Below are 72,089 nucleotides of genomic sequence, written 5' to 3' on the forward strand. Positions count from 1 at the left end.
ACCAGGAGGACATGGAGTATACCGGTGAGTGAGGCAGCAGAGGCTTGGGTGGCTCGCTTTCCCTCTGGACGGTGGAGGGAGGAGTGCGGCGCCCCGACGGAGGAGGGTGCAGGAGGGTTAGCCCGCCCAGACTGTGCTGAGGAGCAGAAGGGCCGCTGCGGAGGTCACCGGAGAGGAGCAAGGTGCCGGCCTGGGCCCATTGGCGCCCACCAGATGGAAAGGCGGTTTCAGACCCACCTCTAGACCTTATTTGCCTCAGGCTGGGAAGCGACTGGGAGGGAACTACGACTGGGCCCTGGAAACAGCTGTGGGATCCTAGCGTGATCTCGACTGGAGCGAGGTGCCCTTTCCTCCCCAATTAGACTCAGCAGGAGCCCAGCGTTGCATCAAGAAGCCTGAGTGGCAGGAGGTCTCCGGGGTGGTGGCCTGCAGGGACGCTGCTGGTGGAACTGCGGTGTGCCACCAGTGGAGACGGGGGCGGCGCAGGTACGAGACGACCAGCCGGAGAGCAACGGACATTTGGGGCCTTGGTGAATCCCCACACCCATGGGGCCCTGAGGATAGACGAAGTCCATGGGTAGGAACAGTCTGCATTGTGACTTGTGGCCACCCAGGGGACACGGAGTTGGGAGTCTGGCCTCAGAGCCCTCCCTCCGTGACAGACTGAACTATTTGACCTTGACGCTCCACGAGAAGTGAGGCCTGGTGGAGACGCGGTGAGGGAGTGGTGGGGCCGCCATCTTGAGAAAGGACTACAGCCCCGGATGACCGTGGACACTGGCGTGGACCCAGCGATATTGCCTGTGAGTGGAGTGCCCTATTTCACATCGCCTGGGGAGCGGGAGATTGCCCACGGGATACAGACTGCCCCACTGGACTGCAAGGGGGCAAGGAGTGTTGGGCCACGGGATCCTGCGTCAAGATCCCCGTGGCACGTGCCCACTCAAGACACCCCGAACCACAGAAGTAATGGAGGGCAGGAGGTTGGCTTTGGAGGCGGCTTCAAAGACATTGTCAGGACTGATGGGACTTGCGTCTCAGACGCCGCTGAGATAGCGGAAACATTCCGCGACTTTTATGCCACCCTTTACACTGGAAACCCGTTTGGGGCCGGATGGCTTTTCTGCTATTTTCTCAAGAAGTTTTGCGCGGTGCTCGCCTGATCCTCACCAGACTGTTTAATGTGTTTGCCGAACAAGGAGCGATACCGAATGATCTCTTAGGGGCCTCAAATGCAGTTATCCCGAAACCCGAGAAAGATAGGACCAAATGGGGGGCATATCGCCCGATATCCCTACTTAATGTTGACCTTAAATTGTACACAGGGTTCCTGGCCGCTCGCCTAGCCCCTCATATGCACGGCCTTATCGACCCCTATCAGGCGGGTTTCATTCCCGAACTCCAGACGCCAGATAACACCAAGCGGATTCTTCACTTTATAGAGAAAGCTTCTCGAGTGCCTGGGGAATATATGATGTTGGCCATAGATGCCGAAAAGGCATTCAATCACATTGACTGGCCTTATCTAGAGCAAGTCCTGGAGAGGGTGGGGATACGGGAGAAATGTTGCACCTTTATTTTAAATTGCTACAAGTTCCCTACAGCCGTGGTCATGGTGAATGGATACACCTCTGCCAGTTTTACCATCGAGAGGGGCACGAGACAGGGGTGCCCACTATCACCCCTTCTCTTCGCCCTGTACATGGAGCCTCTAGCACATAAAATGCGGCAGAACACTTTGTTGATCTCACTAGCTACCCCAAAGTCAGCCTTGCCAGCGTGCATGGCAGATTTAGACACCTTCGCCGGGGTTGCCGGATTCAAAATGAACACAGACAAATTGATAGCCTTGGATCTCTCGCTGTACCCTTCCACCCGGGCTTATCTGCCGATTTTGTTTCCCATTCAATGGGCGACAGATACAATCCCATACCTGGGGATCCAACTGGCCTCTTCACTCCCTACTATGGTCACCACCAATTATGCCACCCTTCGTGGGAAAATCCGAAGCGAGGTCAACCGGTGGAGACACTACCCTCTCTCCTGGTTAGGCAGGACCGCAGCCTTCAAAATTACTATTTTGCCTCAGATCCTATACCTTTTCTGTGCCTCCCTCTTCGACCGCCTGCTGGATGGATCCGGTGGACACAATCCGACCTGGCCCAATTTATCTGGCCTGGCTGAAAGCCGCGAATGCGGAGAACGCTGGTGACGCTTACCCCTGAGATGGGAGGACTGGGTGTCCCCGATCTCCACCTGTATTATTAAGCGTCACAATTGCGATACCTAGTCGAATGGAGTAAATGGGAATCAGAGAAACATTGGTTGTTTCAGGACCAGGCGGTGGCGGCAAGACCATTGCAGGAAATTCCTTTCCTGTGCAAGCCCCACAGGCCCCCTAACTTGTACGCCAAACACATAACACGGGTCCCTCTTGAGGTATGGGATGCCACTAACATCTCACATGACCTTACAACCTTCCCATCTCCACTCACCCCGCTGTTCGACAATCCCGATTTTACCCCGGGCGCAGCAGGGATGGCTTTTGCACATTGGAGGCCTGCAAGTTGCCGCTTCTTGTACCACATATATGGAGCTGAGGGGGTTGTTCCGTTTACCCAATTCAGGCAGGAGTACGGCCTCCCGGAGACTGAACGGCTACGCTATTTACAGGTGCAGCACTGGGCATTGCAACCACAGGTTCACCCAAGCGTGGATAGACGCTTATCCCCATACGAACGAAGGCTCATCACCCACACGTCAGATGCCAAACTCATCTTCGATCTCTACAAGATGTTACAGCCTACGCAGGTGCACACACACAACCCAGGCAGGGAGCGGTGGGAGAGATAATTGGACAGGACTCTCAGCCACAAAGAATGGGAGGGGATCTACTAAAGGGCCCGACACTCTGCATACCACATGGGACTCACAGAGACATTCACGAAAGTGGTGACATATTGGTATTATACCCCAGAAAGGCTACATGCGATGGACCGCAACCAAGAGGCGACCTGTTGGTGTGGCTGTTGCCAGGTTGGCAACATTCCTCTTCAACTCCCCACAGTAATGCTTTGCCAGTTCCCCCGTGTTCCATCTCTCCCCTCTGTTGGTTCCTAGCGCTTGGACGCCCCCGGGCAGCAATTTTTGCTTCATAAATCCACTTACAATTACAATTACAATTTGTGTGGGAATGCGTACAGATTCAGCCCTACTGGGCTCAAGTGTTGGATGAAATAGACGAAGACTTTGAGACAGAAATCCCGCGCTTCCCAGCCTATGTACTACTAGGTCTTCCTAACTCCCTGACCTACCCTTTACGATCACGCAGAGGCAGACAGATGGCTATCCCACTGGGCTCTGCAGTACAAAATATACTCACACATTGGCGTACTCCCATCACATCCTCCTTTGTAGGATGGCTGAACCGGTTATGGAACATGCTCGGAATGGAGAAAATGTCACTTACTATGGCGGGAGAGGGAGACAAATATGATCATATCACTCTTGACCACCGAATTCCAGGAAATCACATGTCCCCAATATCTTAGATTGTTGCGTCTCACAGAACCACTGTTAAGTAGATCATTGAGGACTTAGCACAGTTGGGGGGAGAGTTCAGTGGGTTAGGGAGAGACAGGGAGCACTGGATGGGAAGAGGGAGGGGGGTACCTGGGAAAGGGGGGTTAGTTTCTTCTTCTTTTCCTTTTCTTCTTCTTACATTTTTCATACCATGTACGAGCACATGACTAATTTTACCTTGAATGCTGAACCCATGCCTCTCGTTGACTCTGCCCGATGGCACTGTTTTGATCTTGATGGTTGACAGCTACAATGTACATGGAGATGGTTGTATGCCTTTCTTTTTTTCAATCAATAACGACATTTAAACCATAAATGTTCAGTTACAAAATGAGTTTCATGATACTAATGTAAGATGGTTGTTTTTAAATACTACTGTTAACAATATACAACTTTCCTTTTGTAATTTTTATGGCCCAAATGGCATTGATTTATCCTTTTGGAATTAATTTTCCACACTTCTCTCTTCGCATGCGATTGATGATCTAATTGTGGGTAGTGACTGTAACTAACTTATGGACCCTTTTATGGACCGGAAATCACAAACCAGATATGTTCCCAACAAGATGCAGAAAACTTTTTATAAAACTATTTCCTCTAGAGGCTTAATAGATACTTATAGAATTTCTCACCCTGACACATTAGAATTTTCTCTCTTTTCTCTTGTTCAAACATCCCACCCCCGTATTGATTATATTTTTCTCACTCAACATGCCTTGCAATTCATGACTAATTCAGAAATGGGCTCTTTTCTTATCTCAGACCACGCTCCTGTTATTTTGGACATGGATTACCCCTCACCTTCCCCTCCTTCTCATCGCTGGCGCTTTAATAACTCTCTCCACTTGGACTCACAGTTTGTTTAGCAATTCACACCTTTCATGGAGGAATTCTTTCGTAATAATCTTCATTCCACATCTCAATTTCACTTTATTTGGGATGTCTTCAAGGCTGCTGCCAGAGGCTTCATTATTGACTTTGCATCTAGGAAGAATCAAAAAGCCCTCTCACAGTCCTCTCTCATCCTTAAACAAATTAAAGACCTCAAACATCAATATTTTACCAAAGCGAAAATGCAATTTAACAAGCACTCTTGGGATTCTGCATGTAATAATCTCCTCAAATTTAATGCAAACATGTATGGTGGGCAGAACAAAGCAGGCAAATCCCTTGCAAATTATATTAAGATCATAAAGCAAAAATCCAAAATCATAGCTATTACAGATACCCATGGAGTTCGTCAATCCACCGATGATAACATTCTTGACTGTTTTGTTCAATATTATTCATCTGTATACACTCCTGAGTCCAATCCTTTGATTCCTTCTTTCAAGCTATTCCTAAATCTCTCGATAATTCTATCGATCTTTTATCCCTAGATACTCCTATCTCAGAAAAGGAAATAATCAATGCTTTTTCTCTCCTACCCACAGACAAAATGCCCAGTTCGGATAGCTTCACCGTTCGTTTTTATCTCCACTTTAAAAAACACTTAATTCCTCACTTACTTTCCCTGATCAATCATTTTCTTGCCAATGGAGAGTCGAGGGGATCGTTTACACAGGCAATGTTATGCCTAATCCCTAAAAAAGACAAGGATCCCTCCCTTTGCAAAAATTATAGGCCCATTTCCTTAATTAATACAGATTGTAAAATGTATGCCAAAATTTTAGCCATTCCTATTAACAAAGTTATTCCTGACCTTATAAATATATATCAATCTGGGTTTGGTAAAGGTAGATCAATTATCAATAACTCGAGAACCTTCCTTAACGCCATCCACCTTGCCTCAAAAATGCACTCTCCAGTCGCAGCTATTACATTAGATGCTGAAAAAGCGTTTGATAGGGTAAACTGGGATTTTATGTTTGGAGCATTAAAATGGCATGGTTTTAGCCCCCCTTTATTCAATATATTCAATTGTTATATTTTGCCCCCTCTACCTCTATTTGAGTGAATGGTTCTCAATCTAAATATTTCTCTCTTCATAGAGGCACCAGACAAGGTTGTCCCCTTTCCCCTCTTCTCTTTATTCTTGCTTTAGAACCTTTTCTAGAAACAATTTGGCTTTCACCATCTTATACAGGTTTCAAATTTCAGAATATTGATATTAAATTTACTGCTTACGCTGACGAGATCCTACTCTACGTTTCTAATCCTTCCACTTCTTAACCCTTTCTTTTCTCTTTGTTACAAGAATATTCTTTAGTATCTGGATTCAAACTAAATATTGACAAATCTGAAGTCTTACCTCTAAACAAATTTTGCCTTTCCCATATGTTTCAACATTCTGGTTTTGAATGGAATCACAGGAATATCAAGTGTCTAGGCATTCTTTACGCTAACACTATTAGAGACACTATTAAAATTAACCATACTGACATACATAAAAAGATCTCTGCACTCATTGAAGATTGGCCCCCTCTCTTCTTATACTGGTGGGGGAGGCGTGCAACTATTAAAATGATGCTCCTCCCCATTGCTAATTTTTACCTTTCGATGCTCCCTATTTCTCTCCGCTTTTTTTCTTCAAATCCATAAGCCGCCTCCTAACAAAATTCTTATGGAGCAATAGCAAAGCTAGGATTTCTCTTTCTTGTCTCCAGCGACCTAAAGATTCAGGTGGAGTCAACTTTCCTAACCTCAATCGATTTCATTCTGCTTTCACTTTAAAACAAATCTGGCCTTTTTTAACAGATTCCCCTTCTCCTCCTCTAACAGCTTGAAGTTCAATCGAGCTCGGCAAATCTCACCTTTCTCATTCCGTACAGTTACTCGCCTTTCTCAACCCCCGAAGCCTTTTCTCACCCCCATTTTAAAACATTCCAAAGCACTTGCTCTTTCGCTCTTTCGTTCCTTTCTTTCCCATGCTGATTTCCACTTCCAAACTCCGATTTGGTATAATAAATTCTTAAAGATTAATAATAGAGCTCTCTTCTGGAAGGAACCGATTGATAAAGACATTATTACTTATGATCATTTCTCAGACATTTGTGACTCATTTGACATCTCTAACACACACTCTTCCCAATTCCCCTTTCTGAAAACTGCCCTTGCCTCTTTTATTTCTCAAAATAGCTCCCGGACAATTACTCACCCAACCCTCCCCCCTAAACCAGACTTTTCTATTCCTCTCAAAGCTGCTGCTATTTATAAACTACTTTCCCTTCTATCCTCTGACAGGTCCAAGTCTAAACTTGAACTCTTATGGGAAAAGGACCTAGCTCAGGAATTCTCCCGCCAGGTTTGGGACTCCATATGGTCTAAAATACAAACAGTCTCCCGTTCCGCCAGCACTACACAGACTTTATACTTTTTTTATAATAGACTCTTTTTCACCCCATCCGATTTACACAAATTTAGATTACTCGAATCTAAAAAATGTTGGTCACGCTCGCATGAGGATAGTGATTTTTTGCACATGTTTTTTCATTGCCCGTTGGTTAAATCCCTTTGGTCTCGCATATTGTTTAAACTAAATGTCATCTTTTCCACAGACTTTCCTTTTGAGGTTGTTCATATTTTTTTGGGTGGTTCCTCACCTTTATGGAATGTTGGGTGTAATGTACGTACATTTATAGATCTGTTTATGGCCTTATCCTTTCAGATCATCACAACCACTGGAAGGACACTTACAAAATATCGTACAATGCCTGTTGGAACTTGTTACGTCACCATCATAGGCTTGATCGTGCCTTTGTCACCACAGTACCGTTACAACTTAAAAAGGACTTGTTATGGTTATCCTTGACTAACTTTCTTTCTAGACATGTTCCTTTTGTTCTCTTCAATTTCTTATTGTTATTATTAATTAGAGACTCACTTATAATTGTTCTTAGCATACTCACTATTTCATTGGTATTTCATGTTACCCTTCTTCTCTTCTTCCCTCTTTTTCTTTTTCTCTCTCTCTCTTCCCTCCCCTCTTTACTACAAAACAAAATACCTTTAAAAGCTTTTTTTCTTAGGCATAGTTTCTATATCACATTCTGGGATTGATTTGCACATATGTTTATTTTAATACTATCTCATTCTATTGTTAATGCCATATGTTTTCTGAAATGATGTTTTACTATGCTTATCTTATTTACTAAAGCTTTTTAAACTAAAAAAGAGAATAACCAAGATACTGCTGCAGAGCTAAATACAGAGAGACTAAAACAAACATACTACATGCACTGCATCCACTCTGAAACACAGATTCTATTGGGGGACTCAGTCAATGTTGTGGTGAATAAAGGAAGCTAACAGTGAATATTACTTTCATCTTGATATTTAGAACTACCCAAATTGCATCTTGACACATTTTACATCTTTGCTTCGGTGACAAGTGCCATTTAGGATCTGGATTATCTGTTTAAATGACTTGTAGATGGACATCCGTGCAAAGGCAAAACACTGATATTGTAAAGTATTGTAGGTTGTGCAATAGGGGCATTGCTTGGGAGGCTCTGCTGAGACTTGCAGATTGCCTATGGCATTTTGAAAGCAAAGGATCCATGAACTCTGTGAACATCAAGTTGCTCCTAATGTCCCCAGACATTTGAACAGTTTATGACACACTCATAGTAACATGCTCATAAACACACTGCGCACAGGCCAAAGCAGCAAAGTACCAACAAAAAAAGGAACACCAACTGCCACAGTGTATAGTAGAAAAGAACTGTGTGTTCAAGCAGAATCTGTTGGGGCTAGGGAAGAGATTGCAAGTGTCATTAAATCAGGTTGTGATATTCACGAGTACCAACAAGAAAAAAGCTGTCCGCATCATCAAGGTAATTTGCAGTCTGACAGTTTCAGCAAGAATGTTCTGCCTATATTGGAATCTATCAATATCCATTAACATACGAGAAGAAATTGCAATCTTACAACTCTAAGCTGTGCCTACAATTGCACTGAAACTGATGCTACATGACCCCCACCCTAACTTCTAATGTTCAAGAGGAATGTTTAACTGCTTGGTGGTTATTAAACATATCTCTCAGAGTGGGACAAAGTAATATTAAGTGAAATCAAGGGTTTAAAACAATAACTATACACAAATCGGCAAGCACACGCTCTTGCTGTTGACCTGCACCTCGCAATTTTAGGAAAATCTGTTATTAAAGGTGACGATTTGAACAGAGGCATCTGAAAGGGGGATGTGTTCCTCAGAGTCTTCAAACAGAAAGACAATTAGAGTCAAATGTGGGACTCCATAATATACACTCTATAATATACACTCAAATTCAAATGTACTCAAATTCCCCAATATTCATGGTGCAAGGTGAGGATAGAAATAAATAGATGAGTAAACCGAATGCTTTATAAGAATCATCTGCCTATTGGAAAATTATTGACATTTGCCTAGCATTCATTTCCAGTCCAGATGTATGCACTATAATAAGCCTGGATGGAATTCACGCAAAAAAACTCTGCTGCGCGGCGCTCCCCAAGCAGCAGAATTTCTTTAGATAAATGCCGTTTGCTGTGACTTTCAGTGCCAGGTGCTTGTCCGCACTGTGCAATCATTGCGAATGGCACCATGCACAGCGCAAGCAGGTGCTTCTTCCTATCTGCCACTTGAGTAGACTTATATTCAAGTGGCAGCTTTCTTAACGCGAACGGACGGGTTCTCAATTTGAGCTGTCGCGAGCATACGCGACCACTCGCAATGAGAAATCTGAACGCTAGCGTTGAGAAATCTCGCCAGGAGGCTGATTTTCCACGCTCGAGTTCCCCAACCAGATGTTGATGATCGCAAATGAGGAAAAATCTCGCTGGGAGGTGGATTTTCCTTGCTCGCACTCACCAGCTTGACGTTGATGAACACGAGAAAGGGAAAGTTTTTCGGAACTCTACGAGCTCCGTGTAATGCGGAGTGCGGAAAACTCAGCAAACTCCGCGAGTGGAGTTCATCGCCCAGACTTACAGAATAATAGGTTTTTGAACAGTCTAATATATAGTCAAGCCAAACTTTGCAGCAGCAGTAGCCAGAAGTGACCGGGGCCTACAAGCCCCAGGAACCAACGCCCCAGGAGGTGTGTCAACAGGGGACAAGTCCAGCTTCCCATAGCACCATAAAGTGCATCACTGTCTCCCGCTTCATGGGACGCCAAACTTTGTAGCAGCAGCAGCCAGACGTGAAACGGGACTCCAAGCCCCAGGAACCCACACGCCAGAAGGCGTGTCAGCAGGGGGGCAAGCCTAGCTTGCAAACACAAGTAGATGATGGATGGAGTGCTGAAACTTTTCAGACACTCACCCCCAGTCACAGATCTGGGTTGAATCCATCATCATTTTTTAGCTCACTTTGTCACCCTAGTTCAGATACAGCTATATGCAAATCAGTCTTGACCCTGTGCCTCATGGGAACAGTCCAGGCTGAACTGCCATGCCATGTCTTCCCTGGACCGGAAACAAGCATCATGGGACCTGTTTCGAGCTAACAGCCATCATCATCCAGGCTAGCTTGAATCCACTGGCAGAGTGAGCAAGGGGCCCACGTTTTGGCTTACCCTGCCAACTTAGGGCAAACAAAGCAAGCACAAGGAGATGATGGACGGAGCGGAGAAACTTTTCAGATACTCACACCGAGTCACAGATCTGGGATGAATCCATCATCGTTCTTTAGCTCACTTTCCCATCCCAGTTCAGACACAGCTATATCAAATCAGTCTTGACCCTGTGCCTCATGGGAACAGGGCAGCCCAAACTTCCAAGGCATGTCTTCTTTGGACCGGAAACTAGCATCCTGCTTACCATATTGCTATGAAGTGCATCACCATCTTCCCACTGTGTGGGACGCGCGCGGGCCGTGCCCGGGCAAAGCTGAACCAAGGGTTGGCATGTGCTTCTCCCATCAGCGAGAGGAAGAGGCAGGACAAGGCCACCCCCTTTGCCCTAATTGTAACTTTAAGTACTGCACACATATTGCTTGCAACAACACAGTTATTGACATTGATCTTATTTTGACAAAAAACAAGCAATGGGGAAGAGGAAGGAATCAGATAAGAATCCGGAAGCAGGTAGTGTATGGAAAATCCCATGACATGCAGCAGAAAATTGTACCCCTAAATCAAAGGGACAAACCAGCAAGGGAAGGAGAAAGGCTTAACAGGGAAGAATTTGAAACCTCTGAAATCCATTGCTTCCTACTTTGAGCATCCACCCGAGTCCCCTTAGTTACACGCCCCAGTAGCCAGAGCCTTTTGCTGACCACAGCACATTCTCCCCAGCAATCAGCAGACCCTGCAAGTACCAATGAAGAAAACCTAATTATTAATGTGGAGTGTTCTAATCAATACACAGTGTTAGGAAATTTGGAGTACATGGAAAACAACCCCTCGCATTCTATCAGGGGGTAGAACACCACAAAGGCGCATGTAATTGAAAACACCGTGGGTCTGTATGAACAATTTAATGATTTAAGGAATGAAATTCAAACCTTAAGGGAGAATATGGAAAGGATGACAAAACTACTAAATGATAAGTTGGACAATCTGATCACTCTGGCTACAGGATCATCGAAACCAACGGAAGGTACTGACAATGAGCTATCTACATGCTATTCGACAAACATTGGGACTTTCAATCTACATGGAGAACAATGTAAATATATGTATACCAACACCCGGGGACATAATAGAGAGGCAAGCCTGTTTACTCATATCATCCCTAAGCATGATTGTGTCCCCTCACTTGACCAGATGCATGTTAAACCTACAAAGGTGGACCTGAGCTCTAGACCTGATGACACTTTTATTAATATAAATAATAAAGATGGAAAGAGTAACGTAACCCCTGCTAATAGTAATGGTAAACCATTCAATACTTTTTTATGGCCAATGTCCCTAAAATACTGAGGTTTTACACTGAATGCACGAGGCATTAGTAAATAAGGTGATCCACTGGATACACTACAAAAGGGGATGTAGATCCATAATAATGGAGGACATACTCAATGCCAAAATGTTCACAGCAGTAAATCAGCAGAGGGACTATATGGGAGTGGCTTTTAGAGATAAGGTCCTAGCAGCAGGTCTAATTTCACTTGAATGATGCTTTAGATCAAAATATTACATCAAAATATGATTAAAGCTAAAGCCTCCAGGCCCCATACCAGAACCACCAGCTGAAAAGAAGCAAAATACATCTCTTTGTACTGGGAAGCCCAATTCTAGAGAATTTCGTAGCCACGTGAACACCTCAGACATTGATTGACTTAGTGATGGTAGTCTTGAGCCCCCCACAAAAATCAAAATATATTTTTACTGTAGTTGCAGGCACACTGTCTGATATATCCTCTATTGCAAGTTCTAGTATAAGGCCCTGAGGAGCTGATACCTGTAATGATATAAAAGAGCACTTGACACCACAGGGAGAACTCACTCATTCCACTCTGAGGACCTCAAATTTGATAAAGGACTATTGCTTAAATATGTTACAGTGGAATGTTGCGGGAATCAAATCCAAACTGCAAGATCCAGAATGGGGTATGTTTGTTGACTAGCATCATACTATATTTTCCGAAGAAACGTGAGCTATTAATCCAATATACCGTCCAGGTTTCTTGACCTATAGTGAAAATGCAGTCCCCACTCCGGCAGGGCGGCCATCCGGTGGACTCCTGATCTGGTTAAGTTTGGACTTGTTCCCAGTAGTAAGAATTATCCCTACCAACTCTAGAGACTTACTTGCCCTCAAAATAAAAATTCCAAGCCAAACAGGTCCAAGATATATAGCCCTGGTGAATAAATATATATATTAGATTAGTCCTCCAAATGCTCAATCCACAACAGTAAACAAAATAGATGACTTGATGAGACAGTTCAACCAGAAAGCTTTAAGAATAGTAGAGGGAGATATCAACACTCGAATTACGCCAACTGTCGGGCTTAACCCTTTGGAAACAATACCCTCACATGTATGTATGACGTTACAACGCATACTTTTACAACGCATACCATTACAACGCATTTTTTACAAAGCAACATCCATTACAACGCATTCCATTACAACGCATGCCATTACAACGAATTTTTAAAAACTACCTTTACAACGCATTCCATTACACCGCATACTACCTTTACAACTCATACCATTACAACGCATAACAATACATTGCATGTATGGTAATTATAGGATAGTGTAAGGGTTAAAATTACTATTCTAACTCCAGGGGGGTGCAACAGTAGGGTAAGTGTTGGATAGTGTAAGGGTAAAAATTACTATTCTAACTCCAGGGGGTGCAACAGTAGAGTAAGTGTTGGATAGTGTAGGAGTAAAAATTACTTTTCTAACTCCAGGGGGTGCAACAATAGGGTAAGTGTTGGATAGTGTAAGGGTACTATGCGTGGTAATGGTATGCGTTGTAATGGTAAACGTTGTAATGACTGCGTTGTAATGACATGCTTTGTAGTGGAATGCGTTGTAGTGTCATGCATTGTAATGGTTGCGTTGTAATGGCATGCGATGTAATGGATGTTGCTTTGTAAAAGTTTTGTTGTAATGGTAGTGCGTTGTAAAATTTGTGTTGTAAAGGTTGTTTCCCCCCTCACATGACTATAAGAAAATATCAAACGTAGGTGCCCAAATTGTAGAACTAACTATCGATCATGGCCTGAAAATTGCAAACGGTGATACAAAATCTGATTGCCCGCGCCTTAATTATAAAAGAGGCTTAAACACCTCAAGAATTGATTACTTATTAGTGGGCAATGATATATGACCAGCCCTACATGACATGCTGACATGCAGGTTATTCCTACACCGGATAGTGATCATCATCAGGCACTAAGTGCACCTTTCTCCATGGCCCCTTTCAGAGATGTAAAAATGGAACCTGCCATAACTACGTTCTCAATAGTCTCACCAAATAACTTAAGAAACTTTAAATGGGCATCTCAGGTGATGGATGTTAAGAAAATGACATTTCTATTCAATATTTAGGTGTATAAACTTCACAAATATTTTCAATATTAACTTTGTTTCTATACATTGCGAACTCATGAAAACACTAAGGCGATGCTTTGTGAGGGAACAGAGGAGAGGTGCTTCCCAAAAATAAATTCCTTCCTGGTGTATAAAAAACTGCTGATTAGAAAATCCCCATATACAGAAAGCTATTAAAAAGGGCTCAAGACCCGAAATCACACAGGTTAGGAGTCGCTATAAAATGGTAATACTCAGAGCTAGAAGGGAATGGGAAGAGGACCAATGGCTGTTAATTGCTGGAGCCTTAGAACAAGGAGACCATAAAGCTTTCTGGAAATTACTATCTGTTAATCCTTCCAATGCCAACCATCTAGACCCAGTAATAAAACCTGATACATGGGTCACCCATTTCAGTGGTTTATATAATGGTAAGTGTCATGACACCTCTATTGCGTGTTTGCACACTCCTTAGGCACACCCGCTTACACACTCCTTTAGGCATGCCCTTATTCCCTTACTGGCAGAAAAAGAGGTTTGTATGCTAAAAACCCACCCCAATCTCGTGCACCAGCACTACCTCCTATCTGATTATTGTGACGTTTGATATACGAATTATGTGTTCTGATTATTGTGGCGTATATGCTGCTTACGTTCATTATACAAGTAAATGTTTTCTGTATACACAAGCATTTGCTTTCACACCTACTTGCACATGCTTCATTTGGAAATGCTCCTGTACTCATAGCCAGTGAAGCAGCACTTGAATCCTTAAGAGGAGAGCTGAGACACACTCACCATGATGTTCAATTACTCTAACTGGTTACACAGAGGTTTTATATTCTAAATGCAAATGAAGGCACACTTAAAATGTGATATGCATGAAATCACGTCATTTTTATCACTTGTATAGATTCAAAGAGGTTGTGTATGGTGAAACACACCCACTGGAATTAATAGGACCATGTACCAATATTTCTGTTTGTTTTTTTGATCTTTTTGGTTTGTACTCTAGGTTGGCTGCTTTTCTCCAGGGCAACGTCCTACTGATAGATGGAAGTGGTATATAGAACCACACCACACGCTGTAGATAGTTTTCATTTAGTCACTAGGTCCTGAGGAATCGGCAACTGATCTATTAGAGACATTTTATAAGCGAGAAACATGTTGACCACTAAGGGGTAGAGCGTAATTTTTGTCAGAAGAAAACAAAATAGTCGTCCTCCTTCTTCTTTTTACTTTTTATCAGGTTGTGACCTCTTCAGAATATAAATAATTATAGAGGATTCCCTTAACTGTTTTAACCCACACACCACATCTACATCTTACCAGGCCCCTCACACCAACGGCGCCTATACTGCAAGGAACACAAGATCTCCGATAATGAGCCCCTTTATGGGTGGCGTCGAACATTGCAGCGCCGGCTCAACAAGGTGCAGACCCATATGATGAAGCATGACACCTAGCTTGGTGGGTGTGTGAAGGTTCTAGTTCCGAAAGGAGGTATTCCCCACCTCCCCACCACTCTGAGTACTCACCAGGTGGCCAACTTGCCACCCAGGAACACCATACTTTTGTCTTCTAATTTTACCCAGGGCAAGGACGGTGGACCTTTATCAAGCCCTCATTATCCCCCTTGTTGTTTACTAAACTCTTCCTGTCTGAACCAGATATGTGGCCCCTGTACCTGAATGCACTATTTAATAGCTATTTAAAAGGTAACTCAATCCCTTCAACATGGCATCAAGCTGTTATCATACCAATCTCAAAAAGATGCTTAATGGATTCAGCAGACTTTGATCAACTTGAGAGGGAAAAATAAGATTGCAAGTACAAAATTATATCATCCTGGCTAAGAGCTACGCATCACCTTGATATGTTAATGTTAATGTTAAGTTGCATTTATAAAGCGCTAATCACCAACGGTCTATAAGCGCTGCATCATGGATCAGACAGACCCTAGTTCTTTCACGTGGCTGAACTCAACATGGAACAGTGTAAGCATGGCCATACGCCTCTGTGAACAGCATCGTCTTGAGTCTCCTCTGGAACAGAAGCAATCTGGCTTCCTTACGCATACCATCCGGTAGCTTGTTCCAAATCTGGGGGATGGAGACTGAAAAGGCCCGGCCTCCAAAAGTGGCACTATTGAAGTGAAGGCAGGCAAGGAGGTTAGCCTGTGATGAATGAAGGTGACATCCAGGCTCATAGGGTGTCAAGATATCTTTAATGTATTTGGGTGCTTCACCAAACAGGGATTTATGTGCAATGCGGTAAACAGACAAAATATCGACTACAAAATATTGAATGGACATAATATTGAGTAAAAAATATAGGCTGGACAGAATATCGAATGGACAGAATATAGACATCAAGAATATCGTTTTGAAGGTAAGTAATGTAATATCGAATTTTAAAATATAGATAGTCAAAATATCAAAGTACATAAGATAGGTTAATAAAAATATCGAACATTTTGATAATATCAAATTTTTTATAGTATATTTTATGTGTTAAAAGTGTTTATTATTGTTATAATGTAATTTAATTAATGAATATAATGTTATTTAAATTTTGCCTAATTTAATTCTGTAGCGGGTTGTAGGTTTATAGGGGAATAGGGTGGGAAGTAATGCAATTTTAATTAATTAAATATGTAAATGTATTTATTGATATTTGTTTATAATTAATTGTTAATTAATTTTTATTTTGTAATTAGTTACATTTTAATTGCCAATTAATTTTATTTCATTGATTAATTGATAATTATGTTAATTTAGCTAATTTAATTTCTGTAGCGGGTTGTGGGTTTATAGGGTAGTAGGGTGGGAAGTAATTTAATTATAATTAATTAAATATGTTAATTTATGTAGTGTTATTTATGTAAAATTAAATGTTAAATAATTTTTATTTGGTAATTGATTACATTTTAATTGCCAATTCATTTTATTTAATTGATTAATTGATAATTATGTTAAGTTAACTAATTTAATTTCTGTAGTGGGTGTGGGTTTATAGGGGAATAGGATGGGAAGTAATTTAATCATAATTATTTAAATATGTTAATTTATGTAGTGTTATTTATTTATAATTAATTGTTAAATAATTGTTATTTGGTAATTAATTACATTTTAATTGAGAATTAATTGTATTACATTGATTAATTGATAATTATGTTAATTTTACTAATTTATTTTCTGTAGTGGGTTGTGGGTTTATAGGGGAATAGGGTGGGAAGTAATTTAATTATAACTAATTACATATGTTAATTTTTTGGGGGTATTTATATGATTTTAATTGTTAACTAACTTTTTAATTACGAAATAATTAATTGTTAATTTGTAATTAATTAGTATTAATAGATAACTAATTGTAATGATTAAATTAAATTAGTATTTGTAATTAATTTATTATTATATTATAATTAATTGGTAATTACTTTTAATTAACTTTTTTTATAGATATTAATTTATATATATATATATTTTTAAATAATATATGAAGTATCTACTTTCCCTACTGTTGTACTCACTGGAGTGGGAATAGTAATTTTTACCCCTACGCTATCCAACGCTTTCCCTATTGTTGCACTCTCTGGAGTGGGAATAGTAATTTTTACCCCTACGCTATCCAACGCTTTCCCTACTGTTGCACTCTCTGGAGTGAGAATAGTAATTTTTACCCCTACGCTATCCAACGCTTTCCTTACTGTTGCACTCTCTGGAGTGGGAATAGTAATTTTTACCCCTACGCTATCCAACGCTTTCCCTACTGTTGCACTCTCTGGAGTGGGAATAGTAATTTTTACCTCTACGCTATCCAACGCCTTATCTAATGTTGCACTCTCTGGAGTGGGAATAGTATTTTGGCAGTTCCGCTATCCTACGGTAATAATATTGGATATTTTTTAATTATATTATGTTTATATATATAAAAATATGTTTTAACAAATATGATTGCAAAATATTTTGTTTAGAACTTTAAATAATTATTTCATTATTATAAGGTAAATTAAGTATATTTTAGTAAATAATTTTTAATATTAATTTAATTTAACATTGATTTTAATAAAGTCGATATTTTTACAAACCATATTTTTGTAAACGATAATTTGTACTCGATATTTTTGTACTTACCTGTTTGTAGATAGAAAGTCGATAGTCTGTTTGTCGATATTTTTTCACCGAGATTTTTGGTAGTCGATATTATGTCCCTCGATATTATGTCAGTGATCCGTGCAATGCAAATGCCCTTGAAGCTTACTCTTTGTTTAATAGGTAACCAGTGCAACTGATGCAACAGGGGGGTGGCATGCACTCTTCAAGGCAATTTATAGATCAGCCTCGCTGCGTCATTTGTGACCACTTGGAGTTTCCCCAGGAGTTTACCAGGAAGACCAATGTAGACTGCTTCGCCATAATTGAGACGAGATAAAATGAATGCAGTCACCGCCACCTTCATGGTAGTGGGTGAAAACAAGATCGATAATTTCCGGAGTTGTTGCATCAGTCCGATGCATCTTCCCACTACCGCAGACACCTGCATCTTAAGGGACAGTCCTGTGTCTAGCCTAATGCTCAGACTCTTCACGAGTTGGAGTAGTGTGTTGTAATGTACCTTTTACTTAATGCACCCTCCCTACAGAAGTTCTCCCCCTGCTGCACAGCCAGTGATGAGGTCAGATTGAATGTTGATTGGTTTGGATTGGTGCCCAGCTCTTGGGGCCAGAAAAGGCTGGACCAAGGGGAGGCTCCTGATGAGAGAACCAGGACTTCGGTTTTATCAGGGTTCACCTTCAAAGAGTTAGAGGTCATCCTGTTCATGGTGTACTGGAGAATATTCTGGACTTTACTCTTTGAATCGGGGGAGTTATCAATATGCACTATTAACTGAGTTTCGTCCGCATCGTTGAACCCCTGACAATCTGCTTTTGCCAGAGCTTCAACCAGGGGTTGAAGGTAGATGTTAAAAATCAGGGGGGACAGTGTAGACCCCGCGGAACCCCCCAGAGAAGGTCACCCTGCCTGGACATGTGGTCTCCTAATTGGACCTTCTGACATTGATCCTCCAAAAACAACCGTCCCAGTGTCTCCCATTTGCCGGATGCGAGCAAATAACCTCCCATGGTTCACCGTATCAAAGGCGGCTGAGAGATCAAGTAAGATTAGTGCAGAGGAAATCTTCTAATCGGCTGCGAGACGCATATCATTCAGTACTGAGAGCATCACTAACTCGGTACTATTGTGAGCCCTAAGCCCAGCTTGAGGATTATGTAGCAATCGATGTTGTTCAACATAAGACAAGAGAACTCTAATATCTGTTATTCGAGCACTTTAGCCAGGAACGAGAGTCTGGATATAGGACAAAAGTTTTTCAGATTCTTAGGGTCCCATTAGCATAGCGTGCAGAAAACCACCTCGACCGCCATGGAGGCGGAAATCAACCGCCCGCCATGACCGCGGCAAAACCGGCATGTGAATTAGGATCACTCGCCACGAAAAACCGACCGCGGCGGTCGCTGCCTATATAAAACCGCCCGACGCATGCGGTAATGGAAAAACTCCGACTGCGGCAGACAGAAAAGCTGCGGATATCACAAAACAGTCCACAGGTCCATCGGAGACACCGCACGGGAAATTAGGATAACTCCGAGGGTGTTGCGGGCGGAACCGCCCACACCGACCGCAGCGGACGCACCCAGGAGTGAATCGGAGAAATGGCGGACAAGCAGCAGCAAAGCCACCGCTACGGACGAACATGATAAACATGGTGGACGATGTGAAAAGACCGCAGTCATGCCTAACACTGCCCAAACAAAATTGCCCTGCACCCAAAACATACAACACACATACACAGAAACATAAATAACAAAAATAATACACAGAACCACTCCCACAACACACCTGACCACCTAAATCCCATTGGACACACCCACACAGCTGAGTATAAAGCCACCCCCTGCACTGACCACAATCCTTTGCATCACTCCAGAAGACAAGGCCATCTGACAGGAGAGGCAAAAGACCACAGCACACCCATCCACCAACCACCACCACCACCACCATCACACCATCACAAACAAACCCCCACCACACAACACACCACACACATCATCACCACACCCCTGCGCCCACACACCCTTGCACCCACAAACACCTCAACCCCCCACACCATGACAGCACAAGAAATGCCAAAATTCACCGACACTGAGTTGACAGTCATGGTCAACGAGATTGTAAGAGTAGAGCCACAACTATTTGGTAGTCTGGTCCAACAGACACCATTAGCCACCAGGACAAAAATGTGGGAAAGGATAGTCCAAAGGGTGAATGCAGTAGGGGCCGCCCCAAGATCCAAGAAGGAGATCCAGAAGCGGTGGAATGATCTCAAGGGGGTTGTCAAGGAGAAGAGGAGCAAGAACTGGACGCTGGCAAACGTGACTGGCAGTGGCCCTCCCGTCCCACAAAAGACATTCACACCATGGGAGGATAAGGTGCTTGCCATCCTTCTACCTGAGAGTCTCACAGGAGTAGCCGGGGGAGCGGAGGCTGGTAAGTACACCCAAATGTCCCACACCACAATGACAATTAGCTCCTTGCAATACCCAAACACCATTTGAATGTCCATCCCCACCCAACATGTAGCCAGCCACCCTGCTTAGGAGGCCTGTATGGGCGAGGGAGGTCTGTACAACAACTCACACCATACCCCCTGTATAAAAGCTGAGCAGCATGGAGGCCTCCTCCACCCAGCAGCATGTATCAGCCATTGCACTGTTTGACAAACAGACTTACAGGTTGGTAGCCATCTTCACTGGGAGTGTGTGGAAGGGAGGGAGGTCTGTACAACAACTTACACCATACCCCCTGTATCAAAGCTGAGCAGCATGGAGGCCTCCTCCACCCATCAGCATGTGTCAGCCATTGCACTGTTTGACAAACAGACTTACAGGTTGGTAGCCATCTTGTATTGGAGCACTGTTTTCGGGTGGGAGGGTTGTATCACAACTGCCACCATCCTCCCTGTCCCACACCCCAGCATCATGGAGGCCTCTCCCACCCAGCAGCATGTGTCAGCCATTGCACTGTTTGACAAACAGACTTACAGGTTGGTAGCCATCTTGTATTGGAGCACTGTTTTCGAGTGGGAGGGTTGTATCACAACTCCCACCATCCCCCTTGTGCCACACCCCAGCATCATGGAGGCCTCCCCCACCCAGCAGCATGTGTCAGCAATTGCACTGCTTCACAAACAGACTTACAGGTTGGTAGCCATCTTCACTGGGAGTGTGTGGAAGGGAGGGAGGTCTGTACAACAACTCACACCATTCCCCCTGTATCAAAGCTGAGCAGCATGGAGGCCTCCTCCACCCAGCAGCATGTGTCAGCCATTGCACTGTTTTACAAACAGACTTACAGGTTGGTAGCCATCTTCACTGGGAGTGTGTGGAAGGGAGGGAGGTCTGTACAACAACTCACACCATACCGCCTGTATCAAAGCTGAGCAGCATGGAGACCTCCCCCACCCAGCAGCATGTGTCAGCCATTGCACTGTTTGACAAACAGACTTACAGGTTGGTAGCCATCTTGTATTGGAGCACTGTTTTCGGGTGGGAGGGTTGTATCACAACTCCCACCATCCCCCCTGTCCCACACGCCAGCATCATGGAGGCCTCCCCCACCCAGCAGCATGTGTCAGCAATTGCACTGTTTCACAAACAGACTTACAGGTTGGTAGCCATCTTCACTGGGAGTGTGTGGAAGGGAGGGAGGCCTGTACAACAACTCACACCATACCCCCTGTATCAAAGCTGAGCAGCATGGAGGTCTCCCCCACCCAGCAGAATGTGTCAGCCATTGCACTGTTTCACAAACAGACTTACAGGTTGGTAGCCATCTTGTATTGGAGCACTGTTTTCGGGCGGGAGGGTTGTATCACAACTCCCACCATCCCCCCTGTGAAAAACCCCAGCATCATGGAGGCCTCCCCCACCCAGCAGCATGTGTCAGCCATTGCACTGTTTCATAAACAGACTAACAGGTTGGTAGCCACCTTAAATTGGAGCACTGTTTTCGGGTGGGAGGGTTGTATCACAACTCCCACCATCCCCCCTGTCCCACACCCCAGCATCATGGAGGCCTCCCCCACCCAGCAGCATGTGTCAGCCATTGCACTGTTTGACAAACAGACTTACAGGTTGGTAGCCATCTTGTATTGGAGCACTGTTTTCGGGTGGGAGGGTTGTATCACAACTCCCACCATCCCCCCTGTGCCACACCCCAGCATCATGGAGGCCTCCCCCACCCAGCAGCATGTGTCAGCCATTGCACTGTTTCACAAACAGACTAACAGGTTGGTAGCCATCTTGTATTGGAGCACTGTTTTCGGGTTGGGAGGGTTGTATCACAACTCCCACCATCCCCCCTGCGCCAGACCCCAGCATCATGGAGGCCTCCCCCACCCAGCAGCATGTGTCAGCCATTGCACTGTTTCACAAACAGACTTACAGGTTGGTAGCCATCTTCACTGGGAGTGTGTGGAAGGGAGGGATGTCTGTACAACAACTCACACCATACCCCCTGTATCAAAGCTGAGCAGCATGGAGGCCTCCTCCACCCAGCAGCATGTGGCAGCCATTGCCTCCTGCACAGTGACTTAACAGGTACAGATCTACAGTAAATCCGCATGAAGTGTGTGTGTGACCTGCATCCAGTAAACCTACAACAATCCAACCCAAAGCATTGAGAATCAATATGTATGACTCCATGATGTCCCCCAGCACTATTAAATGTTAGACGGTGTAGCCATTATTACTACAACTGATGAATGCGCATGTAAGTAGTGTACAGACAGATGATGATACGCAGGTGACACTAACACTGACCACTCCCCATCTACTCCACAGGTGACGAAGAACTCACTGCTGAGGACAACACCAATGACCAGCAGAGCCAGTCTTTACCCCCGGCCCATGGACTCACAGAAGTGGACTCCCAGGACAGCTTGGATGATGAGCTCCTGGCCGGCCCATCACATGTGCCACAGACCCAGAGGTCCCATGACCCCATCCTCCCCACCACCACCTCTGCTGCCACTACAACGCAGCAGACCCCTGCAGCCACAGCCTCTATCACCGCAACCACCACAGCCACCACCGCCACTGCCACCAACACCACCAGGACCACCAGTACCACCTGCAGCAACCTCCCTGTCCCCAGGGACGAAGAACCCACACCAACAGCTGTGGAGGGCAGGGAGAGAGTGCGTGGTCCCCCATTGGCGAGGGAAGATGTCTCTGGCGGCAGAACAAGTGGGAGGGCCAGGGTCACCACCAGACCTCAGGAGGAGTGGACTCATCCCTGGACCACTTCACCAGAGTTGTGGAGGCCTACCAAGAGGTCCAGGGACAAAGTGGCCGGTCGGATGAATTCATGAGGGAGCTCATCCAGCTGATGAGGTCCATCGATAACCGTCTGGGACAGATGGTGGACCTCATGGGCCAGCAAGTGGCGTTGCAGAGGGACAGGCCTGTGTCCCAACCACCACCTCCGTCCCCTCCTGTTGTGCCGCAGGATGACAGTGCTCCATCCTCCCCTGCGCCAACAGAGAGGGACGAGTCCCCTGACATCGCTGGCCAATCAGCAGCCCCCCCCCCCCAAAAAGAACCAGGGGGCGTCCTAAGAAGAGCCTGGGAGTCTCTGGAGGCAATGAACCTACCACACGCCAGTCACGGAGCCAGCCGTGAAGACAACCCTCTTCCCAACTGCATTCACAGTTTGGACTATCCTTCCCCACATTGCCCTGGCAATGGCACCTCACTGTTGGACTTGGTCACCACATCCATGTGGACTCTACTCGAACAACTCATTGAACTGGACTGTCAACTCAGTGCACATTCCACACCTTCCTGTAAATATCACCGCACCAATCACATGTACACTCCAAAAATAAAATACCTGATGCACAAGATTTTGTGTTGTGATTTTTAAAGTGCAGTATTTACATAGTTGCAGATGTCCATGATGTGTACCAATGATGTACAGTATGCAGGCCAGGAACCCTCTGTAGCACCTAGGGAGACACAACAGAACAACAGTCACTGGTGTCATTGTGGCAACACACAGATCACAGCACACAAAATAACCTAAACTTCATAGCCATATTACACAATGTCTAGCAGATGTGCACAAATAAAGTCCTAGTCGGAAAATGAAGGGAGGAAAAAGTGTAGAGGGAAAGGGAAAGGGGAAAAAGGAAAAGGAAAAAAAAGGGGAAGAAGGGGGAATAAGGGAAAAAATAAAAAAGATTAAAAAAAAAAGGGAGGAAAAAACAAGGGAGGAAGGGAAAAAAAAATATACGCACAATAAATGTAGATAATCACAGGAGATTATGCACAGGGATAGCCAGGAACGTTTAAATAATTAAATAAATAAATCTCCAAAGAGGAAAGGGAAAAAGGGAGAGAAGGAAAAAAGGGAGGAAAAAGTAAAAAGTTAAAAGCAAATAAAAAGAAAAAAAAAAAAGGAAAAAAAAGCATGTATATATAAATATAAATATATAAATACATATATGTATATATATGTATATAGGTGTACACGTATATATATATATGTATATATATATATATGAAAATAGCACTTAAAACTCCCGCTTAATCCCCGCCTACGATTACTTTAAAGAGGTAGAAGAAAAAACAAGTTTCTTTTTTTTCTGGTTTTTTTTTTTTGGGAGGCCTTTCTTTCCCCCACTTGCTCACAGACCAACAATCTCCTGTAATAATAGGTAGCAGTAGTAGTCCATGGATGGGCTGTAGACGGGCGTTAACCTGGCTAAAGACCAAGCCAGAGTAAACATGGGGGGGTTTCCCGGGGTAAGGGTAGGGGGGGGGGGGGGTAGAATGGAAAAAAAAATCCTCATTTGTGCTCCTCAACTGTTGGTTTAAATATCCAACATCACGACTTTTACTAAAACAGGCTCTTTTCATGCTAGGTCTAAAAAAAATTCCATAAAAATACAAAAAAACGAAGGGTGTCAGGGGAAGATGCAAACTATGACATGTACTAAATTTTTGTCCTGGAACGTAAATGGTCTGCGCGTGAGAGGAAGATGTGAGCGAATACTACAATATCTTAGAGACTCACCGGCGCAGGTCATAGTGTTGCAGGAAACACACCTTCTCAGAACAGAGGCAAATATTATATTAAGAAAACATAGATGGATCGATAAATTTTGCTCCACAGACCACAACGCTAACGTAAGAGGAGTAGTGTTCATCTTTAAAAAATCTGCAAAGGCAGAAATTTTAGAGAGCAGGGAAGACCAAACAGGGAGATGGCTAATGATAAGAGTTTCGCTTGATGGTCATACTAAAATTTTGGTGGGTTACTATGGTCCAAATTCGGATGACCCATCACATCTAGATGCAATAAGGACTCAATTACTAACAGTGCAAGAGCCAATAATCTGGATGGGTGATTTTAATATTGTGCTCGATCCCAAACTAGATAAATCAATAAGATCTAAAAATATTGGCTCGATTAAATCTAGAGAAACACTAAAAGCAATTATGACACACATGGGTCTGGCTGATCTTTGGAGAGAAAAAGTGGGTAAAAAGATTGGGGTGTCCTATAGGAACAGTAGGTTTAAACATAAATCCAGAATAGACTACGCCTTTTTTAGTTACTGTCTAAAAGACACTCTAGAATCAATAGAATATCTTCCATCACATCTCTCAGACCACTCGGCGTTAGAGTTTACTCTTAAGGCCGAAACCTCTATCAAACACCCTTCATGGTCCTTTGATAGGACACTACTGCTTGAAGAAGAGGAAAGCAATTTCCTAATTAAGGAATCTATAACCTTCTTCGATTTAAATAGAAACTCAGCCACCCCAACAATTATCTGGGAGACATTTAAAGCGTTTATAAGAGGACAAATTACCAACAGAGCCTCTCATAGGCGGAAGTTATACTTTGACAAGGTAAATAGAATAGAACAAGACATGAAAACCTTAGAGTCAAAAACGGCCTTGTCATCAAGAACAGCTGAAGAACAAGAACAAATGGCTGAGTTGAAAGCGGAGTTAGAACATACACTGCAGGAGAGAATAAATAGAAGTGGGAAGCGAGTAAATCTTCTCAATTTGAGTTTGGAGAAAGTGCAGGAAAAATTCTGGCTTGGAAAATCAAATCTGATAAAGCCCTAAACTACATCAGGGAAATTAAGATAGAAGGTGAGCCAGAGACAAGAACTACCAGCCCTGAGATAGGGAGAGCATTTCTTGAATTTTTTCAGGATATTTACAAAGAGGATCTCCCCAATGATTCAAACGCAAGAGATAGCTGGTTGGAAGCTATTACATTACCAATCCTCTCAATAACCCAGAGCAAATCACTAGAATCAGTCATCACACAAGAGGAGGTGAAAAAAGCTATCAGTCAAATTAACAAAGGCAAAGCGGCAGGCCCGGATGGGTTGCCGGGAGAGATCTACAAAACACTTGAGAACGCCATTATACCAGTACTAATTGAACTTTTTAATGGCATTCTATTGGAAGAACAGCCTATGCCTAAATCTTGGGGTGAGGCCACAATTGTTCTCATCCCCAAACCAGGGAAATCCCCATTAGAGTGTGGGTCATACAGACCAATATCGTTACTTAACAACGACTATAACATTTTTACAACTATAATTGCCACAAGACTAGCTAGCGTTATTGGTACTGTAATCCATCAAGATCAGAAAGGATTTATTAAGGGGCGACAATTAGCTGAGCTAACGCGTGAGCTAATAGGGGCTATAGCTATTGCCACCGCTTTCTCTCTCCCTTTGGCCACCCTGACTCTAGACGCAACCAAAGCGTTTGACGGAGTTAACTGGCTCTACCTAAATGACGTCCTAAAAAAATTCAACTGTGGTGAAGTGTTCTGCAGAACGATTAAACAGCTATACAACTCACCGTCAGCTAGGTTGCTGGTTAATGGGTCCTTGACTGAAGCATTTAATATCACAAGAGGAACAAGGCAGGGCTGCCCGCTTTCCCCTCTCCTATTTGATTTATACATCGAGCCTTTTGCCCAGGTGTTAAGGGAAGAGGCGGATATTTCATCCTTCTGTTTCGGAGAGTGGGAAAGACGGGTAGCACTATATGCAAACAACATATTAGTCTTTACAGCTGATCCAGTCAAGGCGTACCCAGTGGTTATACAACGCGCTGTAGAATTTGGCCATGTCTCGGGTTACGACATAAATTCGAGTAAGAGTGAGATCATGGCATGGAACCTACCCAATTTAGATCTTGGGATTAACATCTCATCCTCAATGTGGTATCTGGGAATCAAAATAACTCAAGATGTGGACACCCTTGCACAAACTAATTTGGAAAGAATACATAGTGAAAGCAAAAGACTTATGAAATCTTGGACACATTTGCCTCTCTCCATAACAGGAAGGTTAAACTTAGTCAAAATGTGTATTCTCCCAAAATTCACCTTTCTTTTTAACACTATCCCAATAACTATGAACACAAAAATGATGGAAAAATGTCAAAGAGAAATCAATTCATTTATATGGAATTATAAGACCACAAGAATATCATGGAAGAAGCTCAGAAGAAGAAGAGAAAAAGGGGGCCTTGCACTACCGGACCTAATGTTCTACTCATGGGCCTTTCAGATGTCCTATTCTAGAATGCTTCTCAAAATGCCATCTAATCTACCTAATACATCCATGTACGGAGCCATGCTAAAGGAGACAAATCTTGCAGCAGATGTCTTTATGTTTAAGTTTGGAAGTCAGACATTCTTCAAAAATATAAAATTGAAAATACTACACTCATGGGCCAAAAATTGGTTTAACATCAGGAAAAAACTGGGATTATCTTACTATTCAAACTATGCCCCAATATGGGACTCTCCGGGGCTACCCCTATGCCTGAAAGATAACTTGTCCACTATAATAGAACAAGCAGGCATCTGTAAATGGGGTCACCTATTTAAAGAAAAAAAACTCTTAACTTGGGACGAGTTACATGAGCAAGTAGGCCCAGGGCTTTCCAGATTTAAATATATTCAATTGGATAGTTGGGCAAGATCTGAAACCCGTATAGACAGTAACATTGGAAAAATAAGCGAAACGGAACAACAATTGGTAGAACGACCAACTGGAGGAAAAGAAGTAGCTAGATGGTACTGGCTTTTGTTGGAGGAAAGCGAAGGGGAGTTTAAACTCCCGGATGAGTTATGGGGGACAGAAATTGGGACTCCATGCGAGGAGAGGTGGATAAACTCTTTTGAGATATTACGCAATATCGTAAAGCCTTCTTGGCTTGTACGAAATCACATCATCTCTGTACATAGGGAATACTTAACACCACGGAAACTTTCTAAATATCAAACAGACAAAAAATGTAATAAATGCAACTTAGCAGATGCATGTGATATACATATGTTCCTAGAATGCCCTAATATAACAAAATTCTGGGAAGACGTGAAAAACACCTTAAATTCCATACTAAACACTTCCTTGTCAATAACTCTTCCACTTGTCATCTTTGGGACAGAAGATAATATCACAGGCAAGGAAAAGTCATTTCTTTTCTATGCAATTTTGTTGGCGAGAAGACAGATTTGCATACAATGGGTAGAGAAGACACCTCCTCTACACTGTTCATGGCTTACATCATTATACGAGATATCCAAAAGAGACCTAATGAGATCTGTAAATAAGAGAAAGTTAGCATTCTGGGATCTCCTGACCAACTGGAGATAATCCGGGTTTTTTTTTTTTTTTCCCGGGTCCGATGATTATGCCATCTTTACTCTTTTGGACCAAGGGCTTGGACAGTTTCGAACAAGGTCCAGCAGGTTGAAATATACATAGATGGAGTCAAAAGAACGCTCCCCTAACTGTTTATTTCTCGACATATATCTCCCACCAATAGTACATATCACGTCAGTAATGTCGTGCAAGGTGGTTGGTATCTTCCGTCGGAGGGGAAGGCAGATGAGGACAAAAAAAAATAAACAAAAAAAAAAAGAAGTCCTATACACATCTCCGCACTGAACTTCCATTTCACAAACTACACACATGGGTGACAGTACATGTGGCCATTGGTTATTGCCACGCATAGCCATTCATAACAAGAAAAACAACATCAGACAATGTTCACATTGTACCTAGTCACCCACCTTCAAGTGAAGTAGCGTTCGATGAGCTGCTGGCGCTGGTCAACTCCTTCCTCCTCTCCACTGTCCTCATCACTGGATTCTGGTCCCTGAGCAGGTTGTGGCCTTGGGTCATCACCATAATCCAGGAGCAGAGGAACCTCCTGTGTATGGCCAGGTTGCGCAGCATACAGCATGCCACGAAGATCTGGCAGACCTTCCCAGGCGAATATGCCAGTGCGACTCCGGTCCTGTCAAGGCACCGGAACCTTGACTTAAGCAGTCTGAAAGTCCGCTCGATCACCCGTCGGGTCCTGCCATGGGCATCATTGTAGCGGATGTCTGCTGGTGTCCGGGGATTCCGTAGTGGGCTCAACAGCCATGGGCGACTGGGATATGCTGAGTCACCTGTGAACGGAAAACACACATTGCAATGTTGTACAGCCAGAGTGCAGCAAGTGACACACAGCACGCCATTGCAGTAGTGAAACTCACCCACAATCCAGGCAAGTTCAGGATGCATATTCTCCATCATCCGTGGCACCATGCTGTTCCTCATGATGTAAGAATCATGTGCCGAACCGGGAAACTTAGCACACACATGTGAAATTGTCATGTCTGCAAGGCACACCACCTGCACATTCATGGAGTGGTAGTGTTTGCGATTATGATAAATGTGCTCCGTCGCATGCGGTGGCAACAGACCTACATGTGTGCAATCAATGACACCGGCTACATGTGGGATGGCCACAAGGGCATAGAAGTCAGCCTTCACAGCAGCCAATTCACGTCCCCTGGGGAAATGTATGTACCGATTGCGATAGATCATCATGGCCGCAAGCACATCCCGCAGCACCATGCTGAACATGGGCTGCGACATCCCCCCAGCGTTGGCCACGGTCTCCTGGAAGGAACAAGTCGCAAAAAAGTGGAGTGCCGCCATCACCTTGTAGGTGGGTGTGAATGCCGTAGGATAGTGACGGCGAGGCTGCAGGTGGGGCTCCAATAGATCACACAGGATCTTCAGTGTTGGTCTGTCCAGCCTGAATTTTCTGATGATTGCCTCATCCTCCATGTCATGCAGCACTGTCAGGTGACGGAGTAGATTCGGCCTCCTCCTAGTCAAGCGGTGAAATGAAAATGTCAGTGACAAGCAACATGTGATGAGCATGGCACAGAGCATAAATTATGTAATGTGAAACAAAGGAGTACCAGAGAGATGCATGGCACTTCAGGTGACTTGGCTGGCCAATAGCTACACACAGAGGGCACGCCTCTCTAGTGACAATACACAAGTGCCACAAACACATCTGGGACAGTGGAAGTGGAAATTATGGAAGAACAATTCACATGTGCATACAAGGTGCAGCTAGACCCGCAAATTTATTGTGATTTGCCAGCACAATGATCATAGTAGCAGGGACACATCTGGTTGTGTGCATGAGCAGTTGTGAAAGCAGAAGTCTTGTCCAATACAATGCAGTGACAACTTCCAGGTGAAGGTCTGAAATGAGCCACAACACAGTACACATCACTACAACATTTACAGCAGCTGGAGTCTGTCAATCATCATCAGCCATCAAATTCCACACTAATATGGATGAACAACAGGCCAAAGTGTATCACACTGAACGTGCGTCCACCTGTGGATGACATGGCTGTGTGGCATCGTGTGTACAATGATGTGCCCTTCACCATGTTGCTGAAGGGTGCTGATACAGTGGCCCTGATTGTAATACACAGCAATGTGTATGAACATGGCAGTAACTACCGCCGTTCCCCGTCGGTGTGACCCCAGCACCACCCCCTTCAGGAGTGTGTCAGCCATTGGCATATGGACATGTGAACATGGCGCTGGCATGCTCCGCAGCATGATTCGCGATAACTACCGCCGGTCCCCGGAGGTGTGACCCCAGCACCACCCCCTTCAGGAGTGTGTTAGCCATTGGCATATGGACATGTGAACATGGCGCTGGCATGCTCCGCAGCATGATTCGCCGTAACTACCGCCGGTCCCCGGCGGTGTGACCCCAGCACCACCCCCTTCAGGAGTGTGTTAGCCATTGGCATATGGACATGTGAACATGGTGCTGGCATGATCCGCAGCATGATTCGTGGTAACCACCGCCGGTCCCCGGCGGTGTGACCCTAGCACCACCCCCTTCAGGAGTGTGTCAGCCATTGGCATATGGACATGTGAACATGGCGCTGGCATGCTCCACAGCATGATTCACGGTAACTACCGCCGGTCCCTGGCGGTGTGACCCCAGCAGCACCCCCTTCAGGAGTGTGTCAGCCATTGGCATATGGACATGTGAACATGGCGCTGGCATGCTCCGCAGCATGATTCGCGGAACCTACCGCCGGGCCCCGGCGGTGCATCACCACCGTGGAGCATTGCATCCAGCCAATGGCATCGATGATGGCGTTGGCATGATGCAGATTTGAAAGTCGCGGAAGGTGTGCTCCGCTACCGCGGAAGCGGTCATTGGATGCTTTTGAATGATGCACCATCGCGGAAGCGCACTCCGGGCACCCGCGGAGCGTGACCGCCGTGGAGCATTGCATCCAGCCAATGGCATCGATGATGGCGTTGGCATGATGCAGATTTGAAAGGTGCGGGAGGTGTGCTCCGCTACCGCGGAGGCAGTCATTGGATGCTTTTGAATGAGGCATGCCCGGACTACCAATTGAAGCAGCTTTCAAGCTTCCTAACGACCACAGGGGGCTATAAATCTGTGGGAGTGACCTTACATTCCCACTGCTCCAAGAGCCTGCTGCCTGCGACTATCTCCTGCTGCCTGAGACCCTGTCCTGCTGCCTGAGACCCTGTCCTGCTGCCTGAGACCCTGTCCTGCTGCCTTGGACCCTGTCCTGCTGCCTGGGACCCTGTCCTGCTGCCTTGGACCCTGTCCTGCTGCCTGGGACCCTGTCCTGCTGCCTGAGACCCTGTCCTGCTGCCTGGGACCCTGTCCTGCTGCCTGAGACCCTGTCCTGCTGCCTTGGACCCTGTCCTGCTGCCTTGGACCCTGTCCTGCTGCCTGGGACCTGTCCTGCTGCCTTAGACCCTGTCCTGCTGCCTGGGACCCTGTCCTGCTGCCTGAGACCCTGTCCTGCTGCCTTGGACCCTGTCCTGCTGCCTTGGACCCTGCCCTGCTGCCTTGGACCCTGTCCTGCTGCCTTGGACCCTGCCCTGCTGCCTTGGACCCTGTCCTGCTGCCTGGGACCCTGTCCTGCTGCCTTGGACCCTGTCCTACTGCCTGGGACCCTGTCCTGCTGCCTTGGACCCTGTCCTGCTGCCTGGGACCCAGTCCTGCTGCCTTGGACCCTGTCCTGCTGCCTGAGACCCTGTTCTGCTGCCTTGGACCCTGCCCTGCTGCCTGAGACCCTGTCCTGCTGCCTTGGACCCTGTCCTGCTGCCTGGGACCCTGTCCTGCTGCCTTGGACCCTGTCCTGCTGTCTTGGACCATGTCCTGCTGCCTTGGACCCTGTCCTGCTGCCTGGGAGCCTGTCCTGCTGCCTTGGACCCTGTCCTGCTGCCTGGGACCCTGTCCTGCTGCTCCAAGAGCCTGCTGCCTGGGACCCCTCACAATTCACTTCCGCCACAGGTCTGCCATATACACAGTGATGTCAAGAACAGAGAAGATCCGTGCCAGTCCATTCACGAGTGAGGAGCTGGATGTCCTTGTGGACGGGGTGCTGGCACAGTACCCACGGCTGTTTGGTGGTCCCAATGTTGTGGTAAGTCCCCATGAAGGGAGCTGCAGGGCAGGGTGGTGTCAGACGTGTAGTCGTGATGCTGCAGTACATGCTTGGGGATGTGGGGTGATGACTTACACTGACAGACAGGCTGTTTCATGCTTGAGGTAGTGTGTGTGTTGCAATGTGAGTCTTTCCTAGGCCTGTACTCAAATGTGTGAGTGGGGGGTGTTACATTGCCGCCCATACAGAACCAACAGTTGTTAGCCTATTAGATGCCAGGACAGTGAACGCTTTTGGGGAAATTTAAGGGTGCCCCTGTAGTTAGAGTCAGTGTGAGCCACAGAGTGGGTTCAGTGGCAGCATAGCCAAACCTTGAACATCAGCCAACTTACATTCTACAGTTACTTCACACTCATTAGTGGATATACCCCATTGGTGCCCTGTGCAATTTCCGATTTACACACTGCTGTTGATGCATTTGTGTTGATGCATTATGCCTTTGTGTGCATATTATGGAGACTAGGGACCACAATGTGTGCATGCATACACTAATATTTATGCCATGCAGAGGGTATGCCCAGTTCTGGAGGGAGGGAGGTTACTGTGAGTCCAGAGTCTGTGTCTGGCTGCTGTAATGATAGATGCTGACATCTTACATTGTGTAAATGTTCTTTTGCCCTTCTTTACTCTCATGCCTGCAGCTCAAGGTACACCAACGTAAGGCCGTGTGGAGGGCCATTGCAGCAAAGGTGCGAGCCCTGGGGGTATCAAACAGATGACACACACACTGTCACAAGAGGTGGGACGACATCAGCAGACTGGCTAAGCAAGTGGCAGAGATGACCTTGGGTATGGTACTACGCAGAGGACGTTTGGAACATCGCACCATGACTCCGCTGATGGCACGCATACTGGCAGTGACCAATCCAGACCTAGATTCACGTCTGAAGGGGCATCAGCAGCAAGACAGAGAAGGTGAGTATCTGGGGAGGGAGAGTTTGCCTGGGAGTGGATGCATGTGTACCGGGCCGCTGCCAGCGGTGACACATGTGAGGTGCGTGTGTTGCCATGCTGTGTCATGTGATGTGAGTGGCGACTGTGATGTGTGCCTGAATGAGGCATTTCGCCACCATGGCCTTACTGTTCTGCCCATGCATGCAGTTCTCAGTCCTTGACAGATTTTATGTGTCCACATGGTCTCTCTGCTCTGTGATGGTGTGGGGAGTCCATATTGTGCCGAACTGCTGTGTCCATTTGATGAGTGTCACACCATGTCTGTGTACTTTGCATGCATCCATGATGTTTGAGGCCCACTCATCCGACGATATTGTGTAGCCTGATTGCCACATGGTGTTTGCTATGGCCTACTTGGCATTGTGGCATGTGTAGTCAATACAGGTGTGTGTGGTCCCCTCTGATTCCCTGTAGGGGTGTAAGTGGTGATGTGTGTTGTGGCTACATCATGTCCATGGGGATGGTCAATGTTGGCTGGGGGAAGACCATCCATGGGCAGGGTGTGGTGCTGTGTGGCATCGACATGCCTCAATCCAGGAAGGTTGTCTGCATGACAGTTACTGTTGTGGTCTATATCGTGTGTAGATGCACAGTGTTTGCAGGGTGTGTTGGTTCTCATGTAGCTCTAGGCCTCTACTGTGCAGAATTGATCAGCTGTGGTGTGTACAGATGATGACACTTACACAAACCTGTTTGTCTCACTAATGCAGATTCGCAAGACAACACAGCGGTACATGATCCTGAGACAAGTGTTGGCGAGACCAGCACGACAGCGGCAGCGGAGGCAAGTGAGACTGAGCCAAGTGACACTGAGAACACCAGCGCTCCTGAGGGTAACAGGAGTGTGCATGAGGAATCTGTAGCTGAGACACAAAGTACCACTTCATCTGATGGCGGCGGGGATACATCCCTGTTTGCAGGCACAGGGGATGTGGAGTGTGCCACAGCATCTGACACCCAGTGGCCAGTGGCCAGCCTCCCATCCACTTCCTCTGGTGCTGGCCGTATCCGTGTTACTAAGAGGGGACGTGTGACATTCACACATGGCACCGCTGCCCCTGCACCTGTCCCCCCTGCTGCCCTCAGTGCAGAGTGTGTAGAGCTCCTGCGCCAAATTGGCGTGGGCCAGTCCGCCCTGCTCAATGCCTTCAGTGCCCACGATAACAAATTAGGCCAGGTTCTAGCTTTCATGGAGGGCATACACTCTGATGTGGGTGGGCTACACCGCACAGTCCATTCATTGTCAGCCACAGTCACAACAGGCCTACAACAGGCACATGGTCCCATTGCAGCTCAGGTGCCAGTGACGTCCACCCATTCAGGGGACACATCAGATGACATTGTCCACTTGGGACCTACGTCTACTAAACGGTACAACACTAGGAGCACAGGTCAGACACAAAGCAAACAATCCCGTCCAAATACTCCATCCCAGAAGAAGAGCAGTGCCCCCCCAATATGCACGGACAAGGTGAAGTCACAGAAAAGTAAGGCCACAAGATCATTGTCCAAAACATCAGGCTCACATGCTGCAGAGGCATCACCAGATTATGACTCAGCGATGACCACAGAGGATGTGTACTAGCAAAATACAGGTGATGCCAATGGTGTTTAGTTTAAACGTAATTATTTACGGACAAGGATACCATCAATTATCCCTCTCCACTATACACATTTACAGTGACTAAATCCAATTTACTACTTTTATGTTCATCTTATGGTTAATTTTCTCACAAAACACAAAACACATAAGTGATATCATTTATCTTTTTAGTAATCTTTTCAAAATTTTGTAGAGATCTTTAGTATTGTAATCATACACATCAAGAAATCACACAATATCTATTCTCTTGTGTCAAGCAATTCTCAACAGGACATACAAGCAAAAAACAAATAACAAATAAGATTATCCAATTGTTGACCCTTAATCCAGGGGTTATGTCTGAAGCCCAATAGCTTACAAATAAGGAAAATTGGTAATGTCTCTTGTAACCTTAATTCCTTTTTCGAACACCACAATTGTATTTAGGAGTCAATGAAGCACAACTCAATGTTTTTATGGCTTCTCAAGTCACTCCAACTCCTCGGGCATATATCCCATATTACTTCCAAGTCAAACAAAGTGTGTCGAGATCAATAATAAACTGTCGACGCGTTTCGGCCTGTCAAACAGTTTCAGGCCTCATCAGGACAATGGGCAAACAAAACAAGCAGTGCTTTACCACATTCAAAACCGGTAGCTAATCCCAGTCTATAGTCAAAAATCGTCTTCGCTATGGTATATCACACCAAGCATCTCATTTGACAGTTTTTCATATTTGCGAAACACCTTGCATTCAAATGCGTGATTTGTTCCGATGTTCGGGTCTGGGCGAAGATCAGGTCATAATAAACGTCCAGCACCGTCAGGCGTCTCCGAGTCACGCCAGCTATTATCTATAGACTCGTTCCTCACAGTCTCCCAGGAATTACCATACCGCTACAGAGGATGTGTGGCATGTCATGGCTACACCTGGAGAGAGCACAGGGACACAACCACCCACCACATCGACACCAAAAAAAAATACATCGAGGCAGGTGGAGGAGGGCCCTGTTGGGACCAGCCCAATCATTGGGGCAGAGGAAAGCCCTGTTGTGACCAGCCCAATGGTTAAGGCAGGGAAGCCCAGTGTTTTGACCAGCCCTGGCAAGGAGGGACAAGAGGGCACTGTGGACACCACCCCTGGGGGTAGTGGTAAGGTGGTCACTGTGAGGGGTACACCTTCCGGAGAGGGTAGGGTGGTCCAGAGGCGTAGCCAGCCAAAGCTTGATGCAGGATCAAGCACATCACCTGAGGGAGTGCCAGTGTTTGCCCCTGATGTGGGACAGTTGGTGTGCGTGCCTATTCTGCCATCTCCACTCCCCATCAACCCCAGGACAGGCAAGCCATTTCATGTACCAAAAAAGTGGAAGGGCACCCCTCCAACCTCTCCCACCCACACTGTGTCAAGGGTGTGCATGACTCCACCTCCATGTGCCACGGTGCCACCTGGTCCACACAGCCCTCCACCTTGCAGGCCCTCTGTTATTGCCACATCACATGGCCCTCTGGCACACCAGTCAAGTAGTCCTGCTGTCCATGACACGCAGCCAGGTCACAGTCCACATGACAGCCTGGAGTGAGTTGGCAACACCCTCATACGCTTGTGCCACACACAGGTGTGCTAGTCAGGACCATTGTTTGCAGCTTGGGTGTGTTGCTAACCCTGTTGCTTTGATGTGCTGTGCTCTCCCCTGCCAAGGACTCTGGGCCTGTTGCTCTGATGTGCTGTGCTCTCCCCTGCCAAGGACTCTGGGTCTGTTGCTCTGATGTGCTGTGCTCTCCCCTGCCAAGGACTCTGGGCCTGTTGCTCTGATGTGCTGTGCTGTCCCCTGTGCAGCCTCTCATGTACTTGCTGTCTCCCCTGCCAAGGACTCTGGGCCTGTTGCTCTGATGTGCTGTGCTGTCCCCTGTGCAGCCTCTCATGTACTTGCTGTCTCCCCTGCCAAGGACTCTGGGCCTGTTGCTCTGATGTGCTGTGCTCTCCCCTGCCAAGGAATCTGGGCATGTTGCTCTGATATGCTGTGCTCTCCCCTGTGCAGCCTCTCATGTACTTGCTGTCTCCCCTGCCAAGGACTCTGGGCCTGTTGCTCTGATGTGCTAGGCTGTCCCCTGTGCAGCCTGTCATGTACTTGCTGTCTCGCCTGCCAAGGACTCTGGGCCTGTTGCTCTGATGTGCTGTGCTCTCCCCTGCCAAGGACTCTGGGCCTGTTGCTCTGATGTGCTGTGCTGTCCCCTGTGCAGCCTCTCATGTACTTGCTGTCTCCCCTGCCAAGGACTCTGGGCCTGTTGCTCTGATGTGCTGTGCTCTCCCCTGTGCAGCCTCTCATGTACTTGCTGTCTCCCCTGCCAAGGACTCTGGGCCTGTTGCTCTGATGTGCTGTGCTCTCCCCTGCCAAGGACTCTGGGCCTGTTGCTCTGATGTGATGTGCTCTCCCCTGTGCAGCCTCTCGTGTACTTGCTGTCTCCCCTGCCAAGGACTCTGGGCCTGTTGCTCTGATGTGCTGTGCTGTCCCCTGTGCAGCCTCTCATGTACTTGCTGTCTCCCCTGCCAAGGACTCTGGGCCTGTTGCTCTGATGTGCTGTGCTCTCCCCTGCCAAGGACTCTGGGCCTGTTGCTCTGATGTGCTGTGCTGTCCCCTGTGCAGCCTTTCATGTACTTGCTGTCCCCCCTGCCATGGACTCTGCCATTCCTGTTAATGTATGACCTCTGCATAGTCGCTGCCATTTGTACATGGTTGTGTGGCTTGCTGTTGTCTACTAATGTTGTATTGCTACATCTGTGCAATATATGAATAAAATCTGAAACTTCTGGTGTGTGTTTCTCAGTCTCGTTGCTGATTGAAATCCTTTTCTTGTTTTCATTTGCTTGACAGTTTACCATGCTCTATTTTTCAGTTCTACATTGCTAGGCTCTTTGTGGCCATCTTATTTTTATACAGGGGTGACGGGCTCTTCAGTCCATTCTGGCCCAGCTGATGTTGTACTCTGTAATGGCTATTTCACAGACAATGCTAATTTCCTGTTGGGGATTTGCTATTGCTGCATACACTGTTCACAGGTCACCTTGGGAGGACACTGGCAGCACAGGGTGTGCAGCTGTTCAGTGGTTTTGTAGCTGTGTGTGATGTCATGGGGTATGTGTGTGTTTTCCTTTATGTGTGCCGAGGCGTGTATGTGTATGGTCATCTTGTGTTGGCCCTTAGTCCAGGTGGCATGGCTTACATGGCATGTGTGGTGTTGGGTGTGGCAGAGGTGTGCAGTGTGAATGGTCTTGGTTTGTGGTATATGTATGTGTGCCCCTGTATGGTGTGAGGCACACATGTGTGAGCCAGGAGTTGTATGCCTGTTTTTGGTTTTGTCTTGCCCTGTGTGGATGATTGTTTGCAATTGTGTGGGCTATGGGGAGTGCACTGGTGTTGTGTGTTCATTCTCAGCCACTCTTGCAGTGCCTGTGTCCCTGGTTGTGTGTTGTGTGTTGCAGTGTTTGTGTATTGTGGTTCTTGTTGCTGTGCTTGTTGGTGTGCATGGGGGTGCACAGGATTAGTACCTGGCCTGTGGCAATCTCGGGTGGTGTGCAGTGTGGTCTGGGGTGGTGTGTTTGTGTGATGTAGGTGCCCTGCCCATGCCTTGGCGTGGCCCTGCCTTCAACATTGTGCGCATGTGTCGACCGCGGCGGTGACGTGACCGTGACCGGGGCGTTCCTGCTGGTTGGTGGACGTTCTGTGTTCCGGATGGTGTGGAATGCCTTGTAGTGAGGTAGGTGATATGTGGGTGCCCATGTGGATGTGTTGTGTCCCCTAGCAGGATGCCAGTGTGGTGCTGGGGCCCTGTGTCGGCATGTGTGTTGTGCGGTGCATATGTGTAGTGGCGTACCTGCGGCGGCGTCCGCAGCAGCCCATCTGGCGATAGTGTTGCAGCAGGTACATGACCGGATGCATGTGGAGGGCTGGGACCATGGGGTTCATGTCGGGGCTCGGCGTTCGTGCTCCGCTGTCGACTTTCCGCCTGCTTCAGCTGTGCAGTGTCCCCGCTGCGGTGCGTCTGCTTGTTGGAAGCCTCCCCACTGCCCGCGCCTCTTTATAAACCGTCAACAATTTTGGAGCAAGTAAATCAACATGAGTTGAGTAAAACTCAATAGGTAGGCTATCCGTGCCTGGTGTCTTGTTAAGCACCTTATGCTTAATGGCACCTCGTATGTCCCCCCAGTGTGATGTCCTGCCCTAGTAGCTCCGCGTTTTCCTTCTCCAGCCAGGGCAATGTAATACCCGCCATAAATTCCTCTAATGCGTCAACAGTGCCCCTCGACCGACTCCTTTATAACCCATCATAATATTCTAGGAACAGGCCGTTAATCCCTCTCTGGGTGTAGACCGGTGTTCCCAACAAAGAGTTCAGCGCCAGGAGAGATGTGCCCCCAGGTGCTGGATTGGCTAGCCAAGCCAGCAGCATACTAGCCTTGTCCCGCTCCGCGTGCGCCAGAGCCAGGTAAGCTCTGTGATCATAACAACGCAATCTCTTTATCTGACTCGCCTCTTCCTCCCTTGCCCCTAATAGTCCTTCCTGCCCTCCGGGTGCAGGCTGCTCTCTCTCCGCCCCTCGCCACCGGTTTTCTGCTGCTTCCACTTCCCGTAGCAAAGTCTTCCTTACACCCGCCTGTTTCTATCGCTATATCAGACACCGTCCCTTCATTCTCAGCAAAATATTGCTCAATGCCCGTTTCTATGTCCTTCCAGAAGACAGTGTCCTCCAGCATCTCCGGTCTTAGGCGCCACATTGGTATTGCAGGTCTCTCCTGAACCCACCTAATCGTTAGTGGGAACGGGTTATGATCCGATATCGTTCTAGCCAAATACTCACTGTTGAACACTTTTGCGTGTACATCAGGCGTGCACAATATGGCATCCAAGCGCACATGCAGTTTGTGCAAGGCAGAAAAGAAAGAATAGTCACGATCATCAAGATGCTGCATTCGCCATGTATCTACAAGCCCCCATCTATCCTGCCAGTCTCTTCTGGCCTTAGATATTCTATGTACAGGGGCCTCCGGCAATGGCGGATGCAAGCTATCTATATTAACATCAGTTATTGAGTTAAAATCCCCTTCCAATATCACAGGGTCTTTCAAGTAAGGTGCCACTTTCCCTGACAGGTGATGAAAAAAGACTATCTGGTCAACGTTAGGGGCGTATACCATTCAGTCACCCCCCCACCTCCACAAATCTCCCTTCTGGGTCAGCAAACTGGTGGGCGGGCGTGGCGGTGACTTTCGATTGGCTCCCGCCGCTGCGCTGGTGGGCGCTGTTTGATGGCGGTGCGCGGCGTGCCACGGCGGACGGGAAATGACCTGTGTTTACCTATCCTAATGTTGCGGACGTGTGTTCCGCAGCTTGCGGGCGGAAAAAGCTGTTTTTCCGCCCCGCCACCACCGCAGTGGTGCCACCGCCCGCCATCCTAATGGACCCCTTAATATATGCCCCTGCTTTCTTCAGCAGTGGGATCACTACAACTTCCTTAAATATCTGTGGTATCATTCCTGTTGTCAAGGAGAGATTCAATACAGACAACATCTCAGCCTCAACCAAAGGGAAAATCGTTTTAAACACCTTCGGGGACAGGGGTCCTCTGGTGACCCAGATTTCACTTTGGCCACAATGTGAACTAAATCCTGCGGTTCAAGGGAACCAAGAGAGAGATCTGTTTGTACTCTGTATGAGCCATATTAGAACTTTCAAAGATACATAAATTATATGTCTCATCGCTCTTCCTTTGATAGTTACTCAAATAAGATGATGGACTACCAGCAAGACATTGTCACACAGAGCATTCTTGCCATGAGTCTCCAAGTGGGCTTTCGATAATGGGTCAGATATCATTGTAAGTAAAGAATTGTAGCATAAGATTGCTTTAACTTGATGCAAACTGTTAATGACAAGTCACCATTTTTATTTCATTGTGTCCAATTCGGTGAGAAGACAAGCCACTTCCCTTACGTATAAAAAATGTAATGAGGAGCAACTGAGCAAATACCTGAACTCAGACTTATTTTGAGTTGTTTGGAGTAGAGAGTCCACAGCAAATCTTTCCTGATGGCAGTGCAAAACCCAGAGAAGGCAAGGAAACAAGTAATCCCTTCACCCAAAGAAAAGTGTGTGATGGATGCCTCCCGTAACTTAAATGAAATCTTACATTTTCTCCAATAAATAAGACACTTTTACAAAAGTTTGACAACCCTGCTTTACTTATGATGAGATTAGAAGTTTCTGAGCATTAGTTAATGTGGACTAGTTAATGTGCTGATAGGGATCGTTCATTTTGTGTGTATGCATTTAGTTTGTATGCAGTGTTTAATATGAGCTGGCGGTTGCCGGTGGGCACCACCAGAACATACTTTTGCACACTGTGAGTCTGAGCCCCCTCTTGTGGGCTTCAGTCCTTTTTTTTTTGTAAATATATTTTTGTTGCAGATAACATGTACAGTTGTACAGCGGTCAACAATAATGCAATCGGTGATGATGACACCAAAGGTGTGGTAGTACTGTCACACGGCCATTCAGCCCACAACCCGGGGGTCGGGCAGCAATTATTAAGTGAACGATGAGCGGGGGTCCTGTGGTTAACCAATACAACCAGTTATGGAGTAAGAGTTCACATCTGCTTTTCTAAAAGAAAGAAAAAAAACCCTCCCCCCAACTCAACAAAACTCACCCAGAGGTCTAGTGGCTGAACAAAAGGGTCGTATTACCACGAGTTTATTAGGAAGCTTGCAGTGCTCCCTCCTCCCTCTTTCCACCTCCCTCCACCCCCCCATGCCATCGGTGCATAAGTATAGTATCAGAGAGCATATGGCAGAAGAAACCCCTTTCGCAGTCTGGAGGAAATGCAGTGTATCTGTCACATTACGGGGACGCAGGCTGCTCATTGGCATCACTGTCCATGTCGCTAGGCGTGCTGTGATCGCGTAGGGCCTGCACCAATGCTTCGCATACTTGCGCTGATTCTAATGCCCTCTCATTCTGCTGCCGCCTTGCTAGTTGGTATCTCAGGGTGCTCTCCCCTTCAGCCCATCTAAGGAACTCATTGCGCCATTTAGTGCCCGTTGGACCAACTAGTGCCTTCCAGTGTCGTATTATTTCCTGTTTCGCCAAGAGCAAACCCATGTCAATGAATTTGCTGGTGGCTTTTGTTTTGGGGGTATGTGAAAACCAATGTAAAATCCCTACTGCAATGTCGAATTGTAGGGTACGCTCTGTAACCCTATTGAGGGTGTCCGCTATCATTGTCCAGTAGGAGGCCAAAGCGGGCAGGACCACAACATGTGGGCTAGGTCTGCTCTAATCGTCCGGCATCTAGGGCAGGCCGCAGTGTCAGAGGCAAAATACTTTTGTATCTTCTCCGGGGTCTGGTATGCTCGGTGTAATATAATAAAAATAGACCAATTGAAATCGAGCGTTGCGCGTGCTCTTCCAAGCTCGCCGCATCAGCTGGGCTCACGTGGTCTCCGGGATGACTCTCCCTATGTCCGCCTCCCATTTGACCTTGAGTGCCTCCAACGTAGGCAGCCTCTCGTTAATCATCCTGGAGTATAAACACGTGACAGCTTTAACCGTTCCCGCCGCCATTATGACATACTGGCATGCCATAGACGTCTGTGGTTCTTCAAGCCCATTCTGCCAGTGTGCCTGCAGTGCCCTCGTGATCGCCGCGTGTAACAAGAAATCGCCCCGGGGTACGTCAAAGCGGTCTAATATTGCCTGGAAGGGCAACAGCACTCCATCTTCATATAGGTCGCCGATAACTTGTATGCCCGCGTCCTCCCAAGCTTTTAATTGTGACCTATCCCCACCATGCGGTAACGCTGTAAGCATTCCCAATCGGATTTCGGGGGCATAGGGGTGGTTCATTCCGGATTTGCGCTGTACGCGGTTCCAGCACGACCGGATAGTGCGTTCCTCCTGCGTGAGATCCCTCACTGCCAGACTCTGCTGCATCGCAATATAAGAAAGAATGTGCCTGGGTATTCCCAGCCCCCGCTCCTCCTCCGGACCCCGGAATTCCCGTGCTACCTCCTGAGTGTAGGTCTGCAGTTGAGCGGCCAAATAGTATGTTTCAAAATCGGGAACAACTAGCACACCCTCCGCTTTAGGTCTCATCAAGGTCCTAAGCGCAACCCTGCGGCGGCCCGGTCCCCAAAGGAAAGCCACTATTAGCGATCTCAGGTTCCGGAATAGGGCAGGCGAGATCCAAACCGGAAGCATCCTGAAGTAATAGAGTAGCAGGGGCAGCGCCACCATCTTAAGTAGCGCTACACGTCCTGCCACCGACAGCGGCAGGGTAGCCCAAAAAGACATGCTACCCTTAAGTGCCCGAACGCACCGGGATATATTGCCCTCCAGAACGCCAGCAGGGCAATGATAGATATAGACCCCCAGATATTTTAGGCAGCTGGGTGCCCATCTGATAGTCCTAGGCGTGTCGGGCTGGGGTTCCCCCTTGCGAACTGGAAACAAGCAAGTTTTCGACCAATTCACCCGGAGGCCCGATATTTTACCGAAAGAAGTGAGTACAGCGTCGGCACCAGCCAGGGCCCCCTCAGCATCCTCCAGCAAAAGCAACAGGTCATCGGCGTACAGGGAAATAAACTTCTGCCCCGATAAGGTCCGCAGTCCCCCGTAGTGGGCCCCGGTGCGAAGGGACAACGCCAAGGGCTCCACTGCCAGCGCAAACAGCAGCGGGGATAACGAGCAGCCCTGCCTCGTTCCGCGCTCCACCGGATATTGCTGGAAGATCAGCGGTCCTGATCGTACCCTCGCCATCGCAGAGGCATACAGCACTGTTGTCCAACGCAAAAATCCTTCCCCCACCCCAAAGCAACTAAGCACTCTGCGAAGGTACTCCCACTCTAGACTGTCGAAAGCCTTCTCCAGGTCAATCGATAGGATCATGGGTTGGGGAGCTGCAACGTGGCCCTCCTCTAACAGGCGGCGGATGTTTATTGTGGTGTTTCGCTTGGGAATGAACCCCGCCTGGTCCTTGTGTACCAGGGAGCCAATGTGTCCCAGCAGTCTCGACGCTAGGATGCTGCTTAATATTTTATAATCTACCGTGAGCATCGAAAGCAGCCTGTAAGACGCCGGGTCGCCACTTTCTTTGTCGGGCTTAAGCAGGGGAACCACTAGGGCCTCACACATTGAGCCCAGCAGGCGCCCTAGGCGCTTCGCCTCTCTGTACACTATCAGCATCCGCGGGGCCAGGAGTTCGACATAGGTGGCGTAGAACTCCACTGGAAGCCCGTCCAGTCCCGGAGTTTTGTTGCGTGCCATACGTTTTATGGTACTGTGGATCCCCCCCAGCTCTATGTCTTTCCCCAATCTCTTCGCCTTTTCAGGTTCCAGAGTAGGAACGGGCAAATCCCTTAAGAAGTTGTCAATGGGGGCAGTGTCCGCTATCATCCTACCCTGGTAAAGATCTTCGTAATAGTGCATAAAACAACTGAGGATTTCGGGCTGGGTATAGACCTCTACTCCCTCAGCATCCCGCATCGCTACCGTGGGGGAGGAGCGCCTCGTGGGGTTAGCTAGCCAAGCCAGGAGCGCCCCCGATTTGTCACCCTCCGCTAGCGACCTGGTCAGGTAAGTTTTGTAATCAAAGCTGCGTAGTCTTTCAACTTCAACAGCCACGGCTTCCTTCGCTGCTGTGGTCTGTTGTTGAAGCTCCGGGCGGCCGGGCCGCAAGAGCTCCAGCTCGCGGAGCTGTCGATCTGCCTTTCTGAGGTCCTCTAAAAGGACTCGTCGCATTCCCACTTTCTTCGTAATGCAGTAGCCTCTCGCTACCACTTTGAAGGTGTCCCACTCTGTGGCCCTTGCCCCAGTCGTGCCCTCATTCTCCGCGAAGTAGGCGGTAATTCTGTCTTCCAGTTCAGTCCGAAACACTAAAACCTCCAGCATTTCGAGGCTCAACCTCCAAGTTGGGACACAGGGGATACCCGGGAACCATCCGAAATCGGCCAGAAGAGGGTTGTGGTCGGAAATAGTCCTCGTCAAATATTCGGATCTCGCAGCTGAGGACACCAATTCCGCAGATCCTAAGAACCAATCCAGCCTCACATGTAGCTCGTGCAGACCAGAAAAGTGAGAATAGTCTTGGGTATACAGGTGTTGGGCCCGCCAGATATCTGTCAGTCCCCATTTAGTCTGCCATTCCAGTCTACCCCTGGCCACTCGGCATGTAGGTGAGTCCGCCAGGGGAGGGTAGATCTGTCTAGATCTATATCCACCACCGAGTTGAAGTCCCCTCCGATCAAGAGTGGTCCCGTCAGATAGTGGGCCAGGGAACCCGATAACGCCGCGAAGAAGCCAGCTGGTCCACGTTAGGCGCATAAATGCTGAAAATATATTTAAATCTTTCCCCCCCAATGTACCCGCTATGACCTCAAACCTCCCTTCCGGGTCCACAGTATGTTTCGTCACCTGCAGGGGGACCCCAGCACGTACCCAAATTAGCGCGCCCCTAGCATAGGCTGAGTATGTGGTGTTGTATACCTGCCCCCTCCACCTGCGTTGTAAGGCTAGTCCCTCTGCTTTCGTGAGGTGCGTTTCCTGCAATAGCGCAATCTGTACTCCCCTACGCACTAAGTAAGCGTGTATTTTGTGGCGCCTGGACATGGAATGCAGCCCGCGCACGTTCCAGGTAATGCATCTCAAAGTGGATAGGTCAGCCATTGTCCCATTGCGTCATGCCATGTCTTCCCCAGTCGTGCTCAAGTAAGATCAAGCACAATAGTCGCTCTGCACCGATGGCGTACCCACCCCCTAAAAACAACAACAGCAAGTTAACCCCAAACCATGTCTCCCCCCCATCCTCCCCAGAACAGGTCCCAAAGATTGCAATCTAGTTCCCATCCAAACTGTGCCCAGAAAAAAGAAAAATACTATCCTGGCGGTAGCCACCGCAGGCATGCCTTAAGGGCAATGTGGGGGTCGATCACCGATAGGGGGCCTTCCCACGTCCAAGCTACCTAATTGCGATTGAGCCATAGATAACGAGGGCAAACACCAGACTTATCCCCAACCCATCCAGCAGTCAATTATCCAACATTTCCCATGAGGGCTCGCCCCCCCCTCCTACCATCCACTCCCTTATTAGAACCGGCTCACCCGAAATCACCCTTGTCCATCAAGCAATCTCTCTACCGTCTCTGGGGTGATCACGGGAAGGGTCACGCTATCAGTCTCGGAGTCCTCTGTGTCCGTGCGACCCTCCCCACCGCCAGGTTCTGAATCCTCGATTATGGGACCACCTTGAGAGCCTGACAAACTGGATACCGTCTCCAACACACCTCGCCGTTCCGCCACAGTCTCCACCGTCAAAGGCCGGCCAAGTCTGCCCCGGCGATTCCGGATCCTCTTAGACCTCCGCCGTAGACCAACCTCCGAGGTAGTCGAGAGAGAAGACCCCGGGCCATCCTTGCCAGCTCTGTACAGTTCCAACCAGCTACACGCTTCATCCGGGGTATTAAAGAATTTAGTACCGCCATCCAGTATGATTCGGAGTCTCTCTGGAAATAGCAATGAGTACTGAATACTTTCACTCCTCAGTTCACGTTTGATCGCTAAAAAGGAGGCACGCTTATGCTGGGTCTCGTAGGTGTAGTCCGGAAAGATATTTACTTTGCTGTTTTCCACCTGGTAGGGTCCATTTATTCTGGCATTATTGAGGAGCAGGTCTCTGTCTCGGAAGTGCAGCAACCGCGCCACCACCGGACGCGGAGGTCGGCCAAGTTGAGATGACCTGGATGGAACCCTGTGTGCCCGTTCCAGGGTATAAAAGAGGAGAGCCCCTCGGTTGCCACCACCGTCCTGAGCCAGTCCTCTAGGTAGGCCACCATGTCTAGAATCTTTGATTTTTTCCTGTAGGCCCACTATACGGATGGTGTTCCTTCTATTACGCCCTTCCGCGTCCTCCGCCCTCTTCTCCAGTGCATCTATCCGAGTTAGAGCGTCTTTCATGGCGGCTAATGTTTTTTGCGCCGGCTCTAGGGTTCCAACCGAGATCTCCATCTCCTTGACTCTGTCCGAGAGCTTGCCATGGTCAGCTCTAAGCAAGCCCAGGCTCGTCGCGACCTGGGTAATGTCTTGTTGGAGAGCCGATCTCGTTTAACGGTTATCGCCACCAGAATCTTGTCCAGTTGGTGTTGGAGGTGTGGGTCCCTTGACGTCTCTGTGTCCAACTGGTCTCCCTTGTCCGGCGACTCCGCATCTGAGGTGGCCTGTGCACCGCCTTTAGTACCCTTCGGCTTCACCATGGTGGCCGTGGTGTCTGGCGGTGGATCTGGCGATCGCCCAGATGAGGAGCGTCAATCGGAGCCCCTTCAGCTCCCGATTCAGCTCTTGTATCAGCGCGGTCCGACGACCAGCAACAATGGCGCCCGCTGTAGACACCGCGTGGCGCGGGCTCTCTCGAATCATCCCAGTGTCAGGGCTCGGCACCAGGGGGCCAAGTGGGGGACAACAGCACACTTCCTCAGAGCAAAGATGTGGAGGGGGTGAGGGGGCACCACCAGTTCGTAGTGTGCAGTTGGGGGTTGCGACCCTCCTGAGCCACCTCTACCTCCGCCTCAAACTGCTGGTCTCCATCCCATCATCACCGGCCCGTTTAGGCCCAAGGACTAGGCCGATCTCTTTCCATCCACTCTCCCGGCCTCCAGCTCCTGGCACTGGGCTTGGTTCACTCTCAGCGTGGTCCGGAGGGGCACGCGTGCCAACGTTCTCAAGGTCCGAGGCATTGGAGGCCGATGTCGTCTCGAGTTCGATGGGGTACTGATCAGCTCTCCCCCCTGTCCCCAGCTCCGCTGCTTGCAGTGTTCCAAGGGTCCGGCCGAGCGGCGGTCTCGACGGGCACCGCTCAAAGACTTTACAAGTGCCGTCGGTCACTCAGACAGCTGTCATCGGCGTTGCTCCATCATTTAAGGGAAAAGAGTAAGAAGGCTTCGCCGGATTTTCCGGCCTCCCAGGTCCACGGGTCGCCTCAGGATCACCAAGCCAAGCGGGCGCCATTTTGAGCCCGGCGCCACTCGGTCCGTAGGCACTCGTTCGGTCCTTGTTCACCTCAACCGTGGCTCTCTGGGCTTCAGTCCTCATGAAAAGTTCCAGCTGAAGCCTATATGTCCTGTCCTCACTCACCCTGAAGAGCATGAATTAACCTGTGAAGTCTTGAATGGAATATGCGTTGATGTCATCCCACCACTCACCAACAAGCACTAGACACTAAACAACAATGAACGTATACTTGATCCCCTCTCTTAGATCTCCATCATCCCGGACTGGAAACATTGCTGCTGTGATCCAGTTTCTTGCGCTGACTATCTTTCGGCTGCCTTCCGTTCATGCTTTAACGCTGTTGATGTAAAGAAGGGTCTTGTTGCAGTCATACATGGTGACCAATTCTGTCTCTTGAGAGTCCAGCAATAGCATCACAGGCACTCTCTCACTCATTATCGATGCACTCACCACTCATTCTTGATACAAACATGCTCTAACTTGTTAATCTATGAACAGCTGCTTTCAATAAGAGGCCACACCTTTCAGTTTTGCCAATGTTTGTTTACGTTTGTACTTTAAATCCTGGTGTAAAACTATAAATGTGGTAACATTATCACTGCATGCTGTGTCAACTTAGTACATGCTTGTAAATGAGAACTAAAAAGATAAAGACAGACAGAGTATTACAACAGCCTTTTCATTTTGTGTTATTTGTCTGCTTACGTGACTCAACATGTTTAGATCGAGCTTTCAAGACCTCTTGTATATACTTTGCATATTCTTCTTTGTGAACTTACAGCCCACCCACTGCGTTTCATTTGATTGCTTCAGTGTAATTTTTCAGATTTGTCCCTCCATTTTGTTGATTGTTCCCTGTCATGGAACAGGCCCCAGGACTTCTATCCTTCCACTTTTTGTATTTTAGTTATTGCCCTAGGAAAAATTGTTTAAAATCTGAAACAGCTCTCCACACAAGTGTTTGTGTGTTTCTCTTGATAGGTACGTCACTGACACCACGATTTATCTTTCAGCATGGGGCCACTTCAGGAGGTATAGAGGGCAAACCAGCCTCTGAAACCACCAGGCGGATTACGTCGAGTGCATGTGCTCGTGCACATGCTTGCCATTTGCTCCCCGCGCCGCCTGCCTCAAGAGCTTCACTTCAAAGGGATCCGCCCCCCCGCCCCCTGCTTCACACTTTTCAGGGCCGCTAGGCCGTGTCTCGCATTTCTCCTCCCCCCCTAATTATTCACCCCTGCTATTGCTGCCCACGGCCTCCCCACAGCAAAGCCAAGAGCTTGTTGAAATACGCTACTGCCTTAAGCTATGTTCTGTGGTCACGTGTATTCACTGGTAACTTCCTTACTTCAATTCAGTTTGTTAAAGGGGTTGTAGTTATACAACGTTCTCTGAGGTGAGGAAGTTGATGTGAAATACTTGCAGTACTGGAAATGAGGAGGATAGAAATAGTCCTAAAATCTTCCAAGTGTTGGTGGTGGTGTTTATTTATGTACAGCGTCCTCGTTTTTAATGGAATATTAATTAAGGCGAGAATTAAAAACGATGTATAAAGTATTTTTCTTTGGGTGAAAAGACATTTCTACAGGTCCCAAACACTCCGCTTGTTCAGGGGGAGAGGCTGGCACTTGAGATAAAGAACACGGAGGCCACAGTATTTGAACGATAGCAAAAAATTTGCTGCTGAGTGAGCCAGATGTTTGGCAGATACCTCCTTTATCAAATTAAATGTTGAGATGAGATCTTCCCTTAGGGTGCAATTTTTTGTGTTCCATTATTATTATTGCTGTGGTGTCCACAACCATATCTTTGAAAGAAGGGTTGTGTGACGTATGTAAGAATGATGGAGACTGAGAAAGTGGAAGATGGTGAGTAGCATATGGGCATTGTTATACATTCTGAGATGATAAGCTCTGTAATGAAGAATATAGCATTTTCTTGTGTACCACTGCTTGTCCTCCTCTAACTTTACCATTTGGTAAATTCCAAAAACTAGGTCTAAATGTGCAAAGTGTTTGCTTTGAATAGGACAGGTGCCATATCATCTGCTAATGTCTCGCATTTCTCCTCCCCCTAATTATTCACCCCTGCTGTTGCTGCCCACGGCCGTACTTTCACTTTCACGGCCGCCAGGCTGTGTCTCTTTCAACATCCTCCCTTCTCCCAGTGTACTTTTATTTTTTTGGTGCCTTTCTGCCCTCTGTTAGACTTGTTTTTCCCTTGTTTTTTGTGCCTTTCTGCCTTCTGTTAGACTCATTTTTTTGTGCCTTTCTGCCCTCTGTTAGACTCGTTTTTCTGTGCCTTTCTGCCCTCTGTTAGACTTGTTTTTCCCTTGTTTTTCTGCCCTTATGCCTTCTGTTAGACTCGTTTTTTGTGCCTTTGTGCCCGCTGTTAGACTCGTTTTTTGTGCCTTTCTGCCCCCTGTTAGACTCGTTTTCTGTGCCCTTTTGCCCTCTGTTAGACTCGTTTTTTGTGCCTTTCTGCCCTCTGCATCACCACATCATCACTCAGCGCCACCCCAGCATCACTCAGCACCACCACATTATCACTCAGCACCACCACATTATCACTCAGCACCACAACAGCACCACCCAGCACCACCACAGCACCACCAGCACCACCACAACATCACTCAGCAGCACCACTCAGCACCACCACATTATCACTCAGCACCACCACATTATCACTCAGCACCACCACAGCACCACTCAGCACCACCACATTATCACTCAGCACCACTCAGCACCACTACAGCACCACTCAGCACCACCACAGCATCACTCAGCACCACCACTGCATCACTCAGCACCACCACTGCATCACTCAGCACCGCAACAGCACCCCTCAGCACCACCACAGCACCACTCAACACCACCACAGCATCACTCAGCAACACAACAGCACCACCACAGCACCACCACAGCAACTCAGCACCACCAGAGCACCACTCAGCACCACCACAGCATCACTCAGCAACACCACAGCGCTACCACAGCATCACTCAGCACAACCACAGCACCACTCCGCACCACCACAGCACCACCACAGCACCACTCAGCACCACCACAACATCACTGAGCAGCACCACTCAGCACCACCACATTACCACTCAGTACCACCACATTATCACTCAGCACCACCACATTATCACTCAGCACCGCCACATTATCACTCAGCACCACCACAGCACCACTCCGCACCACCACAGCATCATTCAACACCACCACAGCACCACTCAGCAGCACCACTCAGCACCACCACATTATCACTCAGCACCACCACATTATCCCTCAGCACCACCACAGCACCACTCAGCCCCACCCAGCACCACCATAGCATCATTCAGCACCACCACAGCATCACTCAGCACCACCACAGCACCACTCAGCACCACCACAGCATCACTCAGCACCACCACAGCACCACTCAGCAGCACCACTCAGAGCAAACCCCAGCATCACTCAGCACCACCACTGCATCACTCACCACCACCACAGCATCACCACAGCACCACTCAGCACCACCACAACACCACTCAGCACCACCACAGCATCACTCAGCAACACCACAGCACCACCACAGAATCACTCAGCACCACCACAGCACCATTCAGCACCACCACAGCATCACTCAGCGCAACACCAGCATCACTCAGCACCACCACAGCATCACTCAGAGCCACCACTCCGCGCCATCACAGCATCAATCTGTGCAACCATTCAACAACAACTGGTTCAAACATGTTCTCTCAATGTTTCAAGCTTTATTACAAATGTCACAAAAAGATGTTAATATTTTACTTCTGTTCTTGGATTTTCATTACAATAAAATTTACTTAAACATAATCTTCACAAAAGTTATTTACAAAAGTTTAAGCTATTGCCATTATAAATTACATTCACTTTTATTTAAGTATTAATTATTTAAAAGAATTAAAAGCCATTGTTATTTGTAATATCAATATATCTAAGTCACGTAAATACAAAATATGTTGCATTACAAATGCTATAAGTGTCACATTTGCGAAAGTTATAACTATTGGCTTTGTATATGACAAAGCTATTAGTTTAGCTATTTTCAAAACCAACACATTATTTAAAAAATCGTTATTTACAAGACCAATAGCTCAAACTTTCATAATGCGAGACCTATTGCATTGCAAATGCTTGTTGTTTTTCTGCAAGCTTGTTAAATTTTCCTAAGCACCTGCTTCAAGGCTGCTGCGCTTCATCTTTTGGCATGGGGGTGCTTCGAGAGGCCATTCTGCTTTTTCCATTTCTGCATTCTTGTTTACCGGTTTGTTGTGAAATTAGGCTGCACAATCCTCCACACAATGTCTCTCAGTAACACCACTCCACACAACTGCACTCCAGGTAACACCACACTACTCAAGGCCACTCAATCTACTCATTGACACTACACTCTACACAACAGCACCTCATGCAACTGCCCTCCACTCTACGCCATGCCACTTTACGCAACCCCACTCCATGCAACTCACTCCAGGTATTGCCACTCTATGCCAGTTCACTCCAGGCAACCCCACTCCACACAACTGCATTCCAGTCTACACAGAGCCACTCCACTCTACGCAATGCTGCTCCATGCAACTGCACTCCACGCCATGCCACACCACTCCACTCTATACAACGCCACTTCAAACAACGCAATTCAAACCTACAAAAGGCTACTCCACTATACGCAATTCCACTCCAAGCAACTGCACTCCTAACTACATCACTCCACTCTGCTTCACGCAACTCCACTATATGCCATACCACTCTCACAATCTACACCACTCTAGGCCTTTCTACTCTACAACATTCTACTCCCAGCTACACAACCCCTTTTACGCCACTCAACTCTGCACTACACCAGTCCACAACACTCTATAGCACTCCACTCTCAAACTGTACTTCACTCTAACAATCTACGCCACTCAACTCTATGCACTTTCACTATACAACACTGCACTCCCTAAATTCCACAACACTACATGCCACTCCATGAAACACCATACCAATCAACTCAACTCAACTCTACACCACTCTACACTATGCTACTCTATAACAGTATACTTTACTTAACTTTAGAACACTTCGCTACCCTCTACATCAATAACTTTTAGCCGTACTGAATAGACGCTACACTAGAGTACAACATGGCTAAAACATATTGGCAAAGCCATCAGCGAGACCTATTGGCTATTCTAATGCTTGTTTTATAAAGTAAGTTTCCTTCCCCATCAAAAAAAAATACAAAATGTTGCTAGCAAATGCTCAAATATTTTTAAAATATTTTTTTGTGAAATTAACACAAGGCTTGCTTTAAGCAAGATACATTCTTCAGTTAATTTTTTAACATGAATTTCCTCTGCAACCATGCATGTAATATGTACCTGGGTGGTTGATGGATGGTGCGTATATTTCCGGAAAGATTAAACAAACACAAAAACTGTAAATTCCTATTTACACTGTTGTGCTTCCCTTCACTTGGCCACATGAACAGTGCCCACCCACCGTACACCTCGCAAATTGTACCCAACCATAGACCACGAGTCGGCGGTTTCACGGTTCCTTTTATTTATTCAAAGAACAATTCTCCAGGCAACAATTTTTGTAATACAAATTAAATTAAGGACCATACTGAAAACATATTCTTCAACCTATAAACACATTGGCTATCATCAAATACACTGCAGATGGAATCCTGCCAAGTGGTTTGGCAGTAAAAGCTCAAGGAAATTGTGAAAAAATGTCCCCTTTAGTGATTTTGTTGAATTAAAACACGTGTGTCCTTAAAAAAAACACATCTTAACGTAAAGGCTATACACCACATCTAAAAACTGGAGTCTTATTCCAGAGGTTTTAAAAATTAGTGAGTCAGTGTAGGAACAATATATGTGAGGGCATTTGAAAGTCATTAGAACAATGAATTTATATACTAAAAATTAAAGCTGTTGCTAGCATGAGGCGCTTCTCGGCTACTCAAACCTTTGAAAGAGGAAACAGTCAAATGCTATGGATAAAAATACATTATACCCTGAAGCCGAAAACAGGCAGGATCCGATGACGACATTTCCGTTGTTTTTAGTTTTTCTTTCCAGCCAGGCTTTATATAGGCACTGCGGCAACTGACCTTAAAGGAATGCATATACTCTGAAAAGCTTCCAGCTTCCAGTACTCACATATCGCCGTCCTGCAACCAAAGGTAGTACACAGTGCACTAAATAGAAAAGATGAGAAGGAAGAACAGGAAGAAAAGCACAAAACATTTACGAGTATTCTATGAGGATGCATTGATAGGTCTTCTCACTGATTGACAGGTGTTGCATGCCTTGATTGAGAAAAACGACTAAGTTGATTGGGCGTGGCGCACCGCGTAAGTTTATCAACAGTTGTTAGAAAAGTGAAGCAGGTATCTGGTTTAAGGTGCTCCTACAGGTGGCGTAACTGTTCAAAGTACCTCCTAAATGGTTGAGGGGTTGAGTGCGCTACTGGGGTGTAGGCGCATCCCTGTGGTGGGCACACTTGTGTGGAGCTGTGTGTGGTAAAACAACACAGTGATTTCCAGGCGATTAATTCAAATAAAGTTCCATAGGTTAAAGGTTTCCAAAGTTTTAATCAAAGTTTTTCATTCGATGTGTTTCATATTGAATTCCTATGAATTGACAGACCATCAGTTTAATCCATCAGAAACTGTGAGTGGCTCCGATGCATTTCGGACAAAAGTGTCCTTTCTCAAGGAGCACTGAAACAAAGAGGATATGTAGAACCAAATCAATATACAAAATATCAAAATAAATGAGATACATCGATATTTACATAGGTGACTCAATGTGTGCACTGAGTCTTATTATTGTTCACGATTTGTGTGATAACAAAGAGGAAGAAATCAATGAATGATAGAGCTTTAATGCCTCTGGGTTCTTGACACTGATTATGACACCTCTGAGTCCAGGGGTGGCCAATACAGAAGCGACCCCTAGCCAATTCCTAAATGACGTTAATGCACACATGTAGTGACGAATACAAAGCAATGGGTTCGACTGCTGCATCAAATGTAGGGGACATACTTAGAGGTTCTATTTGTCTCAACCATGGTTGAATGTTTAAAAGAAAACCACACGCAGAGCAGGAAAAAATGCTTTTGTCAAGTTGAATCTGAGGCATTGAGAAAAAACGGAGCTGTAAAGAAGCACTTTTCCTTTGTGACAGAATTACTAGAAGGCAGACTACACCACCTTTAAAACTTATGCATATATATATTACTTAAAATTGCTTAGAATTTGAGCACAGACTGAAATCTCTTAGTAAGTAGAGTGAGCACATCTGGATCAAGTGCAACTGCTTTCAGAGCTATATGAAAGCAAATGTAAACTCATCAGATGTTGTGGACCTGCTGAAAATACCCCTGTGGCAGGCACATGCACTTGAGCTGAAGCACAGGAGCAGAGCAGCTGCAATAACCTACAGGAGGAGAAGGCCTGAAGATTCCATTGCAGTTGGACTAAACCATACAGCACACAACCTTGCAGAATAGATATATTGACAAGCGAATGAGCAAGATGGGGGAAATATGCAATGCACTATTAGCATAAGACAGTTACATCATTTCGCACCAAGCTTCTAGCTGACCCACAACCATGTGGCAGCTACTGATGCCCCACAACTCTGTTGCACTGATGCTTATTATGATAAGGTCACATTAAGTCTAGGAACCTCACAACTTGCATTCTTCCAGGTACTCGAGCAGAAATAGGATGTTAATTCAGGAGGGTCGAACTTTGATTTTTACTCAAGCACTCACATTGTAAACAAAGGGCACATATTAATCCTGGACTGAGTAATAACTGCAGCGCTATGTGGAGCTCCGTAAGCGGTGGAGTGCGATAGAAAAATGCTGTTCAAGGTGATTGCACAGTGCTGGAGGCTTGTCCGTACTGTGCAATCATTGCGAACGGCACTATGCACAGAGCAAGATTTCCTTTTCTGCCGCTCAAGTACATTTTTACTTGAGCACCAGCTTTCTCAATGCGAACAGGCAGTTTCTCAATGCGAGCGGTCGAGAGCATACTTGACCACTCGCGACAAGAACCCTGACCCCCCCCCCCGCCGCGTTGAGAAATCTCGCCGGGAGGTTTATTTTCCATGCTTGCGCTCGCCAACTTGATGTTGACAATTGCGAACAAGGAAAAAGCTCTCCAGGAGTTGGATTTCACTTGCTTGCGCTCGCCAACCTGACGTTGGTTAACGCCCAGCGAGGAAAAATGTTTTTTTGGATCTCCGTGAGCTCTGCGTAACACGGAGAGCGGAAAACTCTGCAAACTCCGCGAGCGGAGCGGAGTTCACCACCAAGGGTTAGCAAATATCCTTTTGGTTCACTGACAAATATCGATATAAAATTATTTAAAAAAATAAATAAAGTGGATTTAATATACATTTTAACAAATATAAAAAAGGAAACCTAATAAAAAAATTAAACACACACATAATAATAAAAAAAATAAATATATATATATAGATACATATTTGCTTTAAACCATTTAATAAACTTTGAATTTTATTAACTTTATAGTTTTGAAATCATATAAAATTATATATATATATAATATAGTTAGGAATTAGCATTTAAAAAACCTATTAAATTCACTGAAAAAACGATAGGTTTCACACCAGTTATAGTTAGCTGGAAATTTTACTGATATAAAACCATTGAAATTCCCACGTTATAGTTAGTCGGACTCACTATAACTTGCGCGTGCAATGCACTGCTGATGACATCACATATTGCATCACTCATGACATGGTCAGTGACATCACTCATGACATCACTGATGACACCATCCAGTGAATATGTGTCTTTTTGAAAAATAAATATTAGTGAGTTATGTTTAAATATTTAAATATATATATTAGTGTTTCACTTTGTGTATAAGTGGCTACATGTGTTGGTAAGTAGCTACATGCGTATGTATATGGGTTATTAGATATTTTTATTAGTATCAGTATGAGTGTCTATATGGTTTGGTGGGGGTATTACTTAGCACATAGATGCATGAGTGACTGACTCTTTGTTTGTATGTGTTTTGAAGACAGCATATGTACAGGACTGTATGGGTGGATGAGTGTCTATATGTGTTTGTTAGTGAGTGAATGACTGTCTCACTAGTGTCTTTATCAGTAACTACATATGTTTTAATCTAGTATATATGAATATTGATGTATATAAGTGAGTATATGTGAGAGTAAGAGATTGTAAGAGTTCCTGTTTAAATAAGTATGTGTTTCTATAAGTGATTGTTTAAGAGAATAAATATGTGTAATTTTCAATAGAAGTAAGGTGGAAGTGTGTGTATAACTCTATATTCAAATAAATGGATGTTCAATAGTTTATTTGCACGTGTGAATATGTGTGTGAGTAACTTTTGGATGAATGTCGGTGTGTAACAGGATGTATAGGTGTATCACTTCATATGATGAGTGAGTATATGTATGAGTGACTATATAGAACTGTTGGTGAATGAGTGGATGTGTATATAGATAGTGGAATTACTGAATTGCTTGTTGTAACTGATATAGGTATCTCCATTTTTTTTAAAATTTCAGTTTCTATTTTTGAATATGTGTCTCAAGGGTTACAGTATAGTGAAAGGAGGTCTGTCACTATGTCACAAGGATGGTGTCATGAGTGATGTCACTGACCATGTCATGAGTGATGTAATATGTGAAGTCATCAGCAGTGCATTGCACGCGCAAGTTATAGTGAGTCCGACTAACTATAACGTGGGAATTTCAATGGTTTTATATCAGTAAAATTTCCAGCTAACTATAACTGGTGTGAAACCTATCGTTTTTTCAGTGAATTTAATAGGTTTTTTAAATGCTAATTCCTAACTATAACCGGTGTGAAACCTATGGTTTTTTCAGTGAATTTCATAGGTTTTTTAAATGCTAATTCCTAACTATAACTGGTGTGAAACCTATGGTTTTTTCAGTGAATTTCATAGGTTTTTTTAATGCTAATTCCTAACTATAAGTTTCACTTTATAAATAAGACTGTTAGCACTCTAGTTGTTCTTTAGAACACTCTGGTACATTCTGTCATTGGGCTACAGTTGGGCTACATCTAGTTGAAATTTGGGCTACATTTACATTTTTTGGTCTCTGGTGGCCATCTTTGGGCTACATTGGGCTACATTGGGCTACATTTGGGCTACATTTTGGCTCTAACATATATTAAGCCCAATGTAGCACAATACATATTTTTCTAAAGTTAATTTTTTTAAAAACCACTTCAGAATAGGGCTACCTGTCCCTACAATTATCCCATTTTTATTTTTATTTTTTTTGGAGCGCTCCCGGAGCGCGCCCCGGGGAGCGCCCCGAAAAGCGTACTTCTGAAAAGCGCCCCGGGGCGCGCTCCGGGGAGCGTCCCGTGAGCGCCAATATCGCAAACGAAAACATGATCGTGACGTATCGCGTAGCCGTGTCCGCGTGATACGCCCGGCGTAAGCGCACCCGGAAGTACTCGAGCGAATACGATCGCGCAACGTAAACATCCGACGCGCTTACGCTACGCGACCCGGGGCGCGCCCCCGGGCGCGCCCTGGGGCGCGTAGCGTAAGCGCGTCGGGTCATGTGACCTGAAAATAACACTTTTCATTGGTTCATAACAGTTTTAGTTTCATAATGATGAAGCCCCTGGTCTTGTGACCTGAAAATAACACTTCTCATTGGTTCAGGACAGTTTTTTTTCTAAATGATGAAAGACCCCACCTTTTTTCCTTATTCTGACTTTGTCCTTTGACTGAGGAAGACCTGTTTGTACATCTCTGTACCTTTTTGATATTAATAATGGCTTCAGTAGCAGCAGCAGCTGGTGCCTCTGCCCCACCACCACCACCACCAAGAGGACCAGCTCCAGATTATATTGGTGGTCAAGAACATGAGGAGGAGGAAGAGGAAGAGGAGGAGGGGAGGAGAAGATGGCTGCCTGAAGAAAATACCCCATACAAACCCAAGCCACACATTGTATGGGAGTTTTTTTCAATCCCAGAGGGCAAGAAAAAAGTGAATGCGCCCAAGGTAACCTGCCTAATCTGCAATGATGAACTTTCACGGGGCAACCCAAACAAAAAATATTCATTTGGTAACTATACCATGATTCGTCATATGACCAGAAAGCACCCAATCAACTACTCTCGTGCAGAGTTCAGGGAACTGGCCAGTAACCTCCCCCAGTCGTCAAGGACCACCTCCCAAAGAAACCAACCCACTTCATCGGGACCAGAAACATCCGAGATGATGCCTTGCATTCAGCCAAGATTTGCTGATTTTAAAATCACTTGTTCTGCATGTGGCAAGCTTATCGCCTATGGTGAAAAAAGCGTTAAGCTCATCGTCCTTGCAGGTGATAATCACAAGTGCCCCAAAAAGAAGTAATTTTTGGGGTTTTTTGTTTTTTTGCTCCAGTTGAGCCAGTTTCAATTCCCTTTTTTTGTTTCTCCCCCTAAAAAAATACAAAAAAAATATAAAACTGTTTTGAAAAGCCAAAAAAAGTTCAAAAAGTTCAAAAAACACACAAAAAATATAAAACAACAAAAAGAAGAAAAAAAAAAGTTCTTTTTAGAACTACCTCCAATTTCTAAATAAAAACTTCATTTTTTAAAAACTCTGTCACCTTTTTTCCTCATAGTACGCTCCCCGGGCCGCTCCCCGGTGCACGCACCGGGCGCTCCCCCCGCGCAAAAACGAAAAAAAAAAAAATATTTTAAATGCCCCGCGGGGCCCTTTTATAGCCCCCACATCAAACCTAGGGGGTCAAAGGGGTCTATCCCTGACGCCTTATGGTCATTTCCCCCTTTGTTTTAGCCACCTCTTGTGTCTCGATTTTACCGAGACACAAGATGGCGGCCGCTCTGGACTGTTTCGAATGTTTACAGACACCCGAGAGCCAATCAGCTTTCCATGCGCACCTCGCGTCACGCGCCCGGAGCGCTCCCCGGGGCGCGTACCGGAGCGCTGCTATAGATATATATATTTTTTTGAACCTAAATTACTCAAAATCCACTGGAGCACATATCTTGAGACATAGCAAAGGCACATCGGGCTACCAGTCCCTACAATTTTGCCAAATTTGGTGGAAATCCATTCAGCCCTATGGAAATTAACATGGGGAAAACGCGTTTTGGGACCCCTCTTTTATCTCAGCCCCCGCTTGACGAATCCCCCCCAAACTTTCAGGGAAGGACCGGAACGCCGCAAGGCCATTTTGAGGAAAGCAGTCAGATTCGTCAACCGGCGCCAAAGTTATTCCAAATAGAATTTTGAGATTTAACATTGAAAAAAATCCTAACTATAACTACCTACTGGCGACCGCCAGTAGGTAATATATATATATTCCCAACACTTGGTCACCATTTCTCTCGACCAATTCAAACAGAGAGCACTCTGAGCCATATCACGCAGTCCATATAGCCATATTTATTTCTTATGCTGCAGATTAAAGTTAACAAACGCTTTTCGGCGTTGCCGCCTTTGTCAGTGTTAACACGAAACAAAAATGAGTGAGATTAAATAAAGTTGTGCTTGACAATCATCATGTGCACAGAAAGTGCAATGTGTTTTGTAAACATAGAAAACGGAATCAAGTAATCACTCTGGCGGCCATCTTACAACGGTCAAAGCAAACATCGCGAATATCATCTTATTCACATATCATTATTTACAAATATAGGAGTCCCTTTGTTTACAGACATCGATGTGCTAAATTTCATTGAAGTTATTTGTGAGTTAATTCACTACAAATATCAATTCATTGCTGATATTTATATAGGCCATTTGAAAAGACTTGTGATATATACTGGCCATGGGTGTGTGATTTCAATGTACAACAAGTACATAAATCACGCCCTGAATGGGCATATATTCAGACACTTGTCATTGAACGTATATTACATTTCAGAATGTGAAAGGGGAAGGGGAGGCAGGGGATGGAATTAGAAGAATGCAGAAAAGATGGTGGAGGACAATGGAGAAAACGTTATTACATCTATTTCTCAACCTTTCCATCAATATCATAAGAATCAAAAATTCATCTTAACATTGAATAGGTGTCTAGCCCATTAAACCCACATCTCTTCCTCGTTGTTCAGCCCTCTCGGTGTTTTAGTTTGGAGCTCAATGATGTATTTGGAATCTAGTGTACGGAGCCTTTTAACCCAATCTCCCCCTCTTTCCAATTTTACAACCTGATCAAAGATGAAGAAAGTGAGTAGGTTACTGTTACTTTGATGTTCTTTTTCAATGAGGCGAGCAACCGGATGGTACACAGACAAAATATTGAGTTTTAAATTTTGATATACAATTATATCGAAGTTTAAATATCGATGGCACATAATATAGAAGGTAAGTAATATCGACAGTCTTAATATTGATATTAGTATGATATTAGTTATTTCGAAGATTTAAATATCGATGTCAATAATATCGAAATAAATAATTTCGATGTTACTAATATCGATTTTAAATAAATTTTGTGTATATTATATTGTATTTATTATGTTTTATTATTTATTTTTAATGTAATTTAATTAAGTATTGTCTTTTAGTACTGTAGCGGGTTTTGGGTTTACAGGGGATTAGGGTGGGAAGTATTTTAATTATGTTAAATTAATTAATAAATAGTAGGAAATATTAATTAATTAATTGAGAATTAATTTTTAATTAATTTTAATTAATTGATTAATTGATAAATATGTTCTGCAGCGGGTTATGGGTTTATAGCGGAATAGGGTGGGAAGTAATTTATTTATGTTAAATTAATTATTAATTAGTAGGAATTATTAATTAATTAATTGAGAATTATTTGTAAATAATTTTAATTAATTGATTAATTGATAATTATGTTCTGTAGCGGGTTATGGGTTTATAGGGGAATAGGGTTGGAAGTAATGTAATAATGTTTAAATAATTATTAATTAGTAGGAATCATACATTAATTAAAAATAATTGGCAATTATATTTAATTATTTTGGTAATTATTTTTAATTAATTGATAAATATGTTCTGTAGCGGGTTATGGGTTTATAGGGGAATAGGGTGGGGAGTAATTTCATTATGTAGAATTAATTATTAATTAGTAGGAAGCATACATTTATTTTTATTAATTGGTAAATAAATGTAATTAATTGGTAATTAATTTTAAATAATTAATTAATTGATAGATGTAATTTATAAGTATGTAATTTAAACCCCTACGCTATCCAACACTTTCCCTACTGTTGCACTCTCTGGAGTGGGAATAGTAATTTTTACCCCTACGCTATCCAACACTTTCCCTACTGTTGCACTCTCTGGAGTGGGAATAGTATTTGTTACCCCTACGCTATCCAACACTTTCCCTACTGTTGCACTCTCTGGAATTGGAATAGTAATTGTTACCCCTACGCTATCCAACACTTTCCCTACTGTTGCACTCTCTGGAGTTGGAATAGTAATTTTTAATCCTACGCTATCCAACACTTTCCCTACTGTTGCACTCTCTGGAGTTGGAATAGTAATTGTTACCCTGACGCTATCCAACACTTTCCCTACTGTTGCACTCTCTGGAGTCGGAATAGTAATTTTTAGTCCTACGCTATCCAACGCTTTCCCTACTGTTGCACTCTCTGGAGTTGGAATAGTAATTTTTACCCTGACGCTATCCAACACTTTCCCTACTGTTGCACTCTCTGGAGTGGGAATAGTAATTGTTACTGCTACGCTATCCAACACTTTCCCTACTGTCGCACTCTCTGGAGTGGGAATGGTAATTTTTACTCATACGCTATCTAAAATTTATTTAGCTTTTTTATTAGTATTATGTTGTTATTAATTGTTATTTATGTGAATATTTTATGTAAATAAATGTATTAGTAATTTATTACATTTTTATTTGTTTTTAAGTTATGACAATAATTAATTTAGAGTTATTATTAATGAAAAATATATTATGTATTATATATTTATTAATATTAATTTGTATTACATTATATATTAATTTTAAATAGTATAGTACATTTTTAAATATGTATATTACATTTATAAGTATTATTTTGTTAATTTTACATTTTTATTATATTAAAAAAAACGATATTTTACAAAAAACGATATTTTTGTCATTCTATATTTTATTTTCGATATATTTGTACTTACCTTGTTAGGGATAGGATTCCTATATTTTTGACTTCGATATTTTTGTTCCGATATTTTTGTATATCGATATTTTTGTTTTCGATATTTTGTCAGACATTCAACCGGATAGTTATAATCTTTATTATTGATGGCTCTCATATGCTCCTTGATTCTATTTTTTGTCGGCTTGATGGTGCTCCCCATTTACTGTTTTCCGCAGGGACACACAAGACAATAAACTGTAAAATCTGAGTTACAATTTAACAATTTGTAGATGGGGTTTTGGGCTCTTTTCCAGGTGTGAAATATTCATTGACTTTGTGGCAGTTTTTGCATGCTTTGCATTTCATGCAAGGATACAATCCCACAATCAAAGCCACTTTTTTCTGTTTAGACTCATAATGGCTATTCACTAGATGGTCTTTCAATGAGTTTCCCTTTCTGTATGTTACTAAGGGATTTTCAGATAGGAGTTTCCCTACTACATTATCTGATTGGAGAATATTCCAATTTCTTTTCTGTATATGGAAAACTTCTGAGGACTTTTCTATGAAATTAGTTATCAATCTCATTTTCTGGTCTTGGATCTTAGGTTTGTCTAGCAGTAGTTCATTTCTTGCGATTGAAAAGCGATAGCCTCTTTGCTCAAATCTCTTTCTTGATTGTACTATTGCATTTTTACATTCCTTTTGGGTGGAACAATTATGCTTCATCCTAAGGAATTCACCCAGAGGGATATTGTTGACTACACTTCTTGGATGACAGCTTCCCGCTTGAAGGATGGTATTTCCTGCCGTTGGTTTGCAGTATAAGGCGGTTTGTAAGTTGTTATCTTCTACATAGACTCTCAGATCTAAGTAGGAAACCTCCTTTTTGCTCATGCTGCTGGTGAAGTTAAGGTTGTATTGATTATCATTAAGAACCTTAATGTATTCCTCAGCTTCACTTTGTGTACCACACCACAGGATAAAAAGATCATCGATGTAGCGGGTCCACAGTGCAATTTTGTCCATCCATTTTTCATTGGTACCCGCCCAGGCCACGTGCTTCTCCCACCAGCCTACGAATAAATTTGCGTAGCTGGGGGCGAAGCACATGCCCGTCACGGTACCCTGTTGTTGTAAGTACAGTTGTCCTGCGAATAAAAAAATATTAATATTCAAACAGAACCTGGTTAATTCAATCAACAAGCAATTATGTGTCCGATGTTTCAATGCTCTTTTTTCAAGAAAGAAACTCATAGCTTGTAGCCCATCTTCATGTCTTATTGAGGTGTAAAAACATGTAATGTCAAGGGTAATTAGTAACATGTCCTCCTCCCATTTTATTCCTTCTATGATTCTTAAAAAATCTTTTGTGTCCCGTAGGTAGGAACTCAGGTCTTTTACAAGGGGGAGATGAAATGATCAATGTATGTGAACGTGTTTCCAGTAACTGTTCTTTGCTGACGCAATTGGCTGTCCAGGTGGCCAAATTAAACTCTTGTGCACCTTGGGTAGATGGAAAAATGTTGCTAATTGAGGGTGGTCACACTTAAAAAAAAATTCCAATCTTCCTGGTCTAGTATCCCTTCATCTTTCCAATTTGTGATTAAGATGGAGAATTCCGAGATACTTTGAAGGTACTGTTGGCTCTTGATTGGTATGTAGTGTTCCCTCTTCTTCAATTGAGATAGTGCTTCCTTCTCATACTGTAGTTTGTTAAGAATAACTACATTCCCACCCTTGTCAGAGGGTTTGATGATTATAGTCTCATCCTCCTTAAGTTTTTTCATTGATTCCCATTGATCTTTCGTTAGGTTCCTTTTTCCTTTGTTGAACTTCTTTTTTTGCAGGTTCCTTAGTTCCTCAATTATTACTTCTTGATAGGTGTCAATAGCATCATATGCCGTCCGTGAAATGAATTTAGATTTTATTTTCAATTTGCTTTTACACCCTCGTTGTGAAATCCCAGTTTCCTCCAACATCTGGGTTGGGTTGATTTCTAGATCGGAATGGAAATCAGATTCGTCATCCAGGTCATGCAGTGCTTGAATAGCTTGTAGTTCTGCCCCTGTCAGTTGATCAAGCGTGTCTGCTACTTCTGGGATTCCTGTTGTTCCTTTTTTGGGGTGTAAAATATGGATCTTCATAAGTTTTACTTTTCTGATGAACTTGTAAAGATCTATGCGCATTTGCAGGTAGTCAAAAGCTGGAGTTGGACAAAAAGTGAGGCCCATCTGTAACACTGTCAATTCTGTATCCGACAGCTCCCTATCGGATAAAATATTATGACTGGGGTTGACCTTGTCATTTCTGCTTTTTTTGCCACTCCTTGTCTTCCTCTTCTTGCCTCCGGGGGATGATTTCTTGGAGCGGGTCTCTGTCTTAGACCACGCATCAGCTCGTATTCCTGAAAAAAAGTAGATGGACCTTCTTCGCCACCTTTCTTATCATTGCGTGTGGTTTCGTCCTCTGAAACCTCTACCTCTGATTCTGAGGTACTCAGTTGTACTGGAGTTTGCACTTTACCAAACTTTAATTCCTTGCAGGGGGCATTATACCTTTTTGCAAAGGTTTGAATTCTTCCATTTGCATAATCCCTTTCATCAAGTAGGAATTTGGTCTACTTTCTTAATTTTATTGTTGCTCTAAATCAATCAACCGTTTTTTCATCAATTGGCGCAGTTCATCACTTTTTTTGGTATCATTTTCCCCACTTATTTTTTTCTCAATCTCTTTAATTTCCTACTGTAGCTTAATTCCATCGCTCCATGCGTGTTTGACCAATATTTTAAGCATTTCTTGGGTTACATCCGTCATAAATTCAGCCCATTCTTGTAGTAGCACAGTATTAGGAGTTTCATATGATGGAACTATGAAGATTCGCAGTCCTCTCGGGACACGACCAACATCCAGATATTTTTTGTAAACTAGTGGCCTCCCACCACTTTCTTATTTCCTTCTTGTATGTTTTTTCTAGAGTCGCATACAGACTTTTCAGTGTAGTTGGAGTCGTTTTACTCTCTTGTTCATTTTTTTGACTCATTTGCTCAGTTCTGTTTGTAAAAAGACTCGCTGCCGCTTCCTTCCTTTCAGTGTCTGAAAACATTCTTGCCGCAGTACACAATGTTCGATATTGCGGCTTGGACTATCGCTTGCTGCTCTTCGTGGTTAGCCGGTAATAAGATCATATGCAGTGTACTCACTGCCTCACCGCTTAACAGTTCCTCAGATGACTCCCAGTTCCCATTTCCCGGTCGGCGTCTACCGCTATATGGACTGCGTGATATGGCTCGGAGTGCTCTCTGTTTGAATTGGTCGAGAGAAATGGTGACCAAGTGTTGGGAAAATAATTACGCACTCCACCGTGTGTAGAGCAAGCACCAGTGGTATCGTGGAGCAGCGTTTGGTGGAAGGGAGTAAAGGAATATATATATATATATATATATATATATATATATATATATATATATATATATATATATATATATATATATATATATATATATATATTACCTACTGGCGGTCGCCAGTAGGTTGTTATAGTTAGGATTATTTTGTATAGGGAATTCGCAACATTCTATTGAGAATAACTTTGACGCCGGTTGAGGAATCGGCCTGAAATTTTCCTCAAATTTGCCTTGCGGAGCTCGGCTCCTTCCTTGTAAGTTTGGGGGGATTCGTCAAGCGGGGGCTGAGAAAAAAGGGGGTCCCAAAACGTGTTTTCCCCATGTTAATTTCCATAGGGCGGTCGAACTCACTTTTAGCCCGAACGGCTGAATGGATTTCCACCAAACTTGGCAAAATTGTAGGGACTGGTAGCCCGATGTGCCTTTGCTATTTCTCAAGATATGTGCTCCAGTGGATTTTGAGTAATTTAGGTTAAAAAAAATATATATATCTATAAGCGCGCTGGTACACGCACCGGGGCGCGTACCAGCGCGCTACGCGAGTTCGCGCGCGGAAAGCTGATTGGCTCTCGGGTGTCTGTCAACATTCCAAACATTCCGGAGCAGCCGCCATCTTGTGTCTCGGTAGGATCAAGACACAAGAGGTGGAAAAAACAAAGGGGGAAATGACCAAAAGGGGGCGGAGTAGACCCCCCCTGACCCCCAATGTTTGATGGGGGAGCGCCCGTGCGCGCACCGGGGAGCGTACCGGGGAGCGTACCATGGGGAAAAAAAAATGACAGAGTTTTTAAAAAATGTAGCCTTTTTTTATAAATTGGAGGTAGTTCTGTTTTTTTCTTCTTTTTGTTGTTTTATATTTTTTTATATTTTTTTGAACATTTTGTACTTTTTTTGGCTTTTATGAACAATTTTATATATTATTTGTTATTTTTATGGGGAGAAACAAAAAACAGGGAATTGTAAATGGCTCCCCTGGAGCAAAAAAAAATCAGGAAAAAATTAAGGTTTTCTGGGGCAAGTGTGGTTGTCACCAGCATGGTTGATGAGTTTTATGCTTTGCTCACCATAGGTAATTGTTTTACCACAAAATATACAACTGATTTTGTATTATCCAAACTGCTGTTGTATGTTTGAGACCATCTCCCTTGTCTCTGGACCCAATGGAGTGGGTTGCTTTCTTTTGGAGGTGCTGGGTGAACGATTGGGGAGGGTTTCTGGCCAGTTCTCGGACCTCTGCCACAGCATAGTTGTTAGGATGCCGGCGTTGCATGTGGCGAATCATGGTGTAATTGCCAAAAGAGTACTTTTTGTTAAGGTTCCCCCTTGAAAGTTCAGTGCCACAGATTAGGCAAGTAACCCTTGGCGCATTTACTTTTTTTTTGTCCTTTGGGATGGAAAAAAACTCCCAGATAATGTGCTGCTTTGGCCTATCTGGGGTATTATCTTCTGGCAGGAACTTCCTCCTCTCCTCCTCCTCTTCTTCATCTCCACCACTGTGGTGTTGTGGTGGTCCTCTTGGTGGTGGTGGCTGAGATGCTCCTGCTGCTGCTGCTACTGAAGCCATTTCAGAGTAAAAATTAGCAATAGCTCTGGAAACAGCTCTTCCTCACTCAAAGTACAAAGTGAGAATGAGGAAAAAAGGTGGGGGCTTTCATCATTAGGAAAAAAAACTGTCCTGAACCAATGAAAGTGTTATTTTCAGGTCACATGACCAGGGCTTTCATCATTTGGAAACCAAAACTGGCCTAAACCAATAAAAAGTGTTATTTTTAGGTCACATGACCCGACACGCTTACACTACGCGCCCGGGGGGCGCCCAGGGGCGCGTCGGATGGTTACGTAGCACGATTGTATGCGCTCGAGTGCTTCCGAGTGTGCTTAGGCCGTGCGTGTCACACCGACGCGGCTACGCGATACGCCACAATGATGTTTTCGTTCGCGGCAATAGCGCTAATGGGACGCTCACCGGTACGCGCCCCGGGGCGCGCCGCAAGACTGCGCTTACCGGTGCGCTGACCGGGACGCGCACCAGGAGCTCTCCAGGGCAAAAAAATAAAAAAATAAAAAACCATTAACAAAATACATTAAAAAAAATAGTATTACATAAATATACAATATAGGATTCATTATAAAAAATATTACATTTCATAGCTATAGAAATTTGATATTAAAAAACCTTTGAAATTCACTGAAAAAAACATAGGTTTGAGGCCCTATATATAGTTAGGAATTAACATTTAAAAAACCTATGAAATTCACTGAAAAAAGCATAGGTTTAACACCAGTTATAGTTAGGAATTAGCATTTAAAAAACCTATTAAATTCACTGAAAAAAACATAGGTTTCACACCAGTTATAGTTAGCTCGAAATGTTACTGACATAAAACCATTGAAATTCCCACGTTATAGTTAGTTGGACTCACTATAACTTGTGCGCCTGCAATGCACTGCTGATGACGTCACATATTACATCACTCATGACATGGTCAGTGACATCACTCATGACATCACTGATGACACCATCCTTTTGACAGAGTGACAGACCTCCTTTCAGTGTAATGTAACCCTTGAAACACATATTCAAAAATAGAAACTAACATTTTTTTAAAAATGGACATACCCATACCAGTTACAACAACCTATTCAGTAATTCCACCATCTATATACACATCCACTCATTCACCAACAGTTCTATATAGTCACTCATACATATATTCACTCATCATATGTAGTGAAACACCTATACATACTGTTACACACCGACAGTCATCCAAAAGTTACTCACACACATAATCACACATGCAAATAAACTATTGAACATCAATTTATTTGCATATACAGCTATACACACACTACCACCTTACTTCTAAGGAAACTTACACATACTTAATCTCTTAAACAATCACTTATAGAAACACATACGTATTTAAACAGTGTAGTGTAGTTCCTATTTTCCCAATAGGCTCTGCGCATTGGAATAACATAAACAGTAGTATCGACGTAGAAGTGCGGATCTTCCAGGCCTCCACTGACTATGCTAAACTTAATTGGGGTTGTTACCAACTAGCTCAGAGGTCACTGGAAACTTTCTTGACTGAATAGGAAGTGATCAGCTTCCCTGGCACAGACAAGAAGGGATTCAGTTTTCCAACAACCGTGCAACATGACAACTTTGCTCCTCAGATCAAGAGTCAATCTCTAGGGTCGTGTGAACAATAGACAGTTATTTTACTCAGTCAGTGGTTGTGCAGTTTACTTTCACAATATGTAGAGAATAGAGAGACGGGCGTTGTCAATAAAGGGTAACATTTATTGAACAGTCTTTCTTCTCGTACAAGAGACATGAATTGCCACAATTGCAAGACTTGTTATTATAAAAAGTACGTACAGTAAGATAAGTATTGCGAAATAATACTGTAAAAGCATTGATATGGTTTCTTAGCCATACAATGGTTTAAAATGAATAAAACATATATACATTCATATATACATTAGGCTAAAATACTCAACTGTGCTTCTAACTACGCCTAACCCAGTGTACCTGACCTAAGCCTAATACTTGGGAGGGGAGTAAGTAAGTAGCTTTAAGTTAAGTTGGTTTTGCCAAGGTTTGCTTCAAGAATTCTCTCTAAGGGTTTAGTCAACACCATACCTCTGGAAAAGAATGATGGAGGTCTGGTATCTCCTTCAGGGGGTCGATATCCCCGTCACCCGCAAGGGTAGACTAGAAACGCCGGAGCTGGATTTCTCTGCAGGAGAAAGACAGCGTCTCTTCTCAGCGCGTCGAGGAGGAGGAGGAGGGGCAGCGTCTGCGGGCAGCTTGCATCTGCTGGGCTCTTGCAGGGGACGGCTGTTCAGCTCCTAAGTTCACCACACCATCGTTCGCTAGTTAGCAGCGATAGCAGTAGCGATAGCAGCTATGGTATCATCAGCATGACAGCTACTTCAGCAGCAGCGAGTCAGCTAGCAGCATCAGCGAAAACAACAGCGAGACAGCGTTTGCTTAAGGCAACGTTGGTAATATTTATACCTGAAAGGTGCCTTGTTTGACGTAAGTTTTTGGACATAAGACGTCAATAAAGATGTCACTAGGAAGTGATCGTCTATCAGTGCTCATTAGAGTTCTATTACTAATCAAAACACAGCAAGCGGGGATTTCCAGGTTGCTGAGTTTTTATCTTGTTGAAGAACTCGGAGTGTTAATCTAGGAATCTCAGATAGTAACTTCTGCTATGTCATTGCACTAATTGGTTGCAAAGGAAGTGGCAGAGAAAGCGATTCTGAAATGTGGCTCTGTTCGTGTGAGGCCAGAGACGAGTTTCTGAATATTGCACTTGAACGGTTATGCCAATATAGGGAATAAATGGATTTATAGCCGTATAGGGGCATAAGGTCACAGTATCGATCAGGGTCCTAGATTAGAACGCAACACCCACTCCACGAATTCATGTCCATCAAATTACTAAAACTAGAGCAATAAGATGCATGTGTAACGTTGCCCACCCCAAAATACATATATGCATTTGAAATAGGCGTATTTGTAATACGTGAAAATGTAGGTACTGTACGTTTTTGAAGCATAGAAATCATTCAAAAATTATAGCATATGAAATCAATGAACGATTTTGCAAAAAGAATCACACATGAAAATATCTCTGAATACAGAAAGGAAGGGCGAGATAATTTAATCTATACTACTATTATAAAGAGAGAACTGTGTCCTTTGAGCCAGGTAAACTCGAAAAGTACACCACCAATCCATACACCCAAGACATCTTAGAAAACCTCAGGGCAAGCAGAAGGACATAGGCTACATAAAAATAAAAAATATACGTTGTTTAAAAATTTAGAAATAATAATAAAGTAGTCCCTTGCAAGTAGCGCCGGCCGTGACGTCTACGTGATGACATCGGGAGCGTGGGGGAGAGCGGCAGGAAGAGCGGAGGACAGGCGCGTTTGCAATGGCAGGCACTGTTGCATCTCAATGGACAGACTGCTGGCAGGTAAGGCGCCCCTTCTGTTCAAGTGTTGCTCTATGGCATTATAACTCGGTATGACTTTAAGTTATTCAAGTGTTGCTCTACGGCATTATAATACCGAGTTATAATGCCGTAGAGCAACACTTGAATAACTTAAAGTCATACCGAGTTATAATGCCGTACAGTTATTGTGCAAATAATCTTCCGAAAGTGTCTCAGGCTGCGTGTTTTACCAAAAACTTCCACAAGGAGGCAAACGTGGCCTGCTTTTGTGATTTCTGACTTGACACAATAACAATAATGACCAGTTACCCGCCAGCGATGTTTACATTACAGGAGGCTAGAGTAAGATCATGAGATGTATTGTAATTCAGTAGTTCAAACGATGAGGCCTGGGGAGCGTGAGGGGAGAACGGGGGGAAGATAGAATGGGATACACTGCTGTGATCCGTTCCTTTCATATAGGATATGCTGAAACTATCAGAATAGGTCCTGCAATTTTGTCATGCCCCGTCTAATACATTATTAG

The sequence above is a fragment of the Lissotriton vulgaris genome, chromosome 11, assembly GCF_964263255.1.
Source record: "Lissotriton vulgaris chromosome 11, aLisVul1.2, whole genome shotgun sequence".
Taxonomy (NCBI): Eukaryota; Metazoa; Chordata; class Amphibia; order Caudata; family Salamandridae; genus Lissotriton; species Lissotriton vulgaris.